This window comes from Alligator mississippiensis, chromosome 5 (assembly GCF_030867095.1).
Source record: "Alligator mississippiensis isolate rAllMis1 chromosome 5, rAllMis1, whole genome shotgun sequence".
Classification (NCBI taxonomy): domain Eukaryota; kingdom Metazoa; phylum Chordata; order Crocodylia; family Alligatoridae; genus Alligator; species Alligator mississippiensis.
In genome coordinates this window covers 84,231,421-84,292,368 of record NC_081828.1, presented here as the reverse complement: position 1 = coordinate 84,292,368, position 60,948 = coordinate 84,231,421, and the positions used below count along the sequence as shown (strand labels likewise).

The 60,948-nt window shown below is 49.2% G+C and overlaps 1 protein-coding gene across 5 annotated transcripts; it reads right to left on the bottom strand.

The window, feature by feature from the left end:
* Nucleotides 1–4,301: 4,301 nt before the first annotated feature.
* LOC109282555 (syncytin-A-like) lies at nt 4,302–29,394 on the bottom strand. 5 transcript variants are annotated; one of them, XM_059728575.1, is made up of 5 exons: nt 28,006–29,394; nt 27,742–27,803; nt 25,664–25,727; nt 12,675–12,817; nt 4,302–6,925 (listed from the first exon to the last, which is right to left on the bottom strand). In XM_059728575.1, the coding sequence occupies exon 5, from the start codon at nt 6,315–6,317 to the stop codon at nt 4,833–4,835; it is 1,485 nt and encodes a 494-aa protein (XP_059584558.1). In that variant the 5' UTR covers nt 6,318–6,925; nt 12,675–12,817; nt 25,664–25,727; nt 27,742–27,803; nt 28,006–29,394; the 3' UTR covers nt 4,302–4,832. The 5 variants fall into 5 exon arrangements, with proteins under 5 accessions (XP_059584558.1, XP_059584557.1, XP_059584560.1 ...); XM_059728574.1 differs by lacking the exon at nt 12,675–12,817; XM_059728577.1 differs by lacking the exon at nt 12,675–12,817 and having other exon boundaries at nt 4,302–6,762.
* Nucleotides 29,395–60,948: the final 31,554 nt, after the last annotated feature.

The window sequence follows — 60,948 nt, the reverse complement described above, 5'->3', positions numbered from 1 at the left end:
GCCAGGCACAGCTATGGCCACCTGAGCCTCACAGGGTATAATACCCCAGGGCAAAGGGCCAGGCAGGGCTACGGCCACTTGAGCCCCAAGGAATAGAAGACCCCAGTGTGGAGCCCGAGTGAGGGAACCAAGGGCTTGGAGCCCAGCATGTGTTTGTTTGTATGTTTTATGAAAGGCCCAATGCAAAACACTGGTGGATGCCATCTGCGAGGCTTGGGCTGTGGTGTAGGGGAGGAACAGAGCCGCAAATAACACCCCCTGGCAATGGAGTCAGGAATGTGCAGCCACCCACCTAATTAGAACTAATTAAGAAACAACAAGGTGTGGCAGGAGAGTGAGGTGGGTGTTTAGCCCAGAGACAGGTGGGCTGGCCGGCATGAGGTCTGATCTTGAGCATGCCCCCTGTCACACAGGGATCTGCTAAAATTTCATCTATCCTTCTGCTTAGGGTTTTGTATGCCATATCTAGTGGCACAAGCTCCAGATTCATAAAACAAGACTCATCTGAATACCTCACAGTCCCAAATCTAGATATAGACCACACTCACCTTCTCATCCATACCATACGTATATTTGGTAAGACATCTACCACAGCCCCAGGATGGGGAGCATTTGAGGGACCCTCCGCCAGGTCTTCTAAATCACATTCACCACCCCTGATCTCTAAATCCACAGGCTTGGGAGGAGGGGGAGTGAATGAAGGCCCCTCCAGGATGTCTTCTAAATCACACTCAAGATTGTTGGTACTGGATTCACAACCCAGCCCCAATACCTTTGCTGTAGGTGAGCACAGCCCTCAGATCAACTACAACCCCTGCTGGTTGATAAAAGGCAAGTTTATTGATACACAGTTACAGGAAATAAAAGCAATGCATGCAAAGCAAGGACAACATACATTACCCAAATTCACCAGTCCCAGAATATACACAAGGCAAGCGTTTCATCTGGCTGATACGCAAATGCCACCTTGAGGTTCTTTGCTTGAGTGTCCAACATCAGCAGCCTTGGAGGTTGGGGGCTGATGCCAACTGTTTCTTTCTCCTCTGTTTTGAAAACTCTTCCTTTTGTATACTTTTTTCTCCTGGTGGCTCTTAAGCTGTGGCTATTGCTGACTGGCTATGTCCTGTGTTGTCAGCCAAAACCCCATTTTCACAAACCTATCACATGCCCACCTCCTAACTGGGGGTTTTACCAGTGTCCTCCTTATTTGGTCTGCCCTTCTCGCCCAACAAAACCAGGAAGCTTAAGGCTTTTTGTAAGCAGGGACTATGGGCCTGAAGCCCTGGAGCCAGACCTATCTCTATTATGAAAATAAGGTTTGGGTGTTTTCAGTTACCCAGGATGTGTGGCCTGCTGTTTTCCTGCCTGGGTTAGACACCCTATCTGTTTCTGAAGGGTAGGAAACCTGTTTATGAGACCCAGTCTTTTAAAAATCAATTAATCCTTGCTGCTATAACCATGTGTGTGTGTGTGTGTGTGTGTGTGTGTGTGTGTGTGTGTGTGTGTGTGTGTGTGTGTGTGTGTAAAAGCCAATTTCCAAAAGCAAACCTTTAAATGCCATTTCTAAGTCAACAAAGATCAGATTCTGTATCCCTGCTCTCTGATGCCACAGGTTCAAGGGAGGGAGAGTGTTTGAAGACCCTCCAGGGCTTTTCTAAATCACACTCATCAACACCACAACCACAAGGGAATCTCTTATGTTTACTTAACAGGCATTTAGACTACCCCAATCCCATCTTTAACCAGGCCCTTACTTTTTGCCCAGCAAGCCACTTACTCGTTAGCCCCCAATTCTTATCTTTGAGTTTATCACCCCCTCCCCTCTTATGATTCATGCCACAACTGCTATCCCAAATCATATAGACTATCCCCTCTCTGTACAAAATCTGTCCTTTTGCTCTGATAATAATCATGATAATTCAAGGCAGGATGGGTACCCACACCCAGAGAATACACATTTTTTTCTAAAGCACTCTGTACACTCTTTCTGCAATGTATAGGCTGGCCAGCACCACACAAAGACCCCCCCCCCCCCCCCCGTTTGATTGTTACATGAATCATGATCTTTCAAAATCAAATGAAGAATCTCCTCCTCCTCTTTAACTCCTCTAACATGTGTGAGCATTTGATCCTGGGTTTCTTATTCACAGACCCCAAAGAACCAACTTTAGAATTGTGAATCCCTGTGTTTTTATACATAGTTCTCTCAGGGTTTGGTGACATGTTTACTTCTGAGGAACCAAGGGCTCTTTTCTTTTTACCATGTTGTTCTGCACTGTCCTTTTGGATGCTGCAGGCATTCTGATCCTCAAGCTGAGCATTTCTGTGGTTTTGTTTTAGTGTCATTAGAGGCTATCGATCTGGTTCCCATCCCTCTGGTGTTTCTACAGCCTGTTTCTTGGAAGTACGATTTCCTGCTTTGGAGGTATTGTGCAAGATCCCTTAGAAAATATAACATTTACATCTCAATATCGAGTATTCACTTTTCACAAACTAATACTAAAACTTAACTTCATAAAAATGCTACAAGTCTGAAAATGACCCTATGCTTAAAAAATGCTCAGAAAATTTAGAATTCTACAACCACACAGCCCAAATTAGATGTTACTGATAGATACTAGCCTCCACAGAAATGGAAGAGCACCTGGCCCAAACACCCACAGCCCCCCCACCCCATGTTTCAAAAGCAAAACGTGTACCTTTTACCAGAGCTTAAAAACATGGAGGTATACTTTTGTTCTGATTTCCATTTTGGGGCTTGGGTTTATGTTTGGGGACAAACATAGTTATAGTCAGCATTATGACTTACATTACACTAAAGAAACCTACACTAAAGGAACTTGAACCAAGTATCAGAAAGATTCGTAATAAAGCTTCAGGATCTAATTCACCTGCTGAAATTTACAAATGTGCAAACAAAGACTTGCTGCAAAGATTACACAAGATACTGCTACTCTGCTGAAAGGAAGAAACTGTTCTGTAAGATTTCAGTGATGCTATTTTGATCCAACTTTATAAAAACAAAGGAAACAGAAGTGACTGTAATAACCACATAGATCTCTCTCTTCTCTACATCAGGAAAAGTGCAGACAGAAGCATATCCCACTGTTCACAGCTTTTATTATCAAAAGCCTCTGATATGGTTAGTAGATCAGGGCTTTACACTGTTCTGAAGAAACTTGGTTGTCCATCTATACTGCTAAACCTTCTGAAATCCTTACGTGATGGCATGAAGGCAACTGTAATGTATAAAAACCAGGTGTCCAACTTCTTCAACATCAACAATGGAGTGAAGCAGGGCTGTGTACTGGCTCTCACATTGTTTAACATTTACTTTTCATTCCCTGCTTCAGCATGCATTCCATGATGTTTAAGAGTGTCTCTATCTCAGCACTAGACATGATGGAGGTCTGTTTAACTTTGCAAAGTTAAGAGCCAAGATGAAGGTGAAGTAGATCATCATAAGGGACCTGTTGGGTGCTTATACGCGAGCATTCAAAATGGTGGCAGGGGCACGTGAACTAAAGCTCATTGAACATGCTTTAGTTCAAGTGCCCCTGCCACCATTTTGAAGCATGGGCTCACTGATACGAGACATGGGAGGTTGCTGGAGTACAGTAATTACCACACTCCAGCAGACTCAATTAATCAATTAATCAGGGTCCCCACACTTCAAAATGACAGCAGGGGTGCTTGAACCAAGGCTCATTCAATAAGCTTTAATCCAAGCACTCCCACCAGCATTTTGAAGTACGGGGACACTTATACATGAGACACTATAGTGCTTTAATTAGAGTGGCTCTTACAACTGCTTTAATTAAAGCTCCACCCCCACCCACCCCCAGCATATGTAAAAGTGCTTGTTGTTTGCAGAGGATGCAGCCCGTGTGGCTAACAGTGTTGATGCCCTACAACATCTCATTACCCAGTTCTCTGACTCATGCAAAATCCTTGGGCTAGCAATAAGCTGGAAGAAGACTTATCATGCACCAAGGCTCTTCAGAACCAGTTCCAGATATCACACTCGATGGTACTCATCTGTATGCTGTCGACCAATTTTTCTACCTTGGCTCTGCTGTTAGATGTTGATGCTGAGCTTGCAAGTGGAATTGCCAAAGCAGCCAGTAACTTCAGGTTTTTTTGCAAGACAGAGCATGGAACAATAACAAACTGTCAACTAAAGTGAAATTCTATATTTATAAAATGTGTTTTATCCAGTCTTCTACATGGGTCAGACACATGTATGACCTACATCAAGCATACCAACAGATTAAACAGCTTTCATATTGTCGTGGAAACACACACAGAGTACTTTTGGGTCAGGTCAGCAGAAGCTTTTATTCAAAAGAAACTACAGCTGTAGGGGGAGTTCCAAAGTGACATGGATTTCCCAAGCACTTGGAAGGGGTCCCCCCCCAAGAGCAAAATCAGGAGGCTTATATACTTTTTAACAGTCGCTTACAACTCACGTGATCATATAGTGAAATTAGCATGAAAAGCAGCTATAATATTACTTCATTATTTCTTTGCTGTTATCAGGATGGGAATTATGGGGGAGGTGGGGTTAGTTCACAAACCTCCTTCTTGCACCTGGAAATCTACTTTGTACATACTTTTTTTTTTTTTACCTTTAAGGCCACGGTGAGCGAAGCATTTGCAGAAGAGTTACAAAGAACAAACACTTGCCCTTATCTGTTCTACTGTACCGAGCCAGCAATTCTACACAAAGCGGTTATGTCATCTTATAACTAAAATAATCAAAGTTTAAGGCATATATTTTTTTGATTCCACAGCCCCCCCCCCCTTTGAGACTATTTAGTCTCACTTTAGCCTTAAATTTCCATTCTCATGAGCCCCTCTATTTCATCATGCAGCCTTTCATGTTTTCTTTCAATCTGCTCACACTTTTGTAACACCATTATTCTAGACTCTGCTGTGGGTTTTCTTGCCTTGCTAAAGCTTCCCCTGCTGGCTTTCACGCAGCAGAGGATCAGTTGCATTAAGACATAGAACATTATCAGAACTATCAAGACAAACAATATTCCATACAGGATTTTCTTGCCAAGGGCCCCGAAATCTGGGAGCCAGGAGGTTAGCCAAGACCACATTTCTTCTAGACCCCAGTCAGTATTTTCTGAGGCCACTTGATGTAGGACCCTTAACTGATTTCGGATTTTGCGAATGTCAGTTTCGATTCGCATGTCCTGATTGACATAGACACAACAGGTGGAGTTTACTAAGGCACATACTCCTCCCTGGGATACCAGTAGGTAATCTAGGGCTATGCGGTGTTGTATAGTTACTTGTGAGATCTGGGAGATCTCTTTTTGCAGAGCCTGAATTGCATCCGCAGTGGCATTTCCCATAGCTTCCATTGTGGCTGAAATGTTAATTATGGCTAGTTCCAATTCTCTTACTCCAAGCCACGGTATGAAGGTTCTCACAAATCGATGGAACCCTGTGTTTCTGGTAGCTAAGGGGTTAACCGCCCTTTTCATGTGATGGTTGAAATTTTTTACTTGTTCCAGATATATTGCACTATGCATTTCGAAACCAGGGATAACACGTCCAAGAGTGCATGCCCCCACCCAATTCCAGGGCAAGATTTTATGAGCCCTGTTTCCGCAGAGCCAGTAAAGGCCTGGGGCAGAAAGGGTACTCAAATCTCGGCAGTTGTTGTGCCCTATCCGGCACTTTCGATTGATATGCATCGTATAGGACGGTCCACGTTCAGCTGTTATTCTGCTGGACCGAGATATATTACAAGAAGTAAAATTGGAGTGAATGTAAAATTCTGATCTGTTTGCAATGAGAGCAACATGAGGTTCCTTAGAAAAGTTGTAGACCATGAATCCTGTACAATTGAGAGAGGGTACGTTACCCAACAGGATTCCACTGGTGCTACTAGGGCTATAATCTAGAGTAGTTAGGCAATGAGGGTAGTGTCCTACAGGTGTGGCTTTATTATAAGCTCCGGTGTTGTTGGATCTGTAACAGAAAGGCGCCTCTACTCTTGGGGAGATTATCCAGTTAGCAGGGGCGGCCCTCCATTCTTTAGGAGCGGACCGATGGGCAGCTAACGAGTAGTGTCTAACGAAGCCGCCGTTTATTGTTCCCCATTGCTGGAGGGATATTGGTACTCTGATCATTGGGATTCCTTGGTGTAGGTGTGCTGGGCTGTGAGAGCATATCCAGCAGTCACTTTTATTTCCAGCTTGAGCCACCGCATGGGAGATCTGCAAATACAAATTTTTCTCCCACCCCCCTTGGGTGATACTGAGATACCCAAGTGTGATATATAAGGATATCAGTGCCATTTTTAGATACAGGAGGGACAAAGAATCTTAACAACAAACATAACCAGCACCAGTAAGAAAAAGAACACTACCAGCCAAACCCAGGATGGCAGCCAAAGTCTTTCTTCGTCCTCTGGGCTCAAGTTACCTAAAGGACTGATAATGTCGGCTCTTGGTCTTGATCGAGGTGGTGATCTTCCGAATGGGAGCATTCACTTTCTTTGAGGCCGAAGATGATATCTTCGTTCTTCAACTGATGAATCCGGCTGGGCTGAGGTGTTGGGTGCAGGGGAGAGGTTACTAGCACTTGCACCCTGATGCTCCTCACTTGCCTGAGTGAGGTCCTGAGGGTCTTTGTCCTTGGCCTCAGGGAAAAATCCCAACCTTGGTTGGAATACAGCTGCTTCGGGGTCCAATGGAGGTGATACCTTCTTGCAGTGCGAGGCGTGAGTCCACGTTTGGTGACCTTGGCAACGAACAGCAGAATTAGTGGTTAGAAGTACCTGGAAAGGTCCTTTCCATCTGGGTTGAAGTGCGTTTTTCCGTTGATAGACCTTTACGTAGATCCAATCCCCTGGTTCGAGGTTGTGACAGGGAACATCCGGTGGTTGAGGTAAGGCTTCTTGGACCTGTGAATGAACAGACCTGGCATACTTCATTAATGCCTTGCAATAATTTAGTACAGTTTCATCAGTTAATTGTAGGTCTGTTTGGTGAGGGGCAACAGGTGGTGTAGCTGGCATCCTCATGGGTCGTGCCATGAGTATTTCATAAGGGGTTAGGCCATGTTTTCTGTTAACAGTGTTTCTAATGTGCATAAGAGCAATGGGCAGTGCATCAGGCCATTTGAGGCCTGTTTCAGCACAAATCTTCGAAATGCACGTTTTTAAATCAGAGTTTTTACGTTCTACAGCACCACTTGACTGTGGATGATAACTACAGTGTAGGTGTTGCTGTATGTTGAGTGCTTGGCAGATGTTTTTTACTATCTGTCCTGTGAAATGGGTGCCACGGTCACTATCTATTGTGAGAGGCAATCCAAATCTAGGGATGAATTCTTTGAGCAATTTCTTTGCTACAGTGATGGAATCAGCACATACGCATGGGTAGGCTTCCACCCATCCAGAGAACACATCAATAATAACAAAAATGTACTCATAAGAACAGCACTTAGGTAGCTGCACAAAATCAATTTGCAGATTTACAAACGGTCCCCATGGAGGGGGATGGGCTGCGGGTGTCGTTTTTACCCGTTGCCCAATGTTGTGAGCTAAGCAGATGGGACAGGAGCTACAGTACTGTTGTGCCATGGAAGGAAAATTTGGGGCAAACCAATTTCTTTGTACTGTAGCAATCATTCCTCCTTTGCTCGTATGGGCCACAGAGTGGGTTAAACGAGCAAGATGTGGCAAAAGCTCTCTAGGCGCCACCAGGCGGCCGTCCGGGGAGCGCCAGAGAGAGTCGGGGTGCAGTGAACATCCTGCACGCAGCCAGTCATTTATTTCCTTTTTTGGGGCCTGATTTTGAAGAAGGGCCAGACTTGAAAGGCTAGCCAAAGGAGACTGGTCTGCTGAAAAACAAACAAAAACAGAGTTAGGAGCCTGTGGGCCAGAAAGGGCCGCATTTCTGGCAGAACGGTCTGCCAGATCATTTCCTCGTGTGACATCATCAAAGGGTTTCTCATGAGCTTTACATTTAACAATAGCAATAGCAAGAGGCAATTGAACAGCTTCTAAGAGGGCTTTTACATAACAACCATGACTGATTTGGGTCCCTGATGAAGTGAGGAACCCTCTTTGTTTCCAGATTTGTCCAAAATCATGAACAACACCAAAAGCATACTTAGAGTCAGTATAAATGGTTGTGGTTTGATTTTTTGCAAGAATGCAAGCACGTGTTAAAGCAATGAGTTCAGCAACTTGAGCAGAACGAGCTTGGGGTAAAGAATAGGCTTCCAAAACAGCATACTGAGTGCATACTGCATATCCCGCAACTAATTTGCCTGCATCATTTCTAAGACAGGAACCATCAACAAACAAAACAAGGTCAGAGTTCGGGATAGGAATGTCCTTGAGGTCAGTTCGAGGGGTTAACAATTGAGTTGTGATAGACAGGCAATCATGAGGCTCACCATCAGAGGCAATAGGCAGAAGTGACGCAGGATTCAGAATTGAACAGCGATTTAAGGTTACATTTGCAGCTGACAGTAGAAGTTTCTCATATTTAGTAAGACGGGAATTGGAAATGTGCTGAGTTTTGCCCTTGAGCAGAAGGGCCATCACAGCATGTGGAACTGCAACGGTTAAAGAGTGTCCCAAAACTAGAGAATCTGCCTTTTCAACCAACAAGGCAGCAGCTGCAACTGAACGGAGGCAAGGAGGAAGTCCCGCAGCTACGGGATCAAGGGCAGAGCTGTAATATGCAATTGGGCGATGCTTTTCACCAAGCAGCTGAGTGAGTACTCCTAAAGCGATTCCTTCCCGTTCATGACAAAACAAGGTAAAGGGTTTTTTATAATTAGGAAGTCCAAGAGCAGGAGCAAGAGTGAGGGCTTGTTTAAGGGCCACAAATGCTTGTTCGGCTTCAGGAGTCTAAGGGAGGGGTTCCGGGGTGGTATCATGAGTGAATGCTTGCAAGGGTTTTGCGAAAGCAGCATAACCCAGGATCCACTGTCTACAATAACCCGTTGTACCTAAGAATCCCCTCATCTGTTTTCTAGTCATAGGTTTGAGAATGTTGAGGATAGCTTCAACTCTACTAGGGGAAAGGTGTCGTTCTCCTGTTGAGATATCATGCCCTAAATAATGTACCTTAGAGTTGCAGAGCTGCAATTTAGATTTTGAGGCCTTGTGGCCTTTCTGAGCTAAAGCTGTGAGGAGTGTCAAAGTATCTTGCTCACAGGCCTCTAAAGTGGGTGAGGCTAACAATAGATCATCAACGTACTGAACAAGGGTGGACCCCCCTTTGAACGTGATAGGATCCAAATCTTTTTTTAGGATCTGGGAAAACAGGGTTGGGGACTCTGTATATCCCTGAGGGAGTCTTGTCCAGGTATACTGAAATCCCTGATAAGTAAATGCAAACAGATACTGGCTATCCTTATGAACGGGGATAGAGAAAAAAGCAGAACAAAGATCCACTACTGTGAAATATGTAGCATCTGAAGGGATACAGGAAAGAATAGTGGCAGGGTTAGGGACCACGGGGAAAGCGGGTAACACAGCGGCATTTACAGCTCGAAGATCTTGCACAAAGCGATACGTATCTTTACCAGGTTTTTTGACAGGTAGGATAGGTGTGTTGCAAGGGGAGCGTATTGGGACAATAATCCCTTGCTCAAGGAGTGAGGAAACGACAGGCTTGATCCCTTCCTCAGCTTCCTTTGAGATGGGGTACTGTGGGACACGAGGAAGTGGCTTGGCAGGGTTCAGGATGATACGCACTGGTTCAGCACTCAGCATGTGCCCCACTTCATTCGCATGGGTGGACCACAGCTGTGGAGGTACTCGTGCCAACAGTTCCTCTTGCAAGAAGGAAGTGTCAGAATCAGAGTACTCCTGGGTTAGCAAAGCCACAAGCTCGGTTTCCCTATGTTCCGGTACCTCAAGGTAAACACCATCTGGGCTACAATAAATCACGCATCCCAGTTTACACAGCAAGTCCTTACCAAGAAGGTTGACAGGTGCACAGGGGCTAAGAAGAAAGGCATGATTTTCAGACAAAGGGCCAATAGAGATGGAGACAGGTTCAGAGACGGGATGTGGGATAGGTTGTCCGCCTATACCGACAGCATTTACAGTTTCAGGAGAATAAGGTAGAAAAGGAAACTCAGCAGCCTTTAGCGTGGAGCGGGACGCTCCGGTGTCGACAAGACAGGAGACAGGTTTACCAGAAATAAGGCATTCAACAAACGGACCAGATTGGTCAGTAGCAAGCAAAGGAGCAATGATGTCACTGTCCCTCAGGCTGTCCTATTCAACACTGGGAAAATTGACAGGAAGTGGAGGTGGGGGCTGGGGTCTGGGTCCTTGGCCGGGGCGGTTGGGGCATTCTGATTTCCAATGTCCTTCTTGCTTGCAATAATGACATTGGTTCCCATAGCCTGGGTTTTGTGGGCTCAAGGATCTATCTCTTCCCCTGAATCTACCCGGGCCTCCCCTTCCCCGTCCTCGTCCCCTTCCTCTACCTGGACCCTGCAACTGAGAAATCTGTAAGGCCATTAACTTAAACTCGGCACTGTCTTTAGACCGTTCCAATTTGTTATGAAAATGGTTAGCCGCAGCAAGGACTTCGGTCAAATCTTTAGTTTCCCAGCCAATAATTACTGTTTGAATTTTCTCAGCAATTTTAGGGTTAAGTCCCTGGACGAATGCTGCCACTATTGCTTGTTTAGCATTTCCGACTGGGTTATCCATTCCTGAGTATCGTTCAAATGCCTGTTTGAGGCGTTCTAAATAGTCACTGGGGTGTTCATTTTTGTTTTGTTTACAGGTATTTATTTTGGTCCAGTCTGCCTTTTTTGGGCAAATTGTGAGAACTGCCTGAGCCAAAGCATTTCTCTTGTCAATAAAGTCTTGGCCAATCCCTGGGTTTTGATCTGGCCAAGTACAGGCAGCGTACAGACGTAGCATAGTCTCCTTGGGCAAAATGGATCGCATGAGCTGATTAATGTCAGCCCATGTTGGATTATAACAATTTATAACAGTCTGCAATTCTTCCTGAAATTTTTCTGGGTCTTCCCTGATTTTTGGGAACTTTTGAGTTAAATTGTAGAGATCACCTGGAGTCCAGGCTGCATGCACAGTTACTATATTTTGTCCATCGGTGCCAATGCCTGGCATTTGTCTTAGGGGGTAAACTTGTGCAGTTCGGGATCTCAGATTGATGGGAGATCTTTCCATGCCTATTCCCATTCTTCTAAATACACCTGTGGTGGGTTGTGACCCAGGAGTAAATTGCCACACTGGTGATGATTGAGTGGCAGATATGGTGGATGAGTCCGGACTATTAAGCTCCGTGGATGGATTTACTGAAGGAGCTTCAGCTAATGGGTCACTAGCCTGGGCTGCAGCCTGATGTTGAACCGGTTGTTGCTGATGTGGGAGTCCCAGGAGAGCGGGGTTCGAACAAAGGTCAAGGATATCCTCTGCTGGCTCCAGTGGTGGGGGCGCCCCGGGCAATGCTGGATACATTGGAGCGGTGGCCAGCGTGTAATTTGGGGGAGCAGCCAATTTCTCCCGAACAGCTTTTAACTGCTGTTTTAATTTTTCTTGAGAGTCTTTTAGGCTCCTAGTTTGAGATTCTGTCCGCCTTTTGGACATTTCATCATACCAATAAAAGAACACGTCCCACTGGTTTTGTGGTGTTTTGGATCCACGGGACTCTAACGCCCCTCTCAAGTGCACTATTTTATCCTGATCAAATGTTCCTTCCTGTGGAAAATGTTTCACAGGATCATCCCTAGTATACCAGTTCCACTTATCCAGGTACTTGCAAGTCTCGGGAGAATAGTGTGTGTACATAAAGTACGCCGGAGTCCCCTTAGGGGGGACAGGAACCTGTTTAGACTGACTTGTTCCCATTTTCAGTCACACAGGGAGACGTAGGAGAGGCTTATTTAGGATGTCCGGGCCGCTCAGTGCCTTGCCCCGCAGTTTTTCACTGCCCAGACAAAAGGCTTCTGACCCGACACCGGCTCATAAAATGGAAATGGGGAGGGAAACACTAGAGGGATCCTTTCACTCCTGCTTTCGGCAGAAGCTACTGGGACGAGGGGTTTGGAAAAGACAAAATCACTCAGACGCCCTGTCCACTGGGTCACGAGGTTCCAGTTGGGTCCCCTTGCTTTCAAAACTGCCCTGTCAGGCAGAATTGGGGCGGCTGAACCCAACCGTAGTCTCAGTCCTGGTCAGTGGCTCATATTTCTAAATACACACACACATTCATTCAATAAGCCCTGTCCACTGGGTCACGAGGTTCCAGTTGGGCCCCCTTGCTTTCAAAACTGCCCTGTCAGGCAGAATTGGGGTGGCTGAGCCCAACCGTAGTCTCAGTCCTGGTCAGTGGCTCATATTTCTAAATACACACACACACACACATTTATTCAGTCAGCCAGACCTCCTACCCCACACCGCCTTAGTTAATTAACTACAAGCCCGATGTGCTGTTGGATGAAGGTGCCTCAAACAGTTTCTCCCTAAAACGTACGTTACCAGACACAAAATGGGATCCTTTACCAGACAGAAAATTTTAGCCGGCAGTAAGGTTCAGACTGACCTGTTTTAACAAGGTTCAGATCCAGTTACCACGGCCAAGTTGGGAGCCTACAGGCAGTCCTCCTCCGAAACCCCAATAGAGATTTTGAATTAGGTCTCTTACCTCTCAAGTTTGGCGCCTCAGGGTTCGGGGGGGGGGGTAGCCTGCGGTCCTCCTTCCTCAGCCTGTGTTCTGGATCCGAGTCACGGCACCAGGAATTGTCGTGGAAACACACACAGAGTACTTTTGGGTCAGGTCAGCAGAAGCTTTTATTCAAAAGAAACTACAGCTGTAGGGGGAGTTCCAAAGTGACATGGATTTCCCAAGCACTTGGAAGGGGTCCCCCCCCCCCAAGAGCAAAATCAGGAGGCTTATATACTTTTTAACAGTCGCTTACAACTCACGTGATCATATAGTGAAATTAGCATGAAAAGCGGCTATAATATTACTTCATTATTTCTTTGCTGTTATCAGGATGGGAATTATGGGGGAGGTGGGGTTAGTTCACAAACCTCCTTCTTGCACCGGGAAATCTACTTTGTACATACTTTTTTTTTTTTTTTACCTTTAAGGCCGCGGTGAGCGAAGCATTTGCAGAAGAGTTACAAAGAACAAACACTTGCCCTTATCTGTTCTACTGTACAGAGCCAGCAATTCTACACAAAGCGGTTATGTCATCTTATAACTAAAATAATCAAAGTTTAAGGCATATATTTTTTTTGATTCCACAATATCAGATGCCTGCATAAAATTCTTCAAATAAGATGGCAAGTCAGGGTGACAAATGTGGAAATGTTAAATCATGCTGCTATGTCATTCATGGGAACGCAAGAAGAGACTCAGGTGGCTTGGTCATGTCATGTAAATGTTATATCACAGGATACCAAAGAGTGTGTTGTACTCTGAAGCTCATGAAGGATTTAGAAAGAGAGGCAGATCACTGAACAAGTTTGGGGATGCTTGCAAAAATGACTTGGCATCCTTTGGACTCTCTGTGGATGACTGGGAAAGGAGTGCAAAATGTCGCTCTGGTTTGTTACCTCTCAGCTCCATGTTGTTGGAGAACCCTGACAGAACACAGCCTGTCGGACTCGCAAAGAATTCCCCCCCTCCCCCCACCTAAACAAAACTGATTAAGATGCAGTGGGATGCATACCCAAGGCCCTCCAGATAAGGGAGCAACTGCCCTAGGTCTCATTTGCATCCAAGATAGAACCAGATGACCATTCATTTACATGGGAAATGGAGAATAGAAAGCCTGAAGCAAAAACTGCAGTGAATTCTAAGATCAGAGAAGCATGGAAGCACTGCATGATAGGGAATCTGTGCTCCAAATGCTAATCAACCCACATTTACACACACCCAGCTCAGCATTTATCAGACCAGTTCTAATCTGGATTTACCCCCCCACACAAACACCTCTAAGAAGAAGTAAAGTTTAATAGACATCTCGGGCCATACATTCCCCAGTCCCACTATGGGAAGCCTATTTAAACCTGATTGGCTAAAACTCAGTTGCCGGGTTAGGGAATGCTGAAGCAAAGAGACTGAGTCAGAGGGGGTATGGGCAACATTTGAACAATGGTAAAGGGTTCATCACAGTGTCCAGCCCATCGGAGCCCTAACCACAGGTGTTGTCATACTTTTCCTGAGATAACTGGTGGAAGTCCTCTCCACAAAAGGTTATGAACACTCCAATAATTGCCTTAAGTCTGTTAAAACTTAACAAACAGGCTGCACAAACAGGCGTGCTTCTCTGCCGGCGCGTGAGTTAGCGCGGGAGGGCACACGGGAGGGCCCAGGACCCTGCCTGCGCACCCCCCAGGGTAGACAGCCCCAGCCGTAGCCAGCTTACCAGAGGCATGCCACGGATGGGCACGCGCTGCACCCCGAGGGTCCCCTCGTGCTCCGCGGCTCCCCCCTCTGGCACCTCAGAGACGGCCACCCAGACGGAGCCCCTGGTTCCGGGCTCCACGTAGACGGAGCCCCTGGCTCTCGGCTGCGGGGGCTGCCTGTCCCTTTTTCAGGCTCTGGGACCTGGGAGCATGGTGACCTCCCCTTGTGGGGTCTGCTCCCTTTTGGGGTCTCTGGCGCGCCAGCTGGAGGAGCTCCAGGCCACAGTCCAGAGACTGCGTGCCATCAGGGACTGCGAGCAGGAGATAGACTCCTACTGCCAGGCCCTTCTCCCCCGGGAGGTGAAGGGTAGACCACGGTCTCCCTCCAGGCCAAAGGAGGACTCCAGGACCTCCCGCTCTGTCCAGCCAGGGGCATGGACCACGGTGGTCAAGGGCCCTAAGGCCCGCCGCACCAAGGCCCCTACCCCGCCGGAGCTGAGCAACAGGTATGCACCTCTTGCTGCTCCAGCAGAGCCTGCTGAGTTGCCAGCTCCCGCAGGCAACATGGGCCCAACTGCAGCTCCCACCCCTGCTCTCCCCAAGACAACACGTAGCGTGTTTGTTGTGGGAGACTCTCTCCTGAGGGGGCAATCTGCCGCTCCGACCCCTTAGCCCGGGAAGTCTGCTGCTTCCCGGGGGCCCGCATCCGGGACATTGAGGAGAGGATCCCAGAGCTCCTCAAACCCACAGACCACTATCCCATGCTCCTAATTCATGTGGGCACCAATGACACGGCTCGGAGCGCTCCCAGCCAGGTCATGAGGCGCTACAGGGATTTGGGAGTGGGGCTAAAGGGTCTGGGGGCACAGGTGGTGTTCTCGTCGATCCTCCCAGTCTCAGGCTATGGGCCGAGGAGGGAGAGGAGGATCCACGTGGTCAACCAAAGACTGCGAAGCTGGTGTCGTCGGGAAGGCTTTGGCTTTCATGACCACAGCCCGCTCTTTGGCGAGAGAGGCAGCGAGCTGCTGGGAAGAGATGGCCTCCACCTCTCTCCCCTGGGGAGGAGGCTCTTCTCAGCCAGACTGGCTGACCTGCTCCACCGGGCTTTAAACTAAGCCCGCTGGGGGACGGGGGCACTACCGGCACTGCTGGCCCGCTGAGCAATCCTTGCAAAGCCAGCAGGTCTAGGCACTTAAGGGAGCCCACCCCTGCCCCAGCCCTGATAATATCTGTGGGCAAGGAAGGAGCCCCCCAGGGGACACTTGCCTGCCTGTACACAAATGCCAGGAGCTTGGGGAACAAGGAGAAGGAGCTCATCCTCCTGCTCAATGCAAATAATTATGATGTCATAGGGATAATGGAGACCTGGTGGGACTCCACCCATGACTGGACCACGGGTATAGATGGCTATACCCTGTACAGGAGGGATCGTGTAGAGAAAAGGGGTGGGGGTGTAGCTGTATGTTAAGGAAAGCTACACGTCCCTGCAAGCCAATATTGGCGACCAGGGTGGACGGCTGGAGACCCTCTGGGTTAAAATCCGTGGGGAACACGGCACAGGGGACACAATGGTGGGAGTCTACTACAGACCTCCCACCCAAAGTCCTGAGCTTGACCAGGAGTTTGCCCGGGAACTGGCTGAGGCCGCATGCTCCAGGACCATGGTTGTCATGGGCGACTTCAATTACCCAGACATCTCGTGGGAGGATCGCTCAGCAAAATCTGAGTGGTCGCAAAGCTTCCTCTCGTGCGTGGATGACCTCTACCTGACTCAAGAAGTCTATGGGCCAACAAGAGGCAAAGCGCTGCTCGACCTGGTACTGGCTACTGGGGATGACCTAGTCAGCGACCTAGTGATCGATGGGAAGCTGGGTGACAGTGACCACGAGCTGATCACCTTCACCATCCGCCAAAAAGCTGGCAAGTCAGTCAGCAACACGGAAGTCCTTGATTTCAGGAAAGCCGACTCTGACAAGCTCAGGAGGCTTGTCAGTGAGGCCCTAAGGGACCGTGACCACGGAGAAAGGGGAGTTCAAGAAGAGTGGTTGCTCCTCAAAGGAGCGATCCTCAACGCACAAACTAAGTCTATTCCATCTCGGAGGAAAGGCAGCAAGAGGGCACAGCAGCCCCCCTGGCTCTCCAGGGACCTAGCAGACCTCCTGAGGCTAAAAAGAAAGGCCTACAAAGGATGGAGGATGGGAGTCACCTCCAAGGAGGATTATTCTGCACTGGTCCGGTCCTGTAGGAAGCAGACCAGGAAAGCCAAGGCTGCAACTGAACTCCAACTAGCTTTGAGCATCAAGGACAATAAATAGTCCTTTTTCAGATATGTGGGGAGCCGGAGGAAAAGCAGGGGCAACGTTGGACCCCTGCTGAACCAGATGGGGCAACTGACAACTGACGCCCAGGAAAAAGCCAACCTATTAAATAGGTACTTTGCGTCGGTCTTTCATCAGTCCCATGGGACGCCCATGCCCGCTACGGGACAGGGAAGTCCAGGTAAGGGTGATCCCCTGCCCTCCATTGATGCTGACTTCGTGAAGGAACATCTTGAGAATCTGGATACCTTCAAGTCAGCTGGCCCTGACAATCTTCACCCCAGGGTACTCAAGGAGCTGGCGAGCATCATAGCCCAGCCTCTAGCGCGGATCTTTGAAAACTCTTGGTGCTCTGGTGTAGTGCCCGAAGACTGGAAGAAGGCCAATGTGGTGCCTATCTTCAAGAAAGGGAGGAAAGTGGATCCGGCTAACTATAGGCCCATCAGCCTGACTTCTATCCTGGGGAAGATCTTAGAAAAGTTTATTAAAGAGGCCATCCTTTCCTTAATGGACTGGCCGACGCCAACATCTTAAGGGATAGCCAGCACGGGTTTGTTGCAGGTAGGTCTTGTTTGACCAATCTCATTTCCTTCTACGACCAGGTGACCTATCACCTGGACAAGGGAGAAGAGATTGATGTCATATATCTTGACTTCAAAAAAGCCTTTGATCTGGTTTCCCATGATCACCTCTTAGAGAAACTGCCCAATTGTCGCCTTGGGTCCTCCACGATCCACTGGCTGGAAAATTGGCTCCAGGGTCGGACCCAGAGGGTAGTAATTGATGGAAGTCACTCATTGTGGTGTCCTGTGACCAGTGGGGTCCCCCAAGGCTCTGTCCTTGGACCCATACTGTTCAACATCTTCATTAATGATGTGGACACTGGAGTCAGAAGCGGACTGGCCAAGTTCGCCGATGACACCAAACTTTGGGGCAAAGCATCCACACCAGAAGACAGGCAGGTGATCCAGGCTGACCTGGACAGGCTTAGCAAGTGGGCGGACGAGAATCTGATGGTGTTCAACGCCCATAAATTCAAGGTTCTCCACCTTGGGAAGAAAAACCTGCAGCATCCTTATAGGCTCGGCAGTGCTATGTTGGCTAGCACTATGGAAGAAAGAGACTTGGGGGTCATCATTGACCACAAGATGAACATGAGCCTGCAGTGCGATGCTGCGGCTAGTAAAGTGACCAAAACGCTGGCTTGCATCCATAGATGCTTCTCAAGCAAATCCCGGGACATCATTCTCCCCTTGTACTCGGCCTTAGTGAGGCCACAGCTGGAGTACTGCGTCCAGTTTTGGGCTCCACAATTCAAAAAGAACGTGGAGAAGCTTGAGAGAGTCCAGAGAAGAGCCACGCACATGATCAGAGGTCAGGGAAGCAGACCCTACGATGACAGGCTGAGAGCTATGGGGCTCTTTAGCCTGGAAAAGCACAGGCTCAGGGGTGATCTGATGGCCACCTATAAGTTTATCAGGGGTGACCACCAGTATCTGGGGGAACATTTGTTCACCAGAGCGCCCCAAGGGATGACGACTAGGTCGAATGGTCATAAACTACTACAAGACTGTTTCAGGCTGGACATGAGGAAGAATTTCTTTACTGTCCGAGCCCCCAAGGTCTGGAACAGCCTGCCACCGGAGGTGGTTCAAGCGCCTACATTGAACACCTTCAAGAGCAAACTGGATGCTTATCTTGCTGGGATCCTATGAACCCAGCTGACTTCCTGCCCTTTGGCCAGGGGGCTGGACTCGATGATCTTCCGAGGTCCCTTCCAGCCCTAATGTCTATGAAATCTATGAAAAGACTATAGTAAGATCTGGAAAAGTCATGCTAAGCTGAGGCTTGTACACAACAAGTAAAAATCCAAAACCCTGATGCTGCAAGCTATCTATTGTTTCTGAAGAAACCATGAGATATCCCATCAGTATATCTGCTATCCATAGGAATTTCAGGCTAGCTCCTAAGTGTCTGGTTACTCCTTAACCTTATGTTTTCCTGATTTTTTTTTTTTTTTTTAAGATATTCCAAATCAGATAACCCCTTGTCAAGAGAAAAGACAATGATTTACACTATTGAGAATGCTTTGAAGAAGCTGAACTGAGTGTATAAAAATCTGTAAAAAAAAAAAGCAGCAAAGTGTGTGTATGCTGACACCATCTGCTGTTGTTCTTGAGAAGCTGGAAGAAACAGATTGTCTCCCTTCAAGAACTGTGCTAAGAACTTTACCTGTCAGCACTGCAACCCAAGTGCCTTAGACTGGTGAGATTCCATCTCTTGCTCTCTCTCTTTTCTCTTTTCTCTCTAGGCATAGATTTCTGAACCTGAACTGCATTAGTTAGGCTTGAGCTAAGTTTCCCCAAATACTTACTGAAACCAAGGTAGTATTGTAACTGTTTATGTTTGTTTTTCCTTTGCATGTCTATTACTATCATTATATATTTCATATACTTAGCAATAAATAACTTTTACAGCCAAACTGGTAGTAACTGGGTATATTTTTCCTTCTCTACTTCTCCTTCCCCAGTTGCTCTGCAGCAATGCTTCTTTTACCTAAGCTAAAGATCCCTGTGAAGCCCAAAAATACTGTGAAGTCTGCTCATCAAGAGGCTAAAGATTGAGACATGCTGAGTTTGAAACACATAAAGGGATCAGCTTGTACAGGCTGATTGACCCAGTTTGGCTCAGATGTGCCCTAATGAACTGAATGCTGGCCCATGAGGATGTCAGCTGGACACCCAACAGAGGTATTCTGTTTACCTGTGTGCTTGTGTCTGACTACAGTTTATTGTTGCTCTGACGAACTGATTTCTTGGCATATGAGAGTGTCAGCCTATCCATGCTGATCAACCCGACTGGGTCAGGCGTGTCATGTTAATCTGTGTGTTTGTGTGCATGACTGATTTAGTGACTAGAAAAACCCAGCCCCATTAAAACTGAGTCCTGCAAAATAGCTCCATTGGGGGTGAGGACTTGCAGAAGGGAGATATACAGCTCCGTATAGAAACACAAGTAACACAAGCAGCACATTAATAGAATTACCAAGACCCTAGAAATGTATCCCTAATAAATGAGCACACCCCAAACTGATGGGCAAATCTAGTAACAGGCTGGCAGAGGCAGCTTGAGGCTGCTGTGCTTGGCAGAGTGAAGTGAGGTATGGAGAGGTGAACTGGATCAAGTTTTGTGATAACCAGTATCAGAGGATGAACGAATCTGCTGCTTGGATTCAGAGCATTGCTAGTGTGTGGGTGTGCCCTGGGACCTGTGTGTCACTCACACATAGGATTCAGCAGCCATCAAGGAACTCATCAACGCATATACCATCCTCTGTAAAGAACAACAATACCATCAATTGACTGCCCTTGTATTAACATAGCCACATATAGCTTAAAATTAAGGGCATCCACTGTTTGAATAATTTTTTACCTTGGCAAGGTAAAATTTCATGTGATATCTGCTGCTTTCCCATTAGATATTAGGGCTGTGTGAAGCTTTGGTCTGCGATCCAATTTGGAGAAGATTTGGCCCAATTCAGAGGCCGAATCTCCAAATCCAAATCAAATCGGGAGAAGCTTAAAACTTTCCGAATCAATTTGGAGCCTCCAAATCAATTCATAAAAGTTTCAGGAAAGATTTGGAGGTGGTGTTTCAGGGGAACAGAAACTGAGAAGAGGGAGGGGGAGCAGCGGGGTAAGGACTGACACCTCTAGCTGGCCAGTGACTGATCTCTCCCCGAGTCCCCTTCCAATCACAGTGTCTGGGGGGGGACATAGAAACAGCATATAAGCCTCTGTCTGCAGGATTTCTGTGCCTTTTGTGAGCTGTTTCTGCCTGAGTGAGCAACAGCATCTGAAAGGTATTGGACTGGCTTGGCTTCCTAGTCAGTCTCCTACTACTTTTTGGTTTTGGAAAGGATTGGATATAGCTTAGGTTATTAACTAAAATTGAATCGCTGTCCTCCAAATCAGCCGAATCCGAACTGAATATTTCCCTAGTCGCACAGGCCTATTAGATATGCCCTCTATAATGAAGATCAAAAGACATGCTAAGTAAAGACAATGCCTGGATCCAGACATGCAGGCACGTGTCCTTTTGTGGCACTGCAAACCTCTTTGTGGTGCCACAAACCACATGCGTTGCATGTTAAACTGTATATGGTGCTGCTAATTAGCAATGCTGGGGCAAAATTTGCTACCAGGATTTCCCAGTAACAAATAAAACCCCTGAAAAGAAAGAGTAGCACAGAGCATGCCAAAGTATCATGTGCCAGGACAAATGTGAAGACTGGGGAGCAGGGTCTCCCAGCTCCGCACACTGTGAAGCCTCTGCACTGAGGCACCCTGCAACCCAGCTGACTGGTGCACAGTGTGCCTCATGACGGGGGAGCAGACAGCTCCCTGAGCTGCCTGCTCCCTGTCTCCATGGGCCACTCCCCAACTGGCTGGGGCGCAGGGTGCCTCAGCATGGTAGCTGCCTGCCAGCTAGCCCCACACTGAGGCACTCTAATCCCCAGCCAGCCCCCTTGCAGCACATGGGACAGTGGGACAATGTGTCCCACTGCAAATGGCATGAGCAGGTGCATGCACTACAGCATAAAGTAGTGGTACAAATTTATTTATGCCACTACTATTTGTGATGCTGCAAATGCATGCCCCTGCTCATGTGGACATGGCCAGCGTGTTCAAACAGAAAAAGTGTGTATATATACAAACATATGTAGTAGAAATAATGAATATATATCTGACTACATTCTAAAGCAGATTTACCACCAGGAAGAAAGTGTTTTCATGTGAAAAATTTGTTATTTGCTGTTTTTCCATTAGACAGACCATCTTATATTGAAGACCAAAAGAAAGAATAAGTAAAGACAATGTACTCAAGCAGAAAAAGGGTGCGCGCACGCGCGTGTGTGTGTGTTCATTTCTATTCTATTGAATAGTATTCTCTATTTCTACTCTATATGTATAGAGTAGAAATAATAAAGACATACTAGGTCTTGTCCTAAAGCAGATTCACCATCCAGAGAAATTTTTTTTTTTTTTTTTTTTACCCAAACTGTGGGGTTTATACCCTGTTGGGGGTTTTTGCTTTAAGTTTGATTGGATCTGGTGACCAGGTCTTTGATCTGATTTGTATGTTTGTGAGGCCTCCCTCTCCAATTCATGCTGTGATTAGACTCATGGTTCCGATTCACACGGGTTGTGGGTCCTGGGCTTTTATTCATCCCCTTAGGACCATCGTGATGTATTAATGGAGTCTAACCCATTCTACCCCAGCCATACCACCCATTGAAATGCTCTTAGGTGAAAATATCCTACCCTGTTGTGTTCAACAGGCCTGATAATTGGGAGGGCCATGCATCAACATTTTCCACAGATTTCAAATGTGTTCCAACGCTTTCCACAGATTCCTCAGATGTGTCCCAACATACCCTTTTCAGGGGACGTTGTTCATACTCATTATTCAGGAGAGGTTAAAATACACCACCCCAGCTAGACCTTTTGTTATGTTTTTAGGTCAATAGAATCCACAACTATTCATATCCTCCCAGCATTGATTCATCACACCCCATACACACAACCCTGGTCCCCCATTCACTTCCCAAGAGACTAAGCAAGCAGCAAGTGGCACCAGTGACAATGCATTTTAAAGCAGTCTTTATTTCCATTCAAAATGTGTATAAAATTTACTACTTTTGCTAGTCTTATACTAGTTTGCACTAACTAGACCACTCTCCTAAGTAGGGTTTTGTAATTTCTAGTACCATTAAAGTATTCAATATAGGCCAACCAAAGGTTAGCCTCCTCATTGATTGCCCCATATAGAGGAGCATTAGCATCTTCAGCAAAATGAACAGACTAAAATTGCCATGCTGTGGATTAAACATTTCTCTGAAAGACACAGACAATTCATGGCATAACCTATTGCAATAATAGCATTTAAACATTTTATATACACAAGACAGTAGAGAGGGTGCATACAGACATGTAGGGAGGCTGCTCCAGTGTGTTGCAATTACAATTAATCAAGTCTTCGGAAGTGTGCTAATCAGCATGCGACATCCAGCATCCACATCTCATGTATCAGCGTGTTTCCATGCTTCAAGATGGCAAGCTTTAGTTAAAATGCCCCTGCCACCATTTTGTAGCACTGGGATGCTGATACAGGAGATGAGTTAGAGCGGCTGTCAGTGTCTGGCCCCCACCTCTGGAGCATGTATAAAAATACCCAGAGTTCCCAAATTATCCAGTTTATATTCTTATCTGAGCAGTTCACAGTCATGGCTTCCTTACTTACTCTGGTGCATCTAGAAGACAACTCATGCAGTCTTCAAAAAGCTTCGCACTCAGACAATATATAAGGATGCCATAAAAAGAAACACGTCTTGTGTATCAGCGACCTTGTGCAGCCCTCTTCTCCCAAATCCTCAGCATCTGCTGTAAGAGCCTGGGCATCAGGCTCACTGGCCTCCTGAATGTTTGCACAGATCTCCTGCCCAGATTCGGCCATCTCAGGCAACTGTTGGGCTAACAGGCTACTCTTCTTAATCTCCCCCTCCCCAGAACTGTCACTATGGTAGAATTTTCCCAGTAGGTCTATGCCAAGTCTTGGTAGTAAAGCAGGAAAGAGGGGTCTTACTGGTAAGAATCTATATTTGCTTCTGGCTGCATTAGCCTGGTCTTGGAAAACATATGATCTACTTTTGAGGGTTTCCCAACAGGGTTTGGAAAATTGTCAGTCCAGGGCTTCCAGTCTTGGTCTCACCCCTATACTTGCTGATTGGTTCAGTGCTGCTCTCAGGGACATCTAACATCCCTGAAACCCATGCTGATTGGGCAAGGGCAGCAGGGAAAGTTTTTAGAGGGGTCACAACCCCCCACTACTAGATAGGTTGTGGCCATGTATCATGGTCTGGGGGAGGGCCAAGACTTCTGGGTCCCTTAGGGTGGGACATAACAGTGAGGAGAAGCAGGCTTTGGGGTCAGGTGGGTGGAACTTCTGGGATCATGGACCATGTGACATGGCAGAGGCTGATGGCTACCAACAGCTAATAATGCCAGGATTGCAGGGTCGATCCCTGTAAGGACCAAAAGAACTTCCCTGCTTTAGGTAGGGGATTTGACTAACTGACTTCTTGAGGTCCCTTCCAGCCTTACTTCTCTGTTATTCTATGGCCATCAACAAGGCAGCAAGGGGAGGTGGGTTTTGGAGTCATGTGGACAGTACTACTAGGATCAGAGACCAGGTGAGGAGGCAGAGACTTCTACAAACTACATGGCAGCCAACATGGAGGTGAGGGGGCAGGTCTTGGGGGATCATGTAGGTGAAGCTATCAGAGTCAAGGACCATGTGACAGGGCAGGACTTCTGGTTCTAAGATGGTGATCAAGATGATGACCACCTCCAAAGGGAGTTCTTCTAGGGCAAAGGGTGGCAAAGGCCAGGGGTTAGGGAAAGGACTTCCAGTGCCAAAATAGAGGTTAGGGGTTGGGGCACTGTAACAGGGGGCCTACTTGGGCCGATCTCCGTGGCCCGCCCACCTATTCTTGGGCCAACCACCCACCTTCTCGTCTGCCATGCCTTGATGTTAATTGATTAATTAACAGATGTCAATTAAGTGGGAGGATGCCCATTTGGCTGCCCCGATGCCAAAGGGCACTCTCTGCAGCTCCTTTCCTCCCCTATACCGCAGCCCAAGTCTCACAGAAGGCATCTTGATGTTCACATCATCACTGGCCCCCACACTGGGCCCCAGAATCCTCCTAACAGGACCCCTCCACAATCCATCCATTCAGGCAGCCTCTCCGCCTTCATTCAGGCTACCTAGCCCCCTGAAACTATTTTCCCCTCTCAGGTGTGGTCCCCCCCCCAGGACCTCTGGCTACCAGCCCTGGCCTACCTCCAGGTCATTTGGGACCCCAGGCCCCTGGCTCTTGGGTGTCCCTCGCGGTGGGCCCCTGGCCCTTTTGACCATCCTGGTCCTGGCCCCAGCATGGGCCAGTCGAGGGTACTCTCTCATTCGGGTCGGGTCTCTAGCCCCTCACTCTCTCCCAGGGTCTGCCCTCTGGGCCCTTCACACAAATGGGGTTACCCACCCAGTGGTGGGGGCTAGGGGTTAAGGTGCCCCAACCCACCTTTCACCAGGGTGGTAACTGGCCTGGCATTTCCTGGGGGCTCCCACACCACTGAGAGCCCCACCAGGCCACCCACTCCCAGCAGGGTGCAGTTTTTAGGTCATGCCCAGGACCAGGAGCCTCCTGACCATCCCCTACAGCTCCTCCCTTACCTCCTGATGATCTCAGCAGCCCTCCAGCCAGGTGATGTTATTGCCTGGCTTCCAGGCAGCCAAACTGCCCTGTTTATATAGCCAGCCCTTGACTCCAAAATGGCTGCCCTCATCAGGCACCTGGTGGCTGCCAGCTCCAGGCCCTTAAAGTGGCAGGCACACACAGTGCTCTGCCACAGGCACCTGTCAAGGGGAGGGCTTAAAGATTGATGAGATGTGTCCCCCTTATACTACTCAGGCACAGGGATGGGGGGCAGGGATGGGGGGCATGTCGAGGGGCAACTGGCCCCTCGACATGCCCCCAGGCCACTTCTGCAATCCCCAGGAAGTACAGCCCCAGTAGCTCCAGCGTAGGCCAGCTGCAGTGGGCAGGAACTTGTCTCTCCCAGGACACCACCTGGCAGCAGCAGGTAGGAGATAGGAGGAAATGAGGGGAAGGGAGAGAGAGAGAAGGTAGGGGCAGGGGACATCCCTCTGAGCATGGAGGGGAAGAGAGGGCAGAATGCTTACCTTCCTTGGGACTTAGATAGGGCTGCAGGAGCAGCAGCCGATAGCTTGCCTGCCCCGGTAGGCATGGGAATCAGAAGGAAGAGACAAGGACTGAGAAGTACAGCCACTCCTTCAGTGGTGCACCCCAGCATTACAGAATCCTGGAGCCATGCCTTACCTTGCCTCAGAAGAACAGCCTGAAGAGGACCATCTATGATTGCATGCAGACATCATGGCTGGCCCTGAGGAACATACACCATACTCAGAGAATTCAAGGAGTGGGTTACTGACCACCATCATATCGTGGCATATATGCCGTACCTACCTACTCACAAACATGTGCAAGTCCTGCATAGACCTTTGGAAGTTAAAGAACTGTTCTTGGGGTCCAGGAATGTAGGATGTTGACTATTTGCAGAAACTCTCACATTGCCTGTCTCCAGGTGCTGGGATCTACAGGGAATGTGACGTAGTCTAGAGTGTGTCTGGAGCCAAAGAGTTGGTATGATGGCTGAAGCCTGTGGTCCAAAAGGAGCCCAAAGCCAATAGGACCAGGGTTGTCCTGATCTTGTTGGGCAAAATGGGTGGTGTAGGATGCCTCCAGGCTGCCCTGAGCAGCCCGCTGAGGCACTTCATGGGATTTGCCATGAGACAACAGTGCTATAAGCAGACCCAATCACTCAGTTCCTTGAAGGCAAGGTGGGCTTGGTATGCATGGTGCTGAGGCTGCAATTGACACAAGCATGGGCCTGTCAGCATGGTTGCTGCTGTAACCAGCCACTTGGCTGGGGCTTTGGCATCCCTGGGGCCATCACTAGGGGTGGAGTTCACTCTGAGAGGTGCATTGCCACCAAATTGCCAACGTCAGGGGTTGTGTTGAGTATGTCCTCATCTGTTTTCTGGCCTCCCCTTACCCAGTCCTCCCTCCAGTGTACTACATGCACGATCCTTACTAGGATGTCCTCCCTGCGCCCTCCATGAGATCTTCTACCCCACTGCAGTGGTAGGTCTGGCATTAAGGGAGGGGCCCAAAACAGTTCTACCGATGTAGTCCACAGGCATGTTCCCAAACCAGAAGTTCAGCAGTGAGCCTGCTCTAGGCTCATCCTTACTGCCTTCTCTTGACTCCTCAGTCTGCAGCAGGCCTGAGAGAGGCTACAGGAGCAAGCCTGCAGTACCCATCAATGTACTTCTAGGTTTGGACTGGAGACTGTAATCGCTTGGATGTACATTTAGTCTCCACAGAGTGTTCTGGGACCTACATCCACTAAGATGCAGACAAGCTAAATTCTGGCCACATCTGCACACTGGTGGCAGTGAGCTGCACCTGGGTCTTTCCCCAGACCACATCCTTCCCTGTTGCTCTAGTTCATCCTCATTGGGGATCTCAGGTCTGCCAAGGTCTTGATAAAACAGCAGCAGTGAAATGTCTGAGTATAGCCTAGTTGGCACCCCTCCATCAATCATGTTGGGCCAGAACACTCTGTGCCCTTGCAGTCACGCTATGCAGGATGCCTGTACCAGACACCTGTTGTAGCCATTTTGCCACTGGAGGTACATCTCTAATGTATCAACCCTGGAGATGCCTCTGGCTCCTGTGATAGTGATTGTGGAAGCCATCACAGATGGGATACCATGCAGCTGATGAAGGCCTCTCAGGAAAAGCTCCCCCGTGCCTCCTGAAGGCTCTGATGAAGGCATATGTTAGTCCACTCCCTTATGTGAGGTGCTATTCCACCCTGTTAACGTGCTTCAAAAATGGTTAACACATCTAGTTTTATAACGTAACCCTTGCCAGCACGCTAGGCCAGGTGATATGCCGGATTCTGGATCCTCAGGCTGCCGGTAGCCCTGGGACCCCCGGGGCAGGTCTTCTGGCTGAGGCGTCCTGTGGAGAGGTGCATCCCTCACCCTCACCCCCCAAAAATTTACATCCAAGCCCAATGAACAAATGGGTTTCGTTATTGTACACAACTATATACAAGACGAAAGCGATGAATCAAGAGGAGGTAATATATAGATATAGCTTATCAACAGTGAATAATAAATCCAGTCATTTGCATCCAATCTGCCAGTGTAGCAGTAAGTGAACAACTCTAACACGGTGGGTGGTCCCCTTACAGCAAACCCCTCACTAATCACATTCACACTGCCAAACCCTTCTGAAACCAGTTTCCCTTCAGAATGACTCCCCTTCTCACTGCAACACCCAGCAACACGGGTCTCCTGTGGGCGCTGTCCTCAGCCTCGCCTCACCCCAAACGCCGGCCGGTGATGCGGGGATGAATGGCTTCCTCTCCTCGCTCCTGAAGACAGACCTGCAAACGCTACGGGGTTAAGTGTCTCCCCAGCCACGCTGAGGTTTGGGCCTCCTCAGCCTTCCTCCTCCGGGCCCGCTCCCCTCCCGGCAGGTCCCTTCTTCCAGCAGCCCCGACTGCCCCCAGCTCCAGGACGGCCCCCGGCTGCGGCCGCCCCTTCCCTTCCCTTCCCTTCCCTTCCCTTCCCCGCGTCCCCGGGCACCTGCGCCCTGAAGCTGCAGCTCCGCACCCGCTGCGAAAGCCGGGCCGGGCCGGGCAGGGCAGCCAGGTTCTCCCCCGCCCTGGCACCGGCTCCTGGAGCAGCCTTCAGCCCCGGTCCCTGCGACCGGGCCGGGTCGGGCTGCACTTACGCCAGACCCTCCCGCCTCTGCTCCCGCTCCTCGGCTGGTTTGGAATGCCGGCACAGCCAATCAGAGCCCTTGGCTCGCAGCGGGGCTCCGTCCCCGCGCTCATGGTCCAATAAGAAGCACGCCCGGCGCGCGGCGTGTTGTCAGCTCGCAAACCTGGCCCGCGTTTGGCCGCGCTTTCTCCGCGGGAGCGGGAGCGCCTGCCCCCAGCCGGCGGCCCAGCGAGCCGGGCGCCTGCTACAGTGATAAGCCATCATCTCGGCCTGAAGGCTAAGTCCCGAGAAGCGGCCTGCAGGAGAAGGACCCAACCGCAGTTGGCGTTACTGGTTTTCCAGGGGTTTCAGCGGGGTGGCCTAGGACCGCCTTCCGTTTCCAGCCCCAGTAAGTGAACTAGAATCCGGCCCCGCACGTCCAGGTGGAAGGGGCGGGATGCTCTTTGCCTGGGTGCTGTCAACAGGGGCAGGGTGAGATGCAACCAATCAGCGAGCACCAGTTGTTTCAGCCCCGCTTTGCAAGGCAGGGTCATCAGTCCGCGTCCAGCAACGCTGTGCCGCCCTGGGGAGGCAGAGGCTGGCCAGCTCCCTTCCCTAGCAGAGCTCCTGGCTGCTTTCAGCAAGGCGTGGAAATGCAGGGCTCGGCTGGCAATGTGTGGGGCTGTCGACGGAGTCTCTCTCTCTCTCGGGGATGCTCCTTTCAGCAGGGAGCCAAAAAGTGCCGCTGAACTTTGTGCAGGCTGCACAACTAGCAGGCAGTTTCCCTCCCAGCTGTTTCCTGGGCGTGTGCAAGCCACCAAGTGCCTCTATGGGAGGGCTGGGGTAAAACAGGATTGCTGTCAGGAGATGCTCAAGCACCTCTCTCTATTCTTGTAATGCATCCAGTGCAAGACACAGATTTATCCCTAAACGTGGATCAGGGAAGTCAGGGGCTGGCAACGCACAGGCTGTATCCAGGCTGCAGAACCACTGGAGCCGGAAGGCTTTACCTCTGCCCATGCCATGCCCATGCCCGGACTGGGGAACAAGGAGCTGTGTTGAGGCCAGTAGCTGGAAGCTGCATCTGCATCACTGCTTCTTCTCCCTGCTCCCTGGCTGCAGTCCAGGTGCAGCTTCCAGGTAGTGGGGAACACGACTGAGCCTGGGCAGTTTCCCGTTGTGCCTGCACTGCAGCTGAGAGGTGGAAGGGGGGGGGAGAGGGAGGGAGCAGGAGGGAAGTGGGGACAAGGGGAGAAGCAGCTGAAGCTGAGTGCAGATGAAGCTCCCTGCTGCCCAGCCCTGGCTCAGTTTCCCATCAGCTGGAAGCTGCACCTACAGGGAGCTGAGGACTGGGAGAAGTGGCATCAGCCTAGGCACAGCTCCCACTTATCTAGCTCCAGTGTGGGAGCAGGCAAACCCTGCCCCACTGCTCTTGATGCACCACCAAAGCCTCTGGACTGGCCCATGCCGCACTGGGGCCGGGTCATTCCAACCCCGGGGTTATACAGGTTTCCAGCTCCTGAAGCAAGTCACTTAGTCACAAGCTACACTTTGGTTGCCTGTTCAGTGGAATGGGATTTTGTCCAAGGTATCCCTATGCCTAAATCCCATGCAGGGCACAATCAAGTAAATGCACACAGAGATTGCCTAATGCACACTGACAGTGCAGGGAACAGTCACTGTCACACAAAAATATAGAAGGTGGTGGTGTCCACCTTTTACTCTAGTGCCAGGCTCCTACAACACTCATGCAAGAGATGAGAAATCAGGGCTATAGGGCCACCTCAGCCAGGAGGGGTGCAACTCAGCTCTCCTCCAACCATAAGAGTGCCCTAATCATGAGGCTGAAGAATGGGCTGCTTGAGGAAAGCCTATACCCCTCCTTGGGTAGTTCCTAGGGGGACGCAAAGCCCTGTCACAGGACTAGCTGGAGCTGCCAGTATTCAGTATTCAGGAGAGGACCCTCCGCATTTTAGCTCTTTGCATGGCAGCTGAGTTGTGCCCCTCAATGGGTATGTGCTGTCAGGGAGAAAAAGCCCTGGGACAAGGTAAGCTTTATAAAGGCATCTCTTGGTTGCAACCAGGTGCTGCACAGCATTGCTTCTACCATGCAGGAAGCACAGTGACTGTGATGACAGGTAGCGAGCCAATGGTGTATTCAGGGGTCGAAGCAGCTCTGTCTGGTTGGTTGCCCTGGTTTTAAAAAGTCCCAAAACAAAAGTGCAGAATATCATAGAATCATAATAAGGTAGGGTTGGAAGGGACCTCCGGAAGTCATCTAGTCCTGTGATTCTGGACTGCAAATCCCAGAGACCTTGGGGGAAGCAGGAAGTGGACTCCCAGCTGGCTATGTGCCAGAGTGCCGGGGTTGGATGGAGAGAGAGAGAGCCCTAAACAATCCAGCCAGAGGGAAGTCTCTGTACAGCATGGATAACCCACAGACCGACTGCACATGACCCCTGACTTAGAGACCTGCACAGGGTGACTCTGGACTAAAGGCTGGTTCTTGGGAAAACCTCTGGAGGTGGGGGAGAGGACTGTATGTGATAAATGTATGTATTCCAGGAGCACTGACCACTACCTGTTTACTTGCCCTTTCAGTGTACGTTGTTATACTTTGAATGAATGCCTAGCTACCTGTATTTGTTCCTTCCATTTGGCCTGTGACCCTAATTCCGAGGACTCCGTATATGAAAAGTGAGCAAATCCCTTGTTGGCTGTAGTGATTGTGCCTGACACTGCAGGGGTTTGCTACAATACTAATGCAGAGCAAATACTAATCCACAGATCAAAGATCAAGCTGTGGTAGGGCAGAGGAGAGTCAAACCAGTTATGTGGAGAAAAGCTTGCGGGTTGGCGTGGAGGGCCCCACTGTGGGGCCCTACATAGGGGGCTGGAAGGCTGTGGCACATGGAGGATAGGGAAACACTGTGGGGCCAAAAAGAGCGTGAAATAATCACTTATCCTGACAACCTCCTTGTCTGCACAGTCTACTGAGAGGCTAATCCAGGAACTGCTCTCCCTAATTTAGGGAGATGGCATTGCATTGCAGACACTCTCCTCTTGATTCAGGGGCATGTACCAAATACAGGCATGACTCCATCCTGGAGGTTTTATTCCCAACAAATACTGGCTGCTTGCATCTGTCTGGGTCAGTCAGAAGAGTCTCACCGACGTGTGCTGTCTGGTCTCCAAGAGAAGCTTCATCCGGCCCATCTCTGACTTGCCTAGGCCCCATCTGGTCAGAGTGCAGCTTTTACAGTGCAGCTTCTTCTCTCATCAGCCATGTTGTGTCACTGCCAGCATCCTCAGGGAGCTCTTCCTGTTTTGCCACGCATGCTGTGTCCTGGAATGGGGTCTGGGCTATGGCTTGTTGGGTCTTCAACTCCCCCAGGTCCACATGGTCTGTAAATCAAAGGAACGTGCCAAGGAACACAGGTCCTAAGTAAACACGGATTCCACCTCCCCTCCCTGCCAGCTAGGGCTGTGTGTCCATTCACTGGATAACAAAGCTATTAACCCCCTAGAGGCTTTGGTCTCCTGGTGGAAGTGCACTGGATGGGGCAGCGGGACACAGACACTTGACTTGTCTGAACTCCTGCCTCTGCTACCTTGGGCCCTGAGCAGGCTGCTGCTTTGCTCTGTACCTAAGACCCTTCCCACTGCATCTGCTTTCACTGTCTTCTCACTACAAAAAGGCACCTGCATCTCCAGAACAGGAGGCACCCATGGCACCACCATCATAGCGGGGAACCCAGAAGGTAGTTCCCTTCTTAACATTTGCTTGCATTTAAGAATAGGTCCAAAACTCAAAATGAAGAGAAAAGTATTCTTACCTGTAAGCGTTTAAAATCAATCTAGTGCCATTCCTCTTTTACTGAGGCTGTGAATACCCTGTGTGCTCTTGACCCTTGTTTTGCCTGAAGCTAGCCAGCCTCTCTTGTGCAATCAGAACCCTCTTCCTACCCTACTGTATAAGCCAGGACCTGGGAAAGCCCTGAAACTTCAGAGGATCCCAAGCTTCTCCTCTCTCTCTGTGCCTTAAGCCACCTGTGAGAGTCCTGCCACTCCTTGACCTCAACACACTAACAGCAAACAGCATTTCAGACAGCATGCACCACTCAGGGTGCTGGGCCCAGATGCCTCCAGCATGGAGCCTTGCACCTTTCTTGTGCTAGGAGAAAAAGTTGGCAGTGGTGAACTGGTCTGAAGACGAGCTGCCTGTACCATCCTGTGCTGAGACACGAAGCCAGCTCCACAGCAGCCCTCTCCTTCCCTTCCCCTCCTTCTGGTTTAATTATACATCCTCTTTACTCTGCACACAAGATGCCACCTCTTCCTATATGGTTACTTACCCAGCACAAAACCCACAGGCCACTCTCACCACCCACCTCACAGGTGCAGTCCCCAATGAAAGTATCTCATGTGTGGGAGGGTGTGACAGGGTGCTTGGTGCACCTGTTACTAAGGAAGGAGGTTGCCTGTAGAGAGGCCTGTAGGTGGTGAGTGGGGCTGATGACAGTCACCTGATCAAAAGCAGACCAGGCTTGAGCCATATAATATAAGCCCTGAGCTGGTCAGGCAGTCTACCCCTGAGTGCCCTTGGCAGCATGGCAACTGATAACATCTGAGCTGGGGTAAGCCACACAGAGGCCTTTGAAGAGATAAGCCTGAGAACAGGAGTGGGTGAGCCCATAGCCTGGAGAAGGATGGCAGAGAGCAGAGGATCAGGGTACCCGAAGCCCAGCTAGGGAGTAGACCAGAGGGGCCAGGGGCTTGGCACTCAGGAGAAGCTAGCCAGGCCTTGGAACAGACAGGCTTGGGAGCAGAGGAACCAGGGGCCCCATGACCAAGAGGGCTGCTGAGGAATGATCTGGTGGTTGTAGAAGGGACTGAAGGGGAGGTAAGGAGGTCCCCACTGGCCCTGAAGGAGACAGCCTGAGCCCATTGGGGGATACAGCATGGGGGTCAAAACAATAGAGGGCCTGGGACACAGAGAGTGAGCTAGAGCCCAGGAAGGACTAGGGACTCGAGAAGAATGTCCAATGCCTGGGGGGGACTGGGGAGGGACCGGTGCCCAGGAGGGACTAGTGTGCATTGAGAGAAGCTCCAGTGCCTGGGCCTGCCAGGGGGCAGAGAGTTGTTAGCAGCGCCAAAGTCCAGGGCCTGGGGGGTGTCCAGTGCCCAGAGGGACTAAAGCATGAACATCCGGTGCTTGGGGGAGACCTGAGTGGAAACATCTGGTGCTGCGGGGGGGGGGGGGGGGCGGCCAGACCTGGAGGATCCAGTGCCCAGGGGGGACCAGCCTGCACTGAGGGAAGCTCCAGTGCCTGGGGCCTGCCAGCAGGCAGAGAGTTAGGTTAGCACATCACCTGCATGGCTTGGGAATGGGTACTGGGGAGGATGAAGCCCACAAAACTAACCCTTAAGGCAATGACCATGAGCATCTGTGGTCTTAAGAGCAAGACCAGGCTTGAGAAGCCTTGGGGCAGCCTCACTTTCATCAGAAATCAATAACATCTAGGCGTGGTGGGCCAGAAACTAGAAGAGGGCCCCAAGGGCAGCCAGGTTAGCAAGGGCTGAGCAGCTACCAGGGGGCATCGTGACCATCCTTTGGATGGGCACTTGCTACAGAGGGGCAGAGAGAGGGGTTCTGAACACCCTTCACAGAGGCACTTTAGCAATGTGGATTTTCTGACCCTTCCTCAAATCAAATTGATACCATAGCTGTCCCTTTCTGGGGGCTACAGTGCACCATGGCAGTTTTCATCTGGACAGGCTCAGTCTTAGAGAGTTGGCCTTTCTTTTCCCCACCTTAAATGTTACACAGAAGAATGCTGGTCCCAAGCAGCCCTACACTGGGATCTGCTAGCGTGTATGCCAAGATGGATTGTTCAGGGATAGCACAATATTACAGGCAGTGTCAAAAAGAGACCAACTGCTGTGCTTTCTAGTCTCACTTTTCATCTTTCAGGACAGGACAACAGCTTTGTGAACTTGAATGAATGGATTTGCTCTGCATCCCTGTGGGCTTACAGTTCTACAACATCCATTTTAAAGATGGAAACTGGCCACTTACACAGCTGCAGCTCATATTAAGAATGAAGGTTGGAAAACTGCACCCACCTAAAGCAATGAGTGCTTACATAATGGAGGGAGGTGCAAGAAACATACAATGTTTTGAAATGTGGACTCAAAATGAAATAGAACATTAAAGTCAATGTGGACTCTGAAAGTTTAAATGAAAGGAAATAGAAATAAAAAGGAACTGTGAAGCTGAAATTAAAACAGAAACCTGAGGGAGCAAAATACTCCCCCTGGACACAAATTGCATTGACATCTTTCTATCAAAAACTGTGTTGAAAGTAACCTGTTTCTGCAAAATGCTTCCCTTTTGGCAAAGCAAGACTCCTTTATGGATCAGCTCTACGGCATGCCGGTATTCCAGCCCTACTTTGGGTGGGGAGAGAGCAGCCCTCCTCACCATGTATACCACTTGGCTACACAGTGGGCACAGCTACATGAGATGCGGGAAGCAGACTTCTTTGTTGTGCGGTAAAGCATCATTGTCTATGCATGTACGGCAATTAGGATGCAATAGACTAATTTACTGTGCTGCTGCATAGTCCCAACAGATACAAGTCGTATCCAGCAGCACACTAAATTACTGCGCTTAAATGCACGTGTAGACAGTGATGTCATGCTTAGTTTACTCCGGCTCAAACTGAGCTGGAGTATATTCAATCGCATTAATTGCACATGTAGATGGGCCCAGTGGGCTCTTACCCAGGAAGTGCCCAAGAGCTCCATCCTGCTGCTTCCTCCTCCTCCTCAGGAATATGACAGCCGCACAGAGCAGTACAGTGCCTACGGCCAGGCCCAACAGCAGCAGTGGCAGATAGGAGTTAGCAGGAACAGGTTCTGGGGAGAGGAAGTGAGGAATTCAGTTGTGCCTGCTATGGGAAGGCAATCTGCCCGGGAATGCTCCTTTCCCAGCGCCACTCCAAACCAGTTCTAGCACACCCGGGCAAAGTCATTCCCTACAACACATCCAGGGCCATCTCTATTATCCCCCCTTAGCACTCCCTGGGCCAACTCCACCCACCCTCCATTCCCCACCCCCACAGGTGCAAATCCTCAGCTGTCCTTCAACCATAAGAGTGCCCCAATCATGAGGCTGAAGAGTGGGCTGCTTGAGGAAAGCCTATACCCCTCCCTGGGTAGTTCCTGGGGAGATGCAAAGCCCTGTCACAGGGCTAGCTGGAGCTGCCAGTATTCAGGAGAGGACCCTCTGCATTTTAGCTCTTTGCTTGACAGCTGAGTTGTGCCTCTCAACAAGTATGTGCTGCCAGGGAGAAAAAGGCCTGGGAGACGCACTAAGCCCTATAAAGGCATCTCCTGGTTGCAACCAGGTGCTCCACAGCATTGCTTCTACCAGGCAGGAAGCACAGCGACTGTGGTGAAAGCTAGGAAGCCAAGGGCGTACTTGGGGATTGAAGCAGCTCTGTCCGGTTGGTTGCCCTAGTTTTAAAGAAGTCCCAAAACAGAAGTGCAGAATATCATAGAATCATAAAAAGTTAGGGTTGGAAGGGACCTCAGGAGATCATCTAGTCTAATCCCCTGCTCAAAGCAGGACCATCCCCAACTAGATCATCCCAGCCACAGCTTTGTCTAGCCGGGTTTTGAAAACCCCCAAGGATGGATGGACGTTCCACTGACTAAACTTCCCTTTCTGCAACCTGAGACCATTTCTCCTTGTTCTGTCATCTGCCACCACTGAGGATAGTCTAGCACCATCCACTTTTGAAACCCCTGTTCAGATAGTTGAAGACTGCTATTAAGTCTCCTCTTCTCTAGACTAAATATGCCCAATTCCCTCAGTGTTTCCTCATAAGTCATGTCCTTCAGCTCCCTCATCATTTTTGTTGCCCTCCGCTGGATTCTCTCCAATTTGTCCACATCCTTTCCATAGTGGTGGGGGCCCAAACTGAACACAGTACTCCAGATGTGGCCTCACCAGTGCTGAGCAGAGGGGAATAATTACTTCCCTTGACCTACTGGCAACACACCTACCAATGCAGCCCAGTATTCCATTAGCCTTCTTGGGAACCAGGGCACACTGCTGGCTCATGTTCAGCTTATTGTCCGTTGTAACCCCCAGGTCCATTTCTGCAGAGCTGTTCCTCAGCCAATCAGCCCCCTGCCTATACTGGTGCATAGGATTGTTCCACCCTAATAGGTCACTCTGAATGCTAGCCCTACTCTCCAGCATATCTACTACTCCCCCCAGCTTCTTGTCATCTGACTCATTAATTGGCCTCTGTACCAGGAACTGGTGTCAAGCCCCTGCTATGAACCTGAGAAGCTGGCCAGGGTGGTAGAGAATGCATCTGAGTGCACCTTGGAGAATCACGCAGCCACAGTTGCACCAGGAAAAGGGTCTTGAGGCAACCTGGGGAAGGAACAGGCCTTCAAGGGCACAGGGTTACATGCCCAATGGACCCTGTCCTTATTGGCCCAGAGGGCTGGCAGGGTCATTTAAGAAAGAGCCAGAAGATGGAGCCAGTGTTCAGCTTCCCCTAGAGAGTGGATAGTACAGTGCAGGCAGGGAGATGTACAAGCCAAGTAGAGATGCGGGACCTGGGCAGCCAAACTGACAAGTCTCACAGAAGTTGAGATGAGCCTCAAGCAGAGATCCAGTTGACCCAACAGAGAGAGCTTAGTACAGCAGGTGGCCAGGTTAGCAAGAGCTGATCTGGCGATTCCAGGGATGGGTGGAGACAGGAACTGTACCCTGAGGCAGCTGGTGAAGGCACAGTAGCAGTGTAGGCTGAGTGAATCCTGGTAGGGGTGATGGGAGTCCAGAGTTGGATAGATTTGGCAGATGAGGTGAAGGGATTTGCCTGGTTAAGTAAGAAATAAGAAGAAATAAAAAAGGGGATTAACTTATGAATTTTGAATGAATTATCGTAGTGATTAGAACTAAGAAGGGGATTAATTTATGAACTTTGAATGAAACTACAGCAGTGATTGAGAAGCACATATTGAACTGATTTGTAAATGTGGAATGAATTTGTGGAAGTAATTAAGAAACAATAAATGAGTTGATTTATGGGCTTGTTAAATGAATTCAGGAGATTAATTAGAGAATAAGAAGTGAATTAATGTGGAGATATAAAAAATGAATGTGTGAAATGGAGTGAAAGCCTCATGGATTGCCTCTCTCATACTTGTGACAATTTTGGTTTGACCATTAGCATAAAGAAAACAGTAGTCATGGGTCAACAAGTTGACCACCCTCCCAAAGTTAGAATAAATTATTAAAGCCTAGAAGTTGTTGGAAAAATTCAGTTAATTGAGCTCCACCATCTCACAAAATCTTGGCTTGGAAGCTGAAATTAATGCTTGCCTTGGAAAGGCAAGCAATGCTGTGGCTAAACTTCAAAAGAGAGTTTGGAAAAAGGGAGCATTCACTCTGTCAACAAAGATGTCTGTCTACAGTGCTTGTGTACTTAGCTCTCTATTGTACAGCAGTGAAACATGCACTCCTTATGCTAAGAAAGAAAGAACACTGAACAGTTTCCATCTTCGGTGTCTCCGCTGTACCTTGGGCATAACATGGTATGACAAAATCTCCAACTTCGCTGTTCTGGAACAGGCTAAGATTCCCAGTATGTTCATGCTCCTGAGATACCTCCATTGGTTAGGATATGTGAATTGTATAAGTGATGGCCAAATCCCAAGGACATATTCTGTGGTGAGCTGACCACCAGCAAACATCAACTGGGATGGCCCAAACTCTATTTTGTTGATGCAGGAAAAATCTTCATGAACTGTTCATCAGTGGCTAGCACTGGGAAATAATCACTTTGGACTGCTGCGAGTGGAAAGGCACCATGAAGCAGGGCCTACATTGCTTCGAGATGGAGAGCGTCAGTGATGAACAAGAGAAGAGGCATCAGAGGCAGGCTCCACCATCAGCCCCCTGCCTATACTGGTACTTGGCATGCCAGTGCAAGCTCAGCTGAGTTTGTATATACAACTTGCTGGAGGGTCTGCTTGTCCTGCATCAGACTCAGTCACTCAAGGAGCTGTGGTTGTACCTGGTAACCCACCAAAGACACAATCTTCATGGTCCCCAGAGACGGCTGCCAGTGATGAATGGAGTGAGGAGTAAGAATTGAAATAATGTTCTGTTTATGAATAACCAATCAACTTAGCACACAGATAGTGATTTCACGGGAGAAGAGATGAGAGCAGTTAAATGACAATTTAAGGAATACGGGGGGATCCCAGACAGGGCCTCCAGGCAGGAACCCCAATGTAGGACTGGCATGGATATTTCACCACAGACCCAAGAGGACAGGGACAGAGTATAGGGACAGTGAAGCTCTGAAGAAGAGCCAGAGACCCAGCCAGATGAACCTTCACCCCAAAGAATCATCTAACTTTCCCAAGAAAACCAAAACATTTAGGTATGATGGATGAGCAAGAGAGTGGGACAATGGTCAGGCATGTTTGAGCATCGCAGTGGCCTGAAAATCTACATGAACTCACAGTGGTGCATTGGCTGGGAAGCCTCAAAACCACGACCCAATGATAGAATTGAAAGAGCAAATGGAAATGGCTGTGGATCCAGGTGCAGCAGGTTTAAGAGCACCCCAAGATTGGCAGCAAGCACATGGGTTGGTGCTCCAGCTACTTCAAGGCCAACAGGCTCAGGTGGAAGGACTAAAGGTGAGGACTAAAGAAATGGATACTCAGATTATGCTGTTGAACAGAAAGCAGGAACTAAGTGAGAAGACTGAAGCCCAGCAGGCAGCTGTAATCCACGTCACGAAAGGACGAAAAATACCAAAGAATTGGAAGATGACGTGGAAGCCTACTTGGAATCCTTCAAGAGGGCAGCCTTGTCAGCTGGATGAGATAAGGTCCAGTGGGCTGAGAACCTACGTCCATTGTTGATAGGCCCCACCCAAGCAGCAAATATAACCTTGTCAAGGCCCAAGGCAATGGACTATGGAAAAGTGAAAGCTGTCATATTGTATAGGCTAGAGATTTCATCTGAATATTACCAGTAACAATTCCAGGAAAAGAAGAGATGGGCACAGTGACAACCCTGAATTTAGGTCCCAGTATTACAAGACCTACTCTACAGATGGATTAATCCAGAGGGTAAAACCCTAACTGGGGTTTTAGGGGTGTTCATCCTGGAACAGTTTCTGGAGGACTTAGAAGATGACACACAAAGGTCAATTCAAAGGCACCAACCACAAACCATGGAGGAGGTCTTACAATTAGCAGAAGCCTTTACCCCTGCTGAGGGGGATATAAGCAAGGGAAAATCTGTTTACTATGAAACTATTACTGAGGCAGCCCCTGTCCTCACCCAGCCTCCTCTTAAAGACCCCCAGGGGTAGGAGCCAACTTCTCTTAGAAGTTGGTTCCAGGTCCTAGCCGCCCTGACTGTGAAGTAGCGCCTCCTGATATCTAGCATAAATCTACCCTCTGCCAGTTTGTGACCGTTATTTCTTGTCACTCCTGGGAGTGCTCGGGGGAACAGGGACTCCCCCAATGCCTGCTGATCCCCCCTGACCAGTTTGTAAATGACCACTAGATTCCCCCCCCCCCCCCCCCCCCAGCCTTCTCTTGTGGAGGCTGAACAGGTTCAGGTCCCTTAACCTCTTGTCGTAGGGCCTGCCCTGCTGACTCCTGACCATGCGGGTGGCCCTCCTCTGGATCCTCTCCATGTTGTCCACACCCCTCCTGAAGTGCGGCGCCTAGAACTGGACACAGTACTCCAACTGCAGCCTGACCAGTGTTGCATAGAGGGGGAGGATCACCTCCTTGAACCTGCTTGAGATGCATCCGTGGATGCATGACAAGGTACAGTTAGCCTTCCTGACCGCTTTCCCACATTGTCAGGTCTATGTTCATTGTGGCATCAATAATGACTCCAAGATCCTTTTCTGCCTCTGCACTGACGAGAAGGGAGTTCCCCAGCCTGTAGGTATGCTGCTGGTTCTTCCTTCCCAGGTGCAGTACCTTGCACTTGTCAGTGTTGAAACCCATCCTGTTCTCATCCGCCCACCCCTGTAACCTGTCCAGGTCCGATTGCAGCCTATTCCTCCCTTCTAGCGTGCCCACTTCTCCCCACATCTTAGTGTTGTCTGCGAACTTGAACAGGGTGCTTTTTATGCCCTCGTCCAAGTCTCTGATGAAGATGTTAAACAGTGCAGGCCCAAAGATTGAGCCCTGCGGAACTCCACTGCCCGCATCCCTCCTGGTTGAAAATGACCCGTCCACCCCCACTGTCCGGGTGCGTCCCTCCAGCCAACTAGTGACCCATTTGACTGTGTAGGTGTCAACACCACAGTCCCGTAGTTTTTTAATGAGAGTTGGATGAGAGACAGTGTCGAAGGCCTTCCTGAAGTCCAGAAAGACTACATCCACTGCTACACCTGCGTCCAAGGATTTTGTGACCTGGTCATAGAAGGCCACCAGGTTGGTCTGACGGGACCTGCCTCTAATGAACCCGTGTTGGTTGCCCCTAAGCATAATCTCCTCTGCTGGCCCCTCACGGACATGCGCCAGGATAACTCTCTCAAAAAGCTTACCCAGGACCAAGATAAGACTGACTGGCCTATAGTTTCCTGGGTCTTCCTTCCTCCCTTTTTTGAAAATGGGAACCACATTGGCCCTGTTCCAGTCCTCTGGCACCACGCCAGAGCACCACGAGTGCTCTTAAAGCTGTGCCAGGGGTCCAGCTATGACCTCTGCTAATTCCCTCAGCATTCTGGGGTGGAGATCATCAGGACCTGCTGATTTAAATACGTCCAGTTTCTCCAGAAGTTCCCTGACTAGGTCCTCACTGACGCTAGGCCTGGGTGCACCTCCCCTGGGACCTACGGGGTCCTGGTCCCTGCTCAGAAAAATGCAGGCAAAGAAATTGTTAAATATGTTAGCTTTGCTGTGTGGTACAATGACCAGATTTCCTAGCGTGTGCTGCAGAGGCCCCATCTTACCTGGTACCTTTTTTTTACCCCCTATGTATTTAAAAAAGGACTTCTTGTTGTCCTTGATCTGGGTAGCTACCCCAGTTCCATCTCTGCCTTGGCCTTCCTGACCGCCCCGCTACAGCCCCGAGCAACCAAGGTATAGTCCTCCCTGGTGATGTCTCTTCCCTTCCATTGGTTGTATACTTCCTTTTTAGCTAGGAGACATTCCCGTATGCTTTTGGTGAGCCATGGGGCAGTAACACAGATGGAATGCCATGGAGCATCCTTAAAGAGACTTGAACCATCCCCAAACCTGCTCTGGCAACCCAAGAGGGTAGAACCGTAAGAAGTTATATGTTACCATTGTGGAATCCTAGGGCATATCAGCTGGTATTGTCTGCAGAGGACCTGGGAAGGGCAGCCTGAGGAGAAGGCTCCACAGCATCTGAACAGCTGACTACATTAAGTCTCCTATGATGAGATGATAAACTGTAGTTTTGGTCGACAAAAGAGAATCTCAGGGATCCCGAAACTCATGGCGGATGTTAAAGTGTGGGCCCTGATCATTCTGGCGCTTGTCAACTCCAGCTGCGCTTAAACTATGCTGAAGGCTTGCCTGCTGGCCCTGCAACTTGGTACCAAAGATACCGCAGTTATGCTTTGCATGCATGGTGAGACCTACACTTAACTGAGGAGGTGTCTATTTCTAACTATTATGGGGCAAACAGAAAAGTTACTGGTGGGGATAGCATGATGGTTGCCATGTCCCATGCTGTTGGGTCAAGATTGGCCATGAGGTGCTCAAATAGGCCATAGGAAGTAGGCGGGGGAGTAACAGTATAGGGAAAGAGGACCACGGACGACCTGAGGGATTAACCAGAAATGAGCCAGACTCAGAAATGGAAGAAGAACTGCCTGAGATGTTTGATTTAGATAATGTCTTTGGGGAAGGACAGTTCTGGGAGGAGCAAGCAGGGAAGCCCACATTCTGCAATATATATGAGAATGGATCACGAAGATACAAGGTGAAGTGGTACACCTGGACCTAGCCAAGTCCTATCCCCATTTCAAAGTAAGGGACAGAATCTTGTACCAGGTTGAGTGGGGGAAGACTAAAGGGGAAGAAATAACTCGGGTTTTAGTACCTCAGAGATACCAGCCTGCCTTGTTATACGTTGCCCATTCCCTCCCCATGGGAAGGCACCTTGGAAGGGATAAGACAGTAACTAGGTTAATGTAGTGAGTGTACTGGCAATGTCTACAGAAACAGGTTGAGCAATTCTGCCAGAGGTGCCCCAAATGTCAGAAGGTTTCTACTATCACCCCTCCAGGGGCCCCACAAGTTTCCATGCCCCTGGTAGAAAGACCTTTCAATAGGGTACCACTAGATATTGTGAGCCCTTTTCCAAAAAGTACTACAAGGTAATAATTTGTCATAGGTTTTGTTGACTAAACGACCAGATACCCTGAGACAGTCCCCCTGAGATCAACCATGGCTTCTAAGGTGGCAGAAGAGTTAAGTGAATCTCTAGGATGGGGATACCCCAGGACATTCTAACAGATCAAGGGATGAATTTTATGTCCAGGATATTGAAAGGGGTATATGAAACTCTTAAGAGTAAGACACTTGTGCACCTTTTTCTATCACCCCCAGATGGATAGGCTGGTGAAGAACTTTAATTGGGCGCTGAAGGGAATGATTTGACCCTGTATATAGGGAGACCTCAGAAAGTGGGATTTACTAATTTCACCCCTGTTGTTCACTATTAGGGAGGCACCCCAGGCATTGATAGGTTGTTCTCCCTTTGAATTAATATATGGCCATTGGCCCCATGGCCTCTTAGATATCATTTGCAAGGGTTGGTGAGGCAATGAACAAACTAAGACGAGGACTTCCCAGTACATGAGAGAGTTGAAGCATCATTAGAACAGGTACAATGGATCGCCCGTGACAGGTTGCGGGAGAGTCAGAATTGGCAAGAGGAGTTATGACAGGTGGACAGAAAAAAAAGAATTTCAGGTTGGAGAGTAGGTATTGGTGCTGCTCTCTGATAGTGGCAGTAAACTCCTCTCAAGGCAGCAGGGGCCAGGATGTAAAACAGGCACCAAAATTATGAATATAATACAAAATCCCCCATCCCCAAACCACTGGAGATTGTGGAAAGTTTCCACATTTATTATGGAATCAAAGAAAAAATCAAAGTTTCTTAACAAGCGCTCTGGACTAAGGATCTTGATAGAACATTTTTAATTTGGAAAGAGGGTCAGATGCTTTAAGTCTGTGTATGGTGTGCCAAATGAAGCAATTCTTGCCAACTTTGACAGTATTTAAGGGCATAGGCAAGACTGCAGAAGTGTGACTTAAAGGTAGTCCTGAAGTCATATCTTGGAGTCCTCGGTGACTGCAGTTTAAACTTTGAAAATGATACAGATAGTGTTTAAGCAGAAAGTTTGATATAAACAATATGCCAACATAAGCTAATGGTAAATGTTGCAATTCATGTTAAATCAGAGAGGCATAAGAGAAAGCAGCTGATTAGTAGGCCTATGTCTAAGAAATAACTGCTAACAGGCTATTAGTAAGCAACTAGGTCTTCCAGAAATGTTTTTAATAAGGTTAGAGTATTACTGTAGCTATGATAGTGAAAAAAATAAGCAAGGAAGAAGGTTGATATCTTTTACTGGACCAACTGATTTCTATGGTTGTTGCTCTATCAACAGGGAGGTCATTGGGAGTTTGGTCGCAGTTGTGATGACATTAGTTATGGATTTTCCTATTTTGGATTTCCACATAGCAGAGTGGGCCATGTGGTGGGCCAGTAGGGGGTGCTCTTGCACTGAGCCACCCACCTTACTGTGCCCAACCACCTCCCAGGCTCCGACTGCCTCCCTGGGTGTGCCTCAGGTCCAGCCAACCCCCTTCCTGGAGCATACCCAGAAGCCTGGGGGGAATGCCCAGGGTCTGGACTGTTCTTGGCACTGTGCCCCATGGGAAATACAGGCCTAGTAGTCCCAAAGGGTACTTGACCTACTGCAAGAACTTGGGGTGCTTCCCTTAGTCTGAAGCACAAATAGTGATCAGCCAGGTTAAGGGGACCCCAAGACATAATCTAGACTCTCTCCCAATAAGTCTCCCATGCTAGGTACATAGGAGAACTTTATTGACTACAAGGAAGAGGTTTGGAGTAGGGTTTACAGGGTAGAGCAATATCAGAGAAGTACCTTAGAGCAAACAGGGTGGCTGGGTAGCCTTTGATCATGCATCTGAGTTACTGCAAGCTCTATATCTAGTTTGATCTCAAGTAGCTTACTCACAAGTATCATCCAGAGGCTGATAGAGCTTCCCTCTGGAGGCAGGCAGTTCATAGTGTGTCCATATATTTCAAGAGAAAGAGAGAGAGAGAGAGGGTTACAGATGTCCTGCTCATCTCTCTGTGTCTTCATAATGGCTTCTGCCCCTCCTCCTGGGCAGTCTTTAACTTCTGTAGACCTTCTGACCTCACTCTGGGGTCCAGTGGAGACTAGCTGAAGTTGGCTACAAGCCAATCAATTGGAAAAGCACCACTGTTTGCTGGGTAGACTGGCAGGGACTCCAGCCCCCCTCACAGTCATGAGGTCCTTGCTTAGAACAATAGGGAGTTTAAGCTCCCACCCAGGTGTGTGAGGCCAGTCATGTAGGCAAAGGGGCCTCTCACCTACTTCAATGAGCTGTTTAGCCACTAGAGGGATAGACAGGTGAAGAAGGAGACAGAGGAAAAACAATAAAAACTAGTGAAGGAGACCGAGATGAGGCTGGGATGGATATCCTCCACAGGCCATGAGGAGACTGTCATCTTCCTTCTTGGAAACTTTTGTGGACACATGTACAAGGCCTTGTAGGACACGACATTGCAGCAGCTTAGAAGAAAGTGTGGAATGAAACCACCATTCAGAATAAACATCTAAGTTCTGACCTAACAATAAAGCCTCCTGGTTTTGGCCTTCCAGTAAAAACATGGAAGTTTCTAAATCAGATCTGAACTAGGCATAGTCACTGTGGTCACTTGATGCACAGATGGTATATTAGGAGTTCTGCAGAATGTGACTGTGGCTACTCAGATCAAACTATGGACCACATAACAACACTCTATACAAATTTGACGGTGACATTGCAGAACCTCATTCCCTTTCCTCAAGAGCATTAGACTGGTTAACTAACCTTAAACTGGACTTATAATTGTTGCTACAAGTCAGCCATACGAAAGAAGAAGACTGGCCCTACTGCATAGTTGGGAGAGATGTCAAACAAGTTTCTGGGTACAAAGTACCCTTCTTCAGGTCTCTCCCAATTATACAGTTGGTCCAATAAAAGATATCAACAAAAAAACCTTGCTTATCACAAGTGCTTTTGTAGTTTCAGATATATTGACATTAGGTAGAGGTTTGTGTAACCTATATTGTAGCTATGTATTTGGCTCCTTAATAAAGCTGTTAGAAACTTTGGAGGTATGTGTAAAGGAGTGTGACCATAAAGTAAGGGAAAGTAAGAAGGAAAGTGATACAGGCCACATCTACACAAGATGCTGACTGTGCAGTAACCCATTACTACTGTGTGGTAGCATCACATGGCAACAACTGTAACGTGATGCTACTGCGCAGTAATGTCATGAAAAAAACATTCATCAGCACTACTGATACTGCACAATCATTTAGTACTTGTTTATACAAGTACTAAATGACTGCACAGTACTGACTGCCCAGTCAGCGTCTCATGTAGACATGGCCACAGATACATTCCAAACCAATAAGGGTTGAGATAAGAAATCCTCCCTCTCAAAAACTGCAATTTCATATGGACTTAAGTTTCAGCTAACTAACAGCATCCAGGCTTATGAAATATGTGATTTAGAATGGTGTCAAAGTGCCTCAAAAGTGGAAGGAAATTGAAGCAGAACTATCATAAGTTTGCTAGCATTAGCAATGTATTCAACAGTTGGCAGCCTGAAGAACCATTTTATCTGGCCCACAGAGCTAGGGGTTTCCACAGCATTTCAGCGCTGAGGGGCTTCTGTGGAGGACTTCAGGAAAGGGAGCCTCCACCCATATGGTGGTCAGGTAGGTGGGTGGAATAGTGATGGCTGCTGTGTAGGGAAGGAGGAGCAATGATTGCAGCCCCTCCCCACCAAAAAACATGTCTTGGTTAAAAGGGAACTGAAGGATCTTTAGGAAGGACCTGTTGCTGATACATTCTACATATGGTAATATGTCTAAATGAGGTGTTTTGCATGCATTCAATAAACATGGTTGTTTGGACTCCATTAGGGTCATGTTGTTCCTTCGTGTGTGTGTATAAAAGAATGAAGACAAATGTGTGAGGAAAAATAGAAGCATCCCCCAGTTAAAATATAAAGTTAAAAATATGCAAAATAATATTAAAAGATATGCAAATGTTTTTATCAAATATTGGGGAGAAAAAACCCATGGGAAATGAGAGAGATTTTCCCTCGTTTTGTGACTTTTCCTTTTTTGTCCAGTTCCATTTGACTTTACACTCCCTTTTAAAAAGAACTAAATTAATTGGTTGTAAGAACAAGTGGGATATCCACAACAAAGCACTTCTAGGTATACCACTAGGTACCTACTACCTCTGCTTCTAAACTTCTTTAGAAATCTGTCTGTCAGTGCAGGAGGATAGGGCTCTGTGGTTGCTGGGCAAGTTTCACTGGCTGCCATCAGTCTCAAAGGTATTGTGTAATTGTGGCTCCGTGGTTGGCTGTGCTGAGTTGCGGCTCTGGGTGGGACGTTCATATTTCTTGGCTCCCGTCTGACTTCCTGCAGGATTGTCAAAAGGAAACTGAACATCGACACTCAGCAAAGCATCTTCTCCCCCACCCTCTGCACTTCCTATGAAGTTTGACATCAAACTGTCTTTTGCCTGCATGGGCAGGCAAGTGTGCAGCCTTAGCCCTTTGAGCAATTTGAGCTGTTTCTTTGCCTCTGTGCTGCCTACTGTAGCTACCATGTCTTTTACCACTATCTGCATGAATTTGTTTTTAACGCAATGCACTTTGGTAGAGTAGACACACCCCAACATCACTAACCTCTTCCACCATTAACATGGCAGGGCCAGTGAGAAAATCAACACGGCTCACACTGCACAGCCCCAGGCCCTGGCTGCACATCATGTTCCAGTCCCAAGCTGTGTGTATGCTGACTTCTCTCTAGGGTGCACCTGGCCTTTCTACTGTGACTGTGTGAGTCTTGGAGTGCTGGAGAACCATTAGTACTGTAGAGAAAGGTTTGACAAAACCTGATTGGCAAGGTGCATACAGAGGGAAATCCTATCCGACAGACTTGAAAAATGAGATAGTAGGCACTAAGAAGGCAAGGGAAGTTCATTGCCCATCAAAACCAAATAACATTCACATGAAGGAGTAATCTTACAGGGCTCAGCATTAACTGTATCAGCCCACTTCTGCGGTGTGAGAGGAAGAAAATCACTGCAAGTAGCTCTTGGGACCTCAGCTCTTGGAGAACCTATCAGCAAAAAGGGGAAACCGAGACTGAGGGTGGAAACAGACGTTGCCTTTTGTTGCCTTTGTGATGCCACAAAAATGTCTATAGAAGCACAAAAGTCAAGCAAACAGGCAGCCTTTGTCCTTGTGCCACAAATGCCCCAAAGGTACCACCAAATTTTGCCATTATTTAGTGATGGACCTCTGTTTACCTTATGACTAAAGAACACGGGTAGCCCAGAGCTTCCTATGCTCTCCAGTCACCCTGGGCAACTGCCCTGGGGACTTGTTGGTCCTGATCCTGTACACTCTGGCAATTCCTGTGCAGGATCAGGCCCCTCAAGCTCTGGGAGCGGCTGTCTTCTCTTACAGAAACATGTCCTGGGCAGTCTTGGAATGCATCTCTGTAAGCAGAGAAACTCTGACCTTCCCTGCTTACCTGCAGTAGATTGCCACAAGGTGCTCAGCGTGAACCCATACACTGGGTGTTTCCCAGGGATGGGACAATTCTGCCCATGTCCAGAGCTGGAGTCTACCAAACAGACCTTGCCCAATGTCCCTCAGTGAGCCCTGCAGGTATCAAACAGCCCATAGCCTTGTGAGGCATGAAGAGGCAGAGCACAGGGGGTTTCTGCATCCCACACTGAATTGGCCTCAGCCTTTGTGGCGCTGAAATTAGTTAGAGAAGAGCATCCAACCGAAATCCATTTGCACACACATCCATGGGTGTGCACACACATGCACATGAAGGTAAATGCACAGGCACACAATGAGCCTGGTGGAAATCTATTTCCCTTCATGCATGTAAATGGCAGCTTTTTTAGCCAACTAAGTGGCATTTTTGGCACTTACACACAATTAGTAAATCTCTTACTCCTGCACTTTGGATGCATAAGCGTTTATGTCATAGGTGCCAACTTTTATTTTTACCAGGAGGGGGCCTAAGAAGATGCATATGTGGAAAGTTATATATTTCAGGTGACAGCCCTCTTCCAGAGGGGAGCCAGGGGCCTCGGGCCCCATGCATTCAGCTCCTATGAGCATGTATGCTAAGCATGAGCGGGAGGCTACACACAGGGTGGACAGCTATGCAGCTACATATGAGCACCCATTTTGGATGTATAACTGAGTCTAAGTCCCAAATATACGTGTGTTCAGAAACCCATGACCAGTGAGTGTTAGACAGGCGTGGGGGGGTGGCACACACTGTGTTTTAATCTCAAAAGATATGTAATTAGAGCACTCAGGAGGCTGGAGGCCTAGGTTCTGGGCCCCTCCCATTTGAGCCTGCATCTCAAAGCATCTGACTTCCCAGCCCAGTGTGCTAATTAGCACAGGGGTCATTATCTCAGGCATTATCCCCTCCAGTCGTTCTTTCGAAGTTGAAGCACTGCTCTTTGCATTTAGTTTGACATTATATAAAATAGATGGAAGGCAGGGCAGAAGCTGTTGTCCCATTGGAAGCATGTGTCCAAGATAGAAACCTTCCAGGCCACCAGCCACTCCACTGAGCCGTGGACCCTGATTGCGTCTTTCTTCCTGGCCCCACATACCTTCCCTCTTTTGGCTGCCCAGGGGCCAATTTCTAAAGCAATGACAAAGAAGGGGTTTTAGTAATGTCTGACCTGTGGTGCAGCAGTTAGAGGACTATGCTAAGTAGTCGGAAAGATGCAAGTCCAAAGCGTTTTTTGGGCAAGGTGCAAAACTCTGGTCCCCTGCTCCCTTGGCAGTGCCTAAACCATTGATTTGTTTGGGGCTGAAATATGGAAATATCCTCTTCCTCCCACTATAGTTGTTTCTCTGGGACTTATGCTTGAGTATATGCACATGGAAATTTGTATGTGCTTGGCCAGTGTCTAACCCTACTGTATGTGCTCAGCCTACCCGTGTGCACTAATAATAGCCACCCTGTAAAGCCAGGGCCAAAACCAGCAGAGATTGCACATAAAAATGGCAATTGTCTGGCCAAGGCAAACAGAATTCTGTCCATTGTGAATAAATGATCATAGATTTCATAGACATTAGGGGCTGGAAGGGACCTCATGAGATCAAAGGGTCCAGCCCCCCGCCATAGGCGGAAAGTCAGCTGGGATCAAGTGACCTCAGCAAGAAATAAATCGACCTGTTTTTAAAAGAAGTCCAGAGTACGTGCTTGTACCACCTCTGGGGAGAGTTTGTTCCAGACCCTGGACACATGCACCGTAAAGACCTTTTTTCCTATATCCAGTCTAAATTGTCCTTCCTGGAATTTATGGCTGTTAGACCTTGTTATCCCTTGGGGGTGAACAGTGAATAGGTGTTCTCCCAGGTCCTGATGTACCCATCTTATGTAATTGTAGACCGCCATCAAGTCCCCCCTGAGCCTTCTTTTCTCCAGACTGAAGAGTCCCAAGTTCCTCAGCCTCTCCTCATACAGCATTCGTTCCAGGCCTTGGATCATACAAGTGGCTCTCCTCTGGACTCTCTCAAGCTTCTCCACATCCTTCCTGAAGTGGGGGGCCCAATACTAGCCGCAGTACTCCAGCTGCAGCCTCACCAGGGCTGAGTAGTGGGAGGATGACTTCCCTGGTTTTGCTTGAGATGCAACGGTGGGAAGAGAGATCGTGTGGACAAAAGGGGCGAGGGGGTAGCTCTCTACGTCAAGGAAAGCTACGCGTCCCTGCAAACTGACATTGGCACCTGAGGCGGACGATTGGAGACTCTCTGGGTCAAAATCCGTGGCAAGCAAGGCACAGGCGACACAATGGTGAAAGTCTAATACAGACCTCCTAGCCAGGATCAAGAGCTTGACAAGGAATTCACCAGGGGACTAGCTGAGGCTGCACGCTCCTGGTGCATGGTTGTCATGGGAGATTTCAGCTATCCTGACATCTCGGGGGGAAGAGCACTTGGCCGCATTCAAATGGTTGCAAAGGTTCCTCATGTGCATAGATGAGCTGTATCTGACTCAAGAAGTCTATGAACCGCCAAGAGGCAAAGCGCTGCTCAACCTGGTACTGGCAATGGGGGATGACTTAATCAGCGACCTAACAATCGAAGGGAAGCTGGGAGACAGCAACCATGAACTGATCACCTTCACCATCTGCCATAAAGCAGGCAAATCAGTCAGCAAAGCAGAAGTCTTCGACTTCAGGAAAGCTGACTTTGACAAGCTCAGGAGGCTAGTTGGCAAGGTGCTAAGGGACCATGACCCAAGGGGGAGGGGAGTTCAAGAAGAGTGGTTGCTCCTCAAGGGAGTGATCCTGGAAACTCAAGCAATGTCTATTCCATCTTGGAGCAAAGGCTGCAAAAGGGCACAGCAGCCCCTGTGGCTCCATAGGGAACTAGTGTACCTCCTGCGTCTAAAATGATCCTTCCTATACACCTTGTGGATACCTGTGTGATCCTTCAACTCACCTCTCCATTGATTCTTGCCTTAGTTTAGTCGTGTCGGGTGCCACAAAGGAAAGAGAACCAACACTCAGAGCCCTTTGGAGGAATAAGGAATAAACCCAGAGTTTTGATTGATCAGCAAGGACGATGTGAACAGCTGAGCATAAAGGCAGCCCTGGGACCTGCAAAACAGAAGACGAAGTGCCAGATGTGCCTTGTTCTACCCCCATATTCATCCCAGGCTGAAACTGGAAAGTCTTCCTCAGCTTCCTGCAATGTGTGCATGTCCCTGTGTGTGTTCCCTTGTGTTGGAGGTTTAAGCCATCCATGTAAGTAGCCATGGGGAAAGGATAGGTGCTAAATAAATAGTTAGCAGACACTGCTCCAAGCCTTTCCAGTTGCTCCTGTGGGCAGCAGTGCAGTAGACGGGAATGGGTACTGAAATTGCATTAGATTTGGACACACGTGTGACTGAAAGCACAATTTGATAGCAAATCTAGACATCTTTAAATCTGAATATTTGGCTGAGTCTTTAATTTCTGAACAGCCCAACTGTCCTGGTCCTACATCCTCCCAAATCTCATGTCTCCACACTGAATAACTTACCTAAATACATCTTTGATCAGTTTGGTAACACACAGGTTTATGTTGCTGATCTAAGCCAAAATATTCAGACTTGCACGTCAAAAATTAGATATAAAAAATTAGATTTGGGCTCCAGATTCTGATATTAAACATTGCTGAAATATGGAATGCATTAAGTCATGCAAACAATCTTCCACATAGTGATGCTATGTTGTTTTTTAAAAAAAGATAAGTTAGCCCTTAAAAGAAAAAAAAAAATCAATTACTGTGCCTGGAACAAGACATGTTAAACCGTCTCAAGCATAATCAAATAGTTATTGCATGGTATCACTATGAGCAGAGAACAGAAAGCCCACCTGTATTTACATCTTTTAATTCATTTGTCATTTCACTCCAAATCTCCTAGATTCTCTTGCTGCCTGAGGAGGGAAAAGTGGGGGCTGGTGGGGTGAAGCAAGGGTGGCAGCTGGGAAGCAGGAGCCTGGGTTCTCTCCCAACTAAGAGGGGAGTGGAACTTGGTGTGTTAAGAGTTGGGGGAGCCTGAGAGTACAGCTCTACCCACTGGGGTAATATGAGACCAGCGGGGTAATGGGATGCCCTGGACAGCTCTTCTGGGGAACCATGGACCCCAGCCCCACAAGTAACTGTGCATAGCCTCCTCTCCAGGTCTGGTAACCCTGGCAAGCTGCATGGTAAGAAGCCAGGGTGGGATTTACAGTGCCAAGAATGTGTAGCCCCCAATATCCCAGGAAGTCAATCCTTCATGGCCCTGAAATCCTAAACTCATGGCTACAACCTCCTCCCCTGGAATGGTGGCTGCCCCCTCGCCCCTCTTCAATGTTTTTCTCTGCTCATTCTGGATGCCCCAGGACAACTCACAGTCCCACCCCATTGTTTGCTTTTGCAGGACAGGACCTGCCAAGCAGCAGTTTTCTGCTTGTTCACTTTTTGGTTTGGAGAGAAATAGGAGCCCCCTAACTCTGGTGAGGATTGCAGGGGGCTGAACTGTGCAGAATGGGGCAGACCAACCTGGCCAGGACAATCTGGGACTTCCCTGGGGTGAGCGTGGGCTCTGAACCTGCTGGATGCCTACCCCTGCCCAGCCCTTCCATTGCTCAGGGATTAGGAATCAGGAGGCTCGAGCCCCAGCCTGGCAGACAGGCCTCTGAGCCCTGCATCCAGTGCTGGCTGAAGAAAGCTAAGGCAGCACAGAGGCCCCATATCCTCCTGCTTGGGGTATGGAGCTAAGCCAGACAGGGTCCTGGTGAGCAGGGGGTGTCCCTAGCCCTGGAACTAGTGAGTCAGCCCAGAGCAAGACTTGATTTATCCAGCCAAGCTGGACTGTGTAGAACGGTGCTTACGCTCTGTGTCCCTGGGTTATACTACCCATACAGAGGGACAAAGGTACTGAACCTAAGGCCAGGTGCACCCAGCCATTTCCAGGTAAAAGCCTCCCCTTTTCCCTGATCCATAGTTTCATAGTTGGTAGGGTCGGAAGGGACCTGAGGAGATCATCTAGTCCAACCCCCCTGTCGTGGCAGGAAGGAGTACTGGGGTCAAACGACCCCAGCCAGATGTTCATCCAGCCTCCTTTTAAAGACCCCCAGGGTAGGAGCCAGCACTACTTCTTTTGGAAGTTGGTTCCAGGTCCTAGCCACCCTGACAGTGAAATAGCGCTTCCTAGTGTCTAGCCTGAAACTACCCTCCACTAGCTTGTGTCTGTTGTTTCTTGTGTAACCCTGGGCGTGACACTACATGCACCCTCACCTGAATGATGGGATTCTGGGGTACCCGGTAACCAGTAGCCCTGCCCAGCCCCCCTGGGGAGCCGCTGCAGTGCCCTGAGCGGAGAGCCTCCCTGTACAACCAAGCACCCTTGCAGACAGTTCTCAAACTATTTACAAGATTTAATTATTTACAGCATAATAAATAATCATGAAATAAACACATGGGTATCTGTATAATAAACTCTCAAGAACTTATTTACAGTCTCTCACTTGCACACGGTGTACTGCGGATCCCGTGTGCACGACCCCTGGCGGGGTATCCCAGGGAGCGGGACTATCTGTGTCCCTCCATGTGGTCTTTGGGAGCTCTCAGGCACTGGTGTCCGTCTCCTTGCTCCTGGGGTCTCTGGGCAGCAAGCAGCGGCTCCTCTGCAGTTCCTGCAAGACAGTCTTCCCCTGCCTTTGCCCCCCTTCCCTGGTTCTGCTGGGAGCAGTGTCTGGGCTGCAGGCTATAGCAACCCTCCTACTGCCTCACACAGCCTCACAGCCCCGGCAACTGCAGCCCCTCCCTGAGCTTTGCCTGCCCCTGGGGCCCCTCACCCCTCAGGGAAACTAGGACAGACTTCGGCAATCCCCACCCAGCGGCTCTGCTGTGCTCACCCAGCCTCACTGGCTGCAGTCAGGTCTCTCTCCAACTTGGGTTCTCCACACAAGCATTCCCCGCCGGCTCCTGCCCCCGCAGCTTCTCCCTCTGCTCCGGCAGGCCTCTCTCAGGGGCTCTCCGAGGGACCACTCTGCTGAGACACTCAATCCAGCCTCCAGCCTGTCCCTCAGCCCCTCTCTCTCTTTCCCTCCTGCGGGAAAACTTGCTCCCCCTCTTATCCGAGTCTCGCAGCCAATCCCAGCCCAGGGCTCTTCCCGGGCTTTTGCTAAGGGCCCTCTTTCAAAACTGTCTGGGGTTACATCACCCTCCCACTTCCAACAGGGCTGCTCCCAAACAGCTTCACTTGCCCTCAGAGCCTACAGTGTCCCCTCTGGGACAAACTGTCTCTCTGCCAGGCAGCTCTTCCTCTTCTGCTCGGGTGGGTCCATTTTTAGAGGCTGCTACACTTGTAACTCCCGGGATTGCTCAGGGGAACAGGGACTCTCCCAATGCCTGCTGGTCCCCCTTGACTAGTTTGTAGACTGCCACTAGATCCCCTCTCAGCCTTCTCTTTTGGAGGCTGAACAGGTTCAGGTCCGTCAGCCTCTCCTTGTAGGGCCTGCCCTGCTGACCCCTGATCATGCGGGTGGCCCTCCTTTGGACCCTCTCCATACTGGCCACATCCTTCCTGAAGTGTGATGCCTAGAACTGGACGCAGTACTGCAACTGCGGCCTGACCAGTGTCGCATAGAGGGGAAGGATCACCTCCTTGGACCTGCTTGAGATGCATCTGTGGATGCACGACAAGGTGTGGTTGGCCTTCCTGACTGTGTCCCCACACTGTCGGCCCATGTTCATTGTGGCATCAATGATGACTCCAAGATCCTTTTCTGTCTCAACACTGGCGAGAAGGGAGTTCCCCAGCCTGTAGGTGTCCCACTGGTTCTTCCTCCCCAGGTGCAATACCCTGCACTTGTCAGTGTTGAACCCCATCCTGTTCTCTTCGGCCCACTCCTGTAACCTGTCTAGATCTGCTTGCAGCCTGTTCCTTCCTACTAGTGTATCCACTTCACCCCACATCTTAGTGTCATCTGCGAACTTGAACAGGGTGCTTTCTACCCCCTCGCCCAAGTCACTGATGAAGATGTTGAATAGTGCGGGCCCGAGGACCGAGCCCTGGGGAACCCTACTGCCCACATCCATCCAGGTCAAATAGGACCCATCCACCACCACCCTCTGGGTGCGGCCCTCCAGCCAGTTAGCGACCCATCTGACCATGTAGGCATCAACCCCACTGTCTCCTAGTTTCTTACTGAGAATGGGGTGAGAGACCGTGTCGAAGGCCTTCCTGAAGTCCAGAAAGACTATATGCACTGTGACACCTGCATCCAAGGACTTGGTGACCTGGTTGTAGAAGGCCACCAGGTTGGTTTGACAAGACCTGCCCCTAATGAACCCATGCTGGTTGCCCCTGAGCATAACCTCCCCTGCTGGCCCTTCCTGGACATGCGCCAGGATAATTCTTTTGAAAAGCTTCCTCAGGACCAAGGTAAGTCTCACGGTACTATAGTTTCCTGGGTCATAGAATCATAGAAGTAGGGTCGGAAGGGACCTTGTAGATCTTCAAGTCTGACCCCCTGCCTGGGCAGGAAGAAAACTGGGCTCAAATGACTCCAGCCAGGTAGGCATCAAGCCACTTCTTAAAGACCCCCAGGGTAGGAGCCAGCACCACTTCCCTTGGAAGTTGGCTCCAGATCCTAGCCACCCTGACTGTGAAGTAGTTCTTACGGATGTCTAATCTAAACCTACTCTCCAACAACTTGTGGCCGTTATTCCTTGTTATCCCAGGGGGCGCTAGGGGAAACAAGGTCTCCCCCAAACCCTTCTGGTCCCCCCTAGTGAGTTATAGATGGTCACCAGGTCCCCCCTCAGCCTTCTCTTGTGAAGGCTGAACAGGTTCAGGTCCCATAGCCTCTCATTGTAGGGTCTGCCCTGCTGTCCCCGGATCATGCGGGTGGCCCTCCTCTGGACCCTCTCAATGTTGTCCACATCCCTCTTGAAGTGGGGTGCCCAGAACTGGACACAGTACTCCAGCTGTGGCCTGACCAGTGTCACATAGAGGGGGAGGATCACCTCCTTGGACCTACTTGAGATGCACCTGTGGATGCACGATAAGGTCCGGTTAGTCCTGCCGACCATGACCTCGTGTTGTCGGCCCGTGTTCATCTTGGAGTCAATGAAGACTCCAAAATCCCTTTCTGCCTTCGTGCTCTCAAGAAGGGAGTTCCCCATCTTATAAGTGTGCTGCTGGTTACTACTGCCCAAGTGCAGCACCCTGCACTTGTCAGTATTGAAACGCATCCTGTTTTTGTTAGCCCACCCTTGCAACCTATCCAGGTCTTTCTGCAGTCCTCCCTGCTAACGTGCCCACCACTCCCCATATTTTGGTATCATCAGCAAATTTGAACAGGTTGCTTTTCACCCCGTTGTCCAAATCGCTGAGAAAGAAATTGAACAGCGCGGGCCCAAGGACCGAGCCCTGGGGGACTCCGCTGCCCACTTCCCCCCAGGTCGTATATGACCCATCCACCACCACCCTCTGAGTACAACCCTTCAGCCAATTCGCAATCCATCTGACTGTGTAGGCATTGATGCCAGTCACCTAGTTTTTTAATGAGGATGGGGTGGGAGACAGCGTCAAAGGCCTTGCTGAATTCCAGAAAGACTACATCCACGGCGACACCTGCGTCCAATGCTTTTGTGACCTGATTGTAAAAGGCAATCAGGTTGGTCTGACATGACCTGCCCCTAACGAAACCGTGCTGGTTGACCTTGAGCATTATCCCCAATGCCGGCCCATCACAGATGTGCTCCTTGATGATCTCCTCAAAGAGTTTCCCCAGGATTGAGGTAAGACTGATGGGCCTATAGTTGCCTGGGTCCTCCCTCCTCCCTTTCTTAAAGATGGGGACCACATTGGCTATCCTCCAATCATCTGGTACCTGGCCCGAGCACCACGAGCGTTCATAAAGCCGTGCCAAGAGCCCTGCAATAACCCCTGCTAGCTCCCTCAACACCCTGGGGTGGAGAGCATCTGGACCTTCTGATTTGAACACGTCCAGCCCCTCCAGAAGCACTCTAACCCCATCCTCCTCAGCCTTAGGTCTTGAGGCGTTCCCCTTGAGTCCATCTTGAATCACGGTGGGGGAGTCCCGGTCCCTGCACAAGAAAATGGAGGTGAAGAATTTGTTAAAGAGGTCTGCCTTCTCCTCTGGCGCAACCACCAGATTGCCCAGCATATCTTGCAGGGGCCCCACTTTTCCCGGTGCCTTTTTTATCCTCCCTATATATTTGGGTCCTCCTTCCTCACAGGCCCCCACAGGGCCTCCTCCTGATCACCTAATCAACACCAGGACACCCACCCCCTGCTATGCCTGGCAAGCCTGGCCATACTGCATTACTAAGGTGGTGAACCCGGGTGCACTGTGTCCCAGCTCCCCTGATCAAACATCTCTCCCTGTTCACCAAGAACTTGCGCAGAGGGTACCACCACCAGTACCTGTCAGAGAGGGTAGAGTGCAACAACTTGCATGGAACCTGTAGGTTGGAGCTGGAGTTTCAAGAGCAATGATTTTGAGGAGAACACTAGTAAGCTTACAAAGTGCTCCATGTGCTCAGGCTGCAAGCAGCAGCACTGAATTTGGTGCATTTAGTAAAGATTCAGTTGCTACAGATCAAATGTGACCCCACTGGTCACAGGGCACCATGATGATTGATTTCCGTCAACCACCACCCTCTGGGTTCAACCACGGAGCCAATTTCCCAGCCAGTGGATCGTGGTGGACCCAAGGCCACAATTGGCCAGTTTTGCCAAGAGGTGATCATGGGATACTAGATCGAAGGCTTTTTTGAAGTCAAGATATATGACATCAATCTCTTCTCCCTTGTCCAGGTGATAGGTCACCTGGTCATAAAAGGAAATGAGATTGGTCAAGCAAGACTTACCCGCAACAAACCTGTGCTGGCTATCCCTCAGGATGTTGGCATCAGCCAGTCCATTAAGGATGGCCTCTTTCATAAACTTTTCTATCCTGGGGAAGATCTTAGAAGTCAGGCTGATGGACCTATAGTTAGCCGGATCCACTTTCCTCCCTTTCTTGAAGATAGGCACCACATTGGCCTTCTTCTAGTCTTTGGGAACTACACCAGAGTGCCAGGAGTTCTTAAAGATCTGTGCCAGAGGCTGGGCTATGATGCTTGCCAGCTCCTTGAGTACCCTGGGGTGTAGATTGTGAGGGCCAGTTGACTTGAAGGTATCCAGCCTCTCAAGGTGTTCCTTAATGAGGTCAGCATTGATGGAGGGCAGGGGATCTCCCTCACCCAGACCTCCCTGTCCCATAGTGGGCATGGGCGTCCCTTGGAACGGATGAAAGACCAACACAAAGTACCCATTTAATAGGTTGGTTTTTTCCTGGGCGCCAGTTGTCAGTTGTCCCATCTGGTTCAGCAGGGGTCTAATGTTGCCCTTGCTTTTTCTCCGGCTTCCCACATATCTGAAAAAGGACTTTTTATTGTCCCTGATGCTTGAGGCTAGTTGGAGTTCAGTTTCAGCCTTGGCTTTCCTGGTTTGCTCCCTGCAGGACCGGACCAGTGCACAATATTCCTCCTTGGAGGTAAATCCCATCCTCCATCCTTTGTAGGCCTTACTTTTTAGCCTCAGGAGGTCTGCTAGGTCCCTGGAGAGCAAGGGGGGCTGCTGTGCCCTCTTGCTGCCTTTCCTCTGAGATGGAATAGAATTAACTTGTGTGTTGAGGATCACTCCCTTGAGGAACAATCACTCTTCCTGAACTCCCCTCCCCCTGGGGTCATGGTCCCTTAGGGCCTCACTGACAAGCCTCCTGAGCTTGTCAAAGTTGGCTTTCCTGAAGGCAAGGACTTCAGTGTTGCTGACTGACTTTCCAGCTTTACTGCAGATGGTGAAGGTGATCAGCTCGTTGCTGTCACCCAGCTTCCCATCGATCACTAGGTCGCCGACTAGGTCATCCCCAGTAGCCAGTACCAGGTCGAGTAGCGCTTTACCTCTCACTGGCCCATAGACTTCTTTAGTCAGGTAGAGGTCATCCACGCACGATAGGAAGCTTTGCGACTGCTCGGATTTTGCTGAGTGATCCTCCCACGAGATGTCTGGGTAATTGAAGTCACCCATGACAACCATGGTCCTGGAGCATGCAGCCTCAGCCAGTTCCCGGGAGAACTCCTGGTCAAGCTCTTGACTTTGGGTGGGAGGTCTGTAGTAGACTACCACCGTTGTGTCCCCTGTGCCGTGTTCCCCACGAATTTTAACCCAGAGGGTCTCCAGTCGTCCACCCTGGTCACCAACATCAGCTTGCAGGGACGCGTAGCTTTCCTTAACATAGACAGCTACACCCCTGCCCCTTTTATCTACTTGATCTCTCCTATACAAGGTATAGTCATCTATACCTGTGGTCCAGTCATGGGTGGAGTCCCACCAGGTCTCTGTTATCCCTATGATGTCATAATTATTTGTGTTAAGCAGGAGGACGAGTTCCTCCTGCTTATTCCCCAAGCTCCTGGCATTCGTGTACAGGCAGGCAAGTGTCCCCTTGTGGACTCTTCCCTTGCCCACAGATTGTACCAGGGCTGGGGCAGGGGTGGGCTCCCTCAAGTGCCTTGGCCTGCCAGCTTTGCAAGGGTTGCTCAGTGGGCCAGCAGTGGCAGTAGTCAAATGGAGTCTCTTTTTTATTGCACAATGCGCCATTCTTGAAACACGGTGGTAGCAGCCGGGAACTAACCACAGCAGAGTATATAATTTAAAGTATTATCTACACAGCAGAGAAGGTAGGCAGCATGGAGGAACTCAGTCCCCCTCTTCCCCCCACATTTGGATTTCCAGTCAAATAATCTGATATTAGCATGCCAGCAGTGAAAGCCAGAATTAACTTTGTACATACAGCTCACCATGGCAGCAAAGGCTAAGAAAAAATGGTAAACCTTTTCTGGCACATCACTGGAATTAAGGTGAGAGAAGCAAGTGCAACACTTCTACGTGAAGGGCACACTGTATTAGATTCATAGATTCAAGACATTAGGGCTGGAAGGGATCTCGGAAGATCATCGAGTCCAGCCCCCTGCCCTAGGGGCAGGAAGTCAGCAGGGATCATAGGATCCCAGCAAAATAAACATCCAAATGTCTCTTTAAGGCATTCAAAGTAGGTGCTTGAACCACCTTCAGCGGCAGTCTATTCCAAACCTTGGGGGCTCGAACAGTAAAGAAGTTCTTCCTTATGCCCACCCTGAAACGGTCATGGAGGAGTTCGTGACCATTCGGTCTTGTCATCCCTTGGGGTGCTCTGGTGAACAGACGTTCCCCCAGATCCTGGTGAGCACCCCTGATAAACTTATAGGTGGTCACCAGATCACCTCTGAGCCTGCGCTTTTCCAGGCTGTCGAGTCCCATAGCTCTCAGCCTCTCATCATAAGGTCTGTTTTCCTGACCTCTGATCATGTGTGTGGCTCTTCTCTGGACTCTCTCAAGGTTCTCCACATCCTTTTTGAATTGTGGAGCCCAAAACTGGATGCAGTACTCCAGCTGCAGCCTCATCAAGGCTGAGTACAACAGGAGAATGACGTCCTGGGATTTGCCTGAGAAGCATCTATGGATGCAAGCCAGCTTTTTGCTCACTTTACTAGCTGCAGCATCACATTGATGGCTCATATTCATCTTGGGGTCAATCATGACCCCCAAGTCCCTTTCATCCGTAGTGCTAGCTAGCGTAGCACTACCGAGCCTATAAGCATGCTGCAGGTTTTTCCTTCCAAGGTGGGGAACCTTGCATTTTTCAGTGTTAAACACCATCAGGTTCTCATCCGCCCATTTCCTGAGCCTGTCAGGCTGAATCACTCTCCTGTCCTCAGGTGTGGATGCTTTACCCCAAAGTTTGGTGTCATCGGTGAACTTGGCCAGTCCCCTTCTGATACCAATGTCC

Coding starts and splice junctions, on each gene's coding strand:
- LOC109282555 (XM_059728575.1), bottom strand. CDS start 6,317: ATGGCACTGATATCCTTATATATCACACTTGGGTATCTCAGTATCACC.